Source organism: Lycorma delicatula, chromosome 10, assembly GCF_047948215.1.
Source record: "Lycorma delicatula isolate Av1 chromosome 10, ASM4794821v1, whole genome shotgun sequence".
NCBI lineage: Eukaryota > Metazoa > Arthropoda > Insecta > Hemiptera > Fulgoridae > Lycorma > Lycorma delicatula.
In genome coordinates this window covers 65,153,540-65,225,628 of record NC_134464.1, presented here as the reverse complement: position 1 = coordinate 65,225,628, position 72,089 = coordinate 65,153,540, and positions in this window count along the sequence as shown.

The window sequence follows — 72,089 nt, the reverse complement described above, 5'->3', positions numbered from 1 at the left end:
TTTGGTTCAGAAGGTATATTCAATAATTAAAATTTATTCAATATTCTTTATTCTTTCATTATGTATATATCTATAAAAAAAATTCTTATGTGGACACTACATGACTTCCTTGTACACCTATTAAATTACATATACACTTTTTTACAATCCCAGGTTAATAATTATTAAAAAATCAATATATTTAAATTTTAAACAAAATTAAAGAAAGGAAATGTCGGATTAGACCCTATGTCCTTCCCCTTGTACGATCCAAATATTTCATTAATTAAAAGTTTATTTGGCTGTAACTGTGGAACCAATGAAAATAAATACCACTTATGATATATCGTTGAAAAGCTCTCAATGAGGGCTGATTACTGCACTTAAGAAAAAATCCAAAATCCAATTGGTCCATGGATTTATGGACATTTTTGGTCCAGTCGATTGCAATCAAAAGTGGAGATGCACAACTAGATGTTACAATACTCCTAAATCCAGAATTTCAACATTCTACGGCTAATCCTTTTGAGTTATGCGTGATACATACGTACGGACGTACAGACATCATGCCGAAACTAGTCAAAATGGATATTTCTGTACAAGGAAGTAAAAAAGTTGAAAAAATTCTATCATGTCCCTTCATACCACGTTATCACATAGTAAAAAAATAACAGAACAGATTTTCGAAAATTATTCACAATTCAATTTAATTGCTACTTAAATTCTGGTAATTTCTTAATTTATAATCACAGTAGTAGATCCTCCCCTATGAATTTATAGAGTTGGGCTAAAATGATATACAAATCTGTTAACACTGGTAAAAATAAAGTTGGTACAGTGTTAAGCACAACTCAATTTTCTAATAAAAATTTTATAAACCATTTTACAACAGTGAATCTGTTCACTATAAAATGGTCTCATCCCTTTATTTTAAAATGGTAATTTCCCCTCCCCCCTCAACGGCTAAATATTACTGTACAGGTACACAATGTACGTTTATGCTAATCGGGCACTAATTCAGGTCCAGAGTTTTTCAGTTTTTCGCGTTCCAAGACCCCTGGAATGCTAAAAGACAAAGATTCTAGCATTAAAAATTTCAGAAGGATGCATATGGGATACCATGTTTACTGCTATATTTCTCCAGTATTTGATCGACGGATTAAAATTAAATTTTACAAGATTATTTCTGTATACGAGGAGGGGCACTGATGTAATTCAACTTTGATTACCTTTTGGGTTTCGAACCAAAATGTGATGGAAAGGGTAAATAAATTTTTTCATATAATTTAATGCCCCTAAGATAGGTTACAAACCTTATACGAAGTTTAATTATTCATTCAAACTGCCATTAACAGGTTAAAGTAAAAAATATTTTTTCTCTTTTTTGTTGTTTCTGAACTACAAGATTCCAGTATGTCATGTTGGTTGGTTCTGTACTTAACAAATTTCATTAGGAGGTGAAGTATAAATACGCGTAATGTTTCTGCATTTTTCTTAATTTATGTAAAGCTATTTTTCGATTTATACTTTCGTAGGTTTTCCTTGATATATTCAGATAGGATCATTACTTTTCATGAAGTTTTGTACCCTGATTTCTGAATATAGTTTCTTTCGATTAAATTTAATATTGGTAAAATTGGTCTAGACAATTTGGGTGATACGGTTACCACCAACCCCGTATCTCAAAATTTAATTGAAGCAGGAGGATACATTTTTTCGCATAATTCATTACTTGCAAACTTACATATTTTAAATACCACAAAATTTTTCTCTCAATAATACTATCTAAGGCGGAATCATCAGGAACCGGGCAAGTTATGCAACTCTTTAACAGTTTTTTTTTTTTGTGTTACAAAGTATCAAATTATTTTTTGAGGAAATTTTTTTTTGTAATTTGATTTTTTTATATTAGGTTTACTATTTTATTTATATATATTATTCATATTATACAATTTATGTAATTTACAGATAAAAATAAACATACTGAATCAAATTAGATTAAAACTTTTAAAAAAACCTTTTCTAGAAAATATTTTATAACTAATGCCCAACACGCGGAAATTTATTTCTGTAATACATTCGCTAAGGATTAATTTTATCTAAAGGTTTAAGAAAGAATTTTTTTAAAAATTCTAGTTCTAATTTAGTTCTTATTTAAATTATATAGACAAATTATGTCACCATCTTCTCAGATTTTTCTAAAAAAAAAAAATAATGATTTATATTACCTTTTGCAGTGAAAACGATGGTAGTAGTGGAAAGGCAGACAGAGATATTAATAATGTAAGGACTGCAACATCTTCTAGTATATCGAATTTTAATTCATCTTGATTTAATAAACCGTGATAGGAAAAATGATGTAATAAAATTTCCTTACATATAGTAAAAAAAAATGAATAACAGAAGGTAATGTTACTAGTTATTTTGACATGTATATAAGAGAAATCATAAAAGTGTGACAAGCTAAAGAACTGGAAAAGGGATGAAAAAAATAATAAACGAAGTTATGAAAAAAATGTAACGAGGGCAACACCCTTCTTAATATTCACCAACACGAAACGTCGTAAATATATGGGGGCGCGCGCGCGTACACACACAAACACACACGTACCTGAAGAATATCAACTATAAATACTTCGAAAACCATGACAACCTACCGTCTTGTGTTTAAATCACAGACAACTCCCTCTTTACCTACAACCTACATACAGTAGGATATAAATTTAAATACACCCTTAAATTTATTGACTTGCTGTAGAAGCAAAAATTACAAAACCATAATGCAAATTTTATGTTTAAAAATAAAATTCAGAAATATTTTTGATTTGTATTATAAACATTAAATAAATAAAAACAGACATAAAAATTTGACGATTTAGTACATCATTACCCGTTCCAATCCGATGTGAATTTCATTTATCTGTGAGAAAATTCCTTTTATTTATAGAAAAACTAAATATGTTAGCTCGTTCTTTTACCTGACTAAACTGACATAAAACAATTTCTTTTAGATTATATTACTCTAGAATGTGTTTTTAATAACAAACGATAAAACGAAAAGAAACTGTTACAAACAGGAAAAGTTTGCACGCAATATAAAAGATTACTTTAATGGTATAGTCTGCTTTCGATGAAGAAATGTACGAAGTTTGTAATTTTACACACGCATACTGCTATCGGATAATTTAGTTCTTGTATAGAACAGTAGAACAATTTATTGTATAATTGTTGTGACCAAAATTTATGAGTGATTTTGTTGTAACAAAATAATAAGTTTACATTCCACAATGAACGAAAATATGATTTTTTTTTGTCTTCAGTCATTTGACTGGTTTGATGCAGCTCTCCAAGATTCCCTATCTAGTGCTAGTCGTTTCATTTCAATATACCCTCTACACCCTACATCCCTAACAATTTGTTTTACATATTCCAAATGTGGCCTGCCTACACAATTTTTTCCTTCTACCTGTCCTTCCAATATTAAAGAGACTATTCCAGGATGCCTTAGTATGTGGCCTATAAGTCTGTCTCTTCTTTTAACTATATTTTTTCAAACGATTTTTCTTCATCTATTTGCCGCAATACCTCTTCATTTGTCACTTTATCCACCCATCTGATTTTTAACATTCTCCTATAGCACCACATTTCAAAAGCTTCTAATCTTTTCTTCTCAGATACTCCGATTGTCCAAGTTTCACTTCCATATAAAGCGACACTCCAAACATGCACTTTCAAAAATCTTTAATGACATTTAAATTAATTTTTGATGTAAACAAATTATATTTCTTACTGAAGGCTCGTTTAGCTTGTGCTATTCGGCATTTTATATCGCTCCTGCTTCGTCCATCTTTAGTAATTCTGCTTCCCAAATAACAAAATTCTTCTACCTCCATAATCTTTTCTCCTCCCATTTTCACATTCAGTGGTCCATCTTTGTTATTTCTACTACATTTCATTACTTTTGTTTTGTTCTTGTTTATTTTCATGCGATAGTTCTTGCGTAGAACTTCATCTACGCCGTTCATTGTTTTTTTCTAAATCCTTTTTACTCTCGGCTAGAATTACTATATCATCAGTAAATCTTTATCTTTTAACCTTGTACTGTTACTCCGAATCTAAATTGTTCTTTAACATCATTAACTGCTAGTTCCATGTAAAGATTAAAAAGTAACGGAGATAGGGAACATCCTTGTCGGACTCCCTTTCTTATTACGTTCTTCAATTGTTGCTGTTGCTGTTTGGTTCCTGTACATGTTAGCAATTGTTCTTCTATCTATGTATTTGAACCCTAATTTTTTTTTAAATGCTGAACATTTTATTCCAGTCTTACGTTATCGAATGCCTTTTCTATGTCTATAATTTGTAAAATTATAATTAAAATGTAATTTAAATAAATAAATTTTTATACTGATCGGAAATAATACGTTATATAGATCATACCAATGTAAGAAAATCTGATGTGGACACCACATGACTTCCTTGTACGCCTATTAAATTACACATACACATTTTTTGCTGCATTTCATTTAAACTTATTTCATTTGAAAGTGAAATACGATCTTCTAATTCTTTAAAGTGGTCAGTTACACAATTGCATTGTGGTGGACACCACATTGCATCAAATCTTTCTGTTGAGTCCATATCAGCATTTTATATTAGTTTATATCACGTCGCTGAAGTAGTTTTGTGGTGTGAGTGAGAACGTGTTGGATCCATAACCATGCATTCGAATGTGACTTCTCATATATATATATATTTTTAATTTAAATATATTGATTTATTTATAATTATTAACCTCTGTAAACATTTTTAAATTAAAATGAAAAGTATAAAAACTTTAATTTCCCTAATAACCTCGGATTTTTTATATATTTTTTTCATTCAAAGGTTAATAATGATTAATAAATCAATATATTAAAAAAAAAGAAAAGGAAATGAAGTCGGATTCGAACCGATGTGCCTTCCCCTTGTAAGATCCAAATATTTCATTAATTAAATTTATTGTATAATCATAACAACGGGCCATATTTGATAAAATTATTACAGTTTCATTATACTATTGAATATGTATAGAACGTCCCACGAAGGAAACCGACATACTTCACAGTTTCATTCCTGTCAGCAAAATAACGAAAGAAACTCACATGAACATAGGTCACATGAACGCTTCAATAGCGAGTTACGCCTAGCGAAATATTTTGCCCGGAATTCAGCCCCCCCGGTGAAATGAGGTCGAACTGAAATTTTTAGGTCGTCAATTGAGGGACGAAATTAACGGTTTCTTATGGTTTTTTACCAGAAAAGTTTAACAGAACAAATTCCAGAACTGTATCTCAAGAAATTTTCACGATATCCAAAGTAAAACTGAAAAATTTGTAGTCTGAAAAATGATTTTTTTTTTAGTTTTCAATACAATAAACTTTGTTCAATGACTAATAAATGCGTAAATTTCATTAACAAAACTTATAGAGAATTCCATTTAAAAGTAATGAATTAAATAAGTCCAATAAAAATCAAATAAGCGTTTGAAAAAATCATATTTTACTGAAGAAGAAACAGAACAAAAAAGAAATGAAATTACTTACACGTAAGTGAAATTTGTTTAATTTTTTATTTTTTGTAATTTAATTTTCATACCTTACACATACCGTTCAAAACAATCACCTTGATAGTTTATAAAATCTAGTGCCAAGTATAACATCAAGGAAGCTTTTCTAACATTATCACGGTCGTTATGTTCAAAAGCATGTACGATGTTCAAAAGCGTTTAAAATTCGAGTAAATAAATTTTCCTTGGAATTAACATTTTTGATGTACACAAGTTCTCTTAAATAATTCGAAAGTTATAATAGTCAAAGAGATTTAAATTGGGAGACCTAGAAAGCCAATTAATTGGCCTAACTCGGCCAATCCTTCTGCCCGGAAAACTTAAGTTTAAATGCTGTCTAACGACTTATGAATAAAGAGATGGTGCACCATGTTGGAAAAACATCTGCTGTCTTTTTTCAAGAAGTACATCTAGCAGAACTGGCAATTGATTTTGAAAAAAAAAATCTTTGTACACAATACCAAAAAAGCGATTTTTAAATATATATGGTCCGATTAACTGGCCCCCAATTATACCACACCATACATTTATCGAAAATCGAGTTTGAAAGTATGATTATTTAATTGCAATCTGATTTTCAGTTGACCACCTGTTGTGATTCTTAAAATTTTGCATTCCATTTCTTGCAAAAACAGATTCATAGGTGAATAAAATCTAATGAGTAATATTTTGATTTTCATGAACCTATCGACAAAAATTTAATCTTAATGCACAATCACTTGGTTGAAGATTTTGAACAGTTTGCAAACTATAAGGATAAAAAGTTCTTTTTTAGTGTTCTGTACTTAGAGATATAACTTTCGATTGAACATTCGATGAATACTGAAATGAGGACTGCCGCTGTCACTTGAATGATATTTCTTGTTCAAGTACAAGCTTTGTTACACGATGTTCAATGGAACAAGCAACTGTTGGAAAATATCCATTCGTTAGTTATTGAAAACAAAGGAAAATGTTTCGTGATTAGGTCTTCTTCTACTCGGAAATCTTCGTTCATATTCACGTTTTGCAGCCCGGCAATTTCCATAAATTAAACCTTAAACGAAAACGATATCTGCATAATCTTGATTTGTAAATCTGACTTTTTTATAAGAGCAGGAATACTTTATAGAAATAATAAAACCGCACCGTACTCTACATAAATCACAGATAAGAAACTAGTTATGGTAAGTTAATTGTTGAACAACTATAAAACTTTTGATTCGAATTTTGTTTCTGAAAAGAACAGTATTGCCAACTTTAAGTCTTCAATAAACCTAAAGAACTTCAATAAAAACAGTATTTTTGAAATCCTCTTTGTAGAATGTTTTAAAAACTATTTTGTAAATATTTAATTAAATAAATACTATAGTATTTGTTTATTTATAAACTGTCTTTTTAAAACAACAAATGAATGGATTTTAAAAATTTCCAGAATAAATAATTTTATTTTATTTTTTTTTTTTGTTACTTCAGTAAAATGATTTTTTAAAACGTTTATTTGATTTTCATTGGGTTTATTTACCTTCACTATATTTAGAATTACATTTTCTTAAAGTGTTAATAAATTGTATGCATTTATTAATAATTTAATATGAAAACTACTGACGATACAACTCTGGAACCTATTTTATAAAATGTTGAAGGTCAAACAACACGCGTAATATTAATTTCGACCCTTAAACATGGGTCTGGAAAGGTTTCATTTACAAGTTACAGTTTTAAACCATACTAAAATCTTAGAAATTAAATTACGAATTAAATTTGATCATTTTATATAGTTTTAAATTATAAAATTTGAATAATACAGGTCAAAGAGCTGTTCCTTCCAGTGATGAGAAATTTATTGTACAACAAAAAAGAAATTGCTGTTACAAAATACATTTTTTTTTTTAATTTGACAATAGGTTCGTTAAATAGCCATTAAAAAAAAACTTAAATATTTTTAGAAAATTTAATCGAGAAAATCTATGTAAGCCCCAATTGATGTGAAAAAAAACCAGATCGAAATGTGCCCGAAAAATACTACTTTTATAAACAGAAAAAAAATAACTTCAATATTGGGAAGTACATAGAAAATCAAAATTAATTATTTAATTATACAAGAACCCAATTAATTATTTAATTATACAAGAACCCACCGGGTTGATCTACTGGTAAAACTTGTCAACTAAGCTGATTTCGAAATCGAGTGTTCTTACGTTGTAAAAGACAGACAAATTTTTCCGGGATATTCACACAGATGAATCGCTAATGACTTGTTGAAACGACTAAAAAAATATAATATGTTATAAACTTAAATTTTGTAATATAAAGTATATATTTACGTTTATGAACCAACTATTGGCCAGTTGAGGGATACATCAGTAAAAAAAGTTTTTAAATAAAACAAAAAAACTGCTATTTTCTCATCGGTTATCAGCGTTAAGAAAATACTACTTTTTATTTTAAAAAAACAACAGTTACCCTATAATAAGGTAAGCGAGGATAAAAATAAAAGATAAATTGTTAGAAGGAAGAAATGTTTAACAAGGTTAACACAATGACGTAAATTCACAATAAGTGACCAAAATTTTCCTGTAGTTTCTTTTCTGTTTTTTAATGAAATGAAATTTACAGTTTAATAAAAAAAAGTAGATAACTAATAAAAGAAAATCATCTTCACTTGTTTATGAAGCAAATTACGCTTTAAACTCACTGATAAAGAAATAATTAATTTATTATAAGTTTATCCGTAGACAGTAATTTCCCAAGCAACAACTTAAACGATAATAATTTTCAGACATGTTTTCATGATTATTTTATGAAAAATATGTATAACAAAAAAAAAAATAAAAAAACATTATATTATATAATTATTACAAATCTAAAAGAATTTGAAAAAATACAGTTTGAATAATAATCCAAAACTGTTTTTTTTTCAAAATGAGTATAAATCCGTTAAAAAAAGAAACATCACTAAATTAACCTTCCCCACCAGCGGAGTTGGCTTAAAAGGTAAACCGATAGCATATTAAAAAAACCACAAAATTTATAACCAATTGTAAATAAAAATCATAGGATAAAAAAGAAAACATCTAAATAAAAACTGCATACATATATTCATATTACATGTAAAATAAATCATGAAACGTACAATACGAACAGAGCTGAAATATATAGGCGATTTATTTAATGATTAAAATACAACGCCCACACGTTGCTGTCTCATCAAATCACAAATACTATAAATGAGCATATACTAAATTTAAATCCGGTTTGACCTAGTTTAGCAAATAGTAATTTTAAATAATAAACCGCCTACTGAAACATGCAAAAAACGAGGGGAGAAATGAATAAAAAGAGGGAGGCAGTGTTTTTACATAGGAACAACTTAATTGCATTTCGTATGTTCTCCAATACACAAACTCAATGATATATTAACTACATAGAAACACGGAATGGAGTTCAACCGTGAAACCAATACGGAACATATTTTATTTTTTAACGGCGATGGAACAGCCTATATTGCCAAATGGTATCTTTACAACCCCAAAAAAATAGAATTAATTAAAAAAATTGTAATATTTTCAATTAAAATCATTTAATACAATTAGGAAGAAATATACTTGTAACGGTTAAACTTGTAAAAAAAATTTAATCGGATATTATTGGCGAAGTAAAAAAAAAAATTGAATTATTACGGGTTTAAAATTAAAATTGAACAGTTAAATATTATAAGATATAATTTGGAATTATAATTTTAAAAATGTTCCTATTTAATAAATTTACAATGTATAACTACTTACACACTCCTGTAAATTAAGTGCAAAATTCCACAAAAAATATAATTAAGCAAAAACAGAAAAAAGAAAGATAAACGAAAAATATTCAAAAATAAATATTAAAACCCGAGTAATGCAGAGAAATATGTAAAAGAAAGGGAAGTAATGAAAAAATATAAGAATATAACGAGGGAAGGGTAAATGATGTAGAAAAAAGGAAGATCAAATCAAAACCTTTACAACAGGAAAATTCCACACAAAAAAAAATCATTAAGAACTACTGAAAATGTATAAGAAAAACGCGAGGATAAACAAGAAACTTTAGTAAGATATGAAATATGCAAAAGCAAAGAGTATACAATAAATATTTATATATCACTCTAACGGTTTTTTACGTGTTGTACTGTTTTATTACACAAAACAAATAAAAAGTAATGATGTCGATTTAAAAATTTTACTCCTCCCAAAATGAATGTATAGGTTGATGTTTTGAGATCCCTTTGAGTCATTGTTTCAAAAAAAATTTCAAGACCAATGGCACTTTATCTTCTGGTAACTACTCTAGATTTCAGAAACTTTATACGGGTGGAAACATATCCACGTGCGAATTTATGCATATATATTATCTGATATAGGTGTAATTAAAAATTTAAACCGAATAAATTGATATTAAGAGTTCCTTACTGGTTGTTATATCTAAATAGATGAAAATTGGCAGCTAATATAAGTTTTAATTTTTTATATACAATAGCCGAAAGCTCTAGAAAATTCGAAAAACAGAAATAAAAAATTGTTTAAAACACTTTCATTAAATTAAACGCACTAAAAGATAAAAATATAATTTTAGGGTGGTATCTCAGAATGGATTTGACAAGCTTTGATTTGATGGTGATACGTAAGATCATGTGAAAGTCATAGATTCAAATTAAAAATTTGATGTTTTTGCCAATTTTATCATGTCAAAATAAAGATTTTTGCTCCTCACTCTTTAGGCCATTCATCACATATATGAAAAAATTGGCAAAAACGCCAATTTTTTATTATTTTTATTTGAAACGATGACTTTCACGTAATCTTACACATCACCAATCCAAACTTGCTGTCAAATCAATTCTGAGATACCGTCCTAAAACTTTAGCCGTTTAACAAACTTTAAATATAGAAAGCTATTCTAAAATCGATTTGATTGTACAACGTAGAACTATAGGACAACGAGCAAGAATAACATTGAGATTTACAAGGTTTCCAGCGTAAGTCGGCGAGAATATTGCAGTGGTTCACACGGAACGAAGAAATGACTATCTAGAATTACCTTATGTTCGCTAGAAATCAAACGGTTCGATTCAAATTATACATGGCGGTTAGATAATCACGTAAACTTTGTAGCACTTAATTTCCTAGACAACAGCAAGGATGTCCGGCGACTGAAACGGTGAAACGCCTACATTTGTTGGACTTAAGGGAATCTGAGCGACTCTTAAGCTGGTTCAATATCACATTTATGATGAGCATCTTTCTATGAATTGATGAGGAACCTAGCATCATCTTTCCGTTTATCTCCAGGAGCCTGTTATGTTACTATTTGTACGTCTTTATTGTTTAATGATGTTATAATTTTTTTTGTTTTTCATTAACCTTTATGAAAAATTGTACTTATGTGGTATTAATTAATTTTTTTTTTTTGTCTTCAGTCATTTGACTGGTTTGATGCAGCTCTCCAAGATTCCCTATCCAGTGCTAGTCGTTTCATTTCAGTATACCCTCTATATCCTACATCCCCAACAATTTGTTTTACATATTCCAAATGTGGCCTGCCTACACAATTTTTTCCTTCTACCTGTCCTTCCAATATTAAAGCGACTATTCCAGGATGCCTTAGTATGTGGCCTATAAGTCTGTCTCTTCTTTGAATAATATAATTAATTAAATAATAATATAATCGAATTATTTTGTTTAAACTTAATATACAAATGTTAAACTCAAAATTTCTTCAATTATAGTAAAATTACGCAAGATCACTATAAGTATTTATTTTATAAAACAATATCTTTTCTTCACCTGCACTGATTTTCTTCGATTCGTCAAAAGATTTCATTACGGAATTAAATTTTAAAAAAGACCAGCTTAAAATTACAAAGAAATATGTTTTAATTTAAAATAGTTAATATAAAAATATGCAAAACAATCGAAAATTAATATTATCATGATGATGATGATGAATAATAATGACGATGAAAATATTTAAAATAATTTATATGCAAAAAAATATTTCATTACAATTACAACTATGAAAACTATTTCTCTAAAACGAATTCTATTTATAATATAGAGCATTTCAGCACCATCCGATGTCCCAATTCCTGGTTATACATCGTTAACATCCATCTGTCATTCTGTATAGCAAGCACATATATATACACTGGTAGTATGAATGACATACAAGCACGCGGGTAACATAATTTTAATAACCAGACTCAACAGATATCTACGTATGTTACTGCTCTATATAAAGTACGAGTGCATTAATATATAAAATAAACTCTGTTACTGTCAAGTCTTTCCACTAACACATATTTTCGTTCCCCCTTTTAAAACTATTCATTTTTTATTTCATGCTTCTCAATTGTACCTAATTCGACTTTTTACTTTATTTTTTTGTTATTTACTGAAAAAAATGTGATTAATTAAATATAATTTTGACGTTAATGTGCACATGTGAAGAAACATATTTACTTCTTACAGAGTATATAAAAAAAATAACCATTAATAATACCACAAATATTTTGTTAGACGTTAAATTTAATACAAAAAGCTATACCCCAAAGTTCGCACGGCTACTTTATAAAACTATTTAAATGATTCCAATATGTGTGAGTGTGCGTGTGTACATATATATATGTGGGATGTATGTATATACATCCCACGAAATAACTAATTGATTCCAAATGGCATTTATTGCACATTATATATGCATATACAATCTTTAATAACAAAATCTGATGTGGACACCACATGACTTCCTTGTACGACTATTAAATTACATATATACATTTTTAAAAGTACATACAATTTCATATCACCAATAACTTATGATTCATATATATATAAATACTTTTTTAAAATTGTTATTGAATTATTATTTATTGTAATTTTTTTACAATAAAAGGTTAATCGATAAAAAATATGATTAATTAGAAAAAAAATAAAAATGAAATATGATTAATAGAAGTTATTGATTAATAAATCAATATATTAAAATAAAAAAAAGTTAAAAAAAAAAATGAAGTCGGATTCGAACCAATGTGCCTTCCCCTTGTAAGACCCAAATAGTTCATTAATTAAAATTTTATTTGGCTATAATTCTAGAACCAATGAAAATCCCAATTTTTGGGATTTTGGGCTTCTTTGAATATTTATTGTCAAGTCGATTGCAATCAAAAGGGTAAGTGATGTACAACTAAATGTTACAACAGTCCTAAATCCAAAATGTCAACATTTTACGGCTAATCGTTTTTGAGTTATGCGAGGTACATACGTACGTACAGACGTCCCGCCGAAATTAGTCAAAATGGATTCAGGGTGGTCAAAATGAATATTACCGTTGAAATCTGAAAACCGAAATTTTTCGCGATCACAATACTTCCTTGTTCTCGTACAAGGAAAAAAGAAGTATGTCTTTCAAACACTGCCCTTTTTTCAAAGGGCTATGTTTGAAAGAAGCCCTACAAACTCCATCCAAAGAAAGCGGGGTAGTAACACGTTATATCATTCACACTGTTTTAAATAAAGAATTGAATTTCCATCCTTGGAAGCCTCATTATGGCTAGCAACACTTTCCCGAGGACTGCGACCACAGTATGGAATTTTCAGAAGTGATGGGATGGAAAGAGGATAATCCTAATCTAATAACGTTTTATGGATCGATGAAGCAACACTTTCCATGTCGATAGCTTTGTTAAAAGGCCACTATTGCAGTAATGTTAATTCAGGTGCTTTTGTTGAAAAAATGGAGTTGCGTACAAAAGTAACTGTGTGGCAAGGAATAAAATCGACCGTTCTGGTGGGTCCTATCTTTTACGGAACACAATGAACAATGAAGGGTACTTGTATTTGCTTATGAACTTCGTGTTGCCTGCTATTATTCAATTGAATAACGCTGCTGAGCTCATATTTGTGGCGGACAATGCACGTTCACACTTAGCTCTTATTGATTTCGTGACGGGTTGGATATTCAGTTTCCAGAAAGTCGGATAGGGCGTCATAGACCACCAACACAGTGGCCTGCTAGAATCCCTGACTTGACATCTTGTGACTTTTTCTTCTGAGCCAAAAAAGAAGTTTACAAGACTCGTCCAAAAACTTTCAATAACCTTTAGTAAAGAATCCGAAATGTTTCGAACGCAGTACACCGTTATTTCTTAAGAGAAGCCGTGGACAATGTACCAAAACGTTTATACAAGTGAATTGACAATGCTGGTGCTTATTTACGATTCTAAGGAGGATAATTTGCGATAGTAATAAGTGTGCTTAAGCTTCGATGCCAAATACATGTTGAACTTATTTACATGCCACTTGGATACAACTGAAAATAGATAGTGACTTATCAGACACTCAGTATAGCAAGCCATGAGAAGCGTAGTTTGTAGTTTTACTGTATGTTTAAAAAAAATATATATATATATATATCATGGGAAAATGGAGGAAACATGAAAACTTTTATTCCAGTTTATATTAATTTATTTTTTTTTATAAATAGAATTTCACTGTACTATTATTTTCCTTATTAACAAATTATAATAAAACAAAGGCTTTGCATAATATATATATAAACACACATGAATATGTATAACTGTAATTATATAAACAAAATATATTTATTTTTAGAAAGGAAACAAATTGTGTAATACGACCTTCATTATATTCCAGTGTACTTGGATTATTATCAAAAATTAAAAATAAACTACAGAACAGTTATAAAAAATAAACATTACATTTCAATTACTGTTACAATTAAATTCAATTTGAACTTTTCAAATAAATCAGTTCAAATATTCGAATCTGATAAAACAAACAAGTCGAAAAATCAACATTATTTAATTATAATTTATATAATTAAACGTAAACACAGGTCTACTGACAAATGAGTAAAAAAAATTCTTATCAAGATCTGATTGCTTCATGTTTTTATGTTCATCTCGTTACAGAATTAAATGGTTTTTTAACACAAATCTATTTTTATAATCTGTTCCCTCCAAAATTTCAATGAATCGATGTGGTAAACGATTCTTGAAGGAGAAAAAGTCCAATACAAATTCACTCTTACATGGGCAATTTTTTCTTACAAGTAGAGAATTTTTAAAAAGACTCTGTATGATGTAAATATCGAATGTCCTCAATGTTGTTTGCAACATTAATTGCCAGAACATTTTGTTGAGTGTCGAGTCTCGAACGATACGTTGGAACAAACCTTGAGATCTTTTCTGCTACAGCAGGTATATGTAATGTTATCTGTAATGCACATGGTTATTTGTAAAGGTTCGTAAAACTTCAGATTGAAAATCTTTAATATACTTATGTTGGATTATGCTGCTCCACATAATTGGACGCCACATAAAAGTATAGTTATAAATTGTTAACAAACAATTTTAAGTTTGTTCAGAGTGAGTGACATAAAGCCGAACCCATAACACGTAACCGCTGCAGATTCGGTAATTATGTTGGAATCGGATTTTATGGATGATACGGATATATTAAATAAGAGCAACATAAAACGTAATTTAAATGTTGTGTTTATTTACCTTATTGTTACAAAAGATGTTGAAAACGACCACCCTGGGCATCGAAGCACTTTTGTGCTCGACTGATCATGTTGAGAGCTGTCTGACGCAAAACGTTGTTGTCAATTACGTTGATTTCTCTTTGAATGTTCACCTTCAGTTCATCAATATTGTGGGGATTAGATGTATAAACTCTCTCCTTTAAGCAGCTCCAAAGGAAATATTCCCAAGTAGACAACTCCGGGGAACGTGGAGGCAACCGTCCTGTGCTGACAGTACGTTCGTTTGTGAAAGCTGCATGAACGCAATTTAGTGAAATGTTTCATGTGCGACACTTTGCTCCGTCTTGATGAAAGAGCTGTATTCTTTTCCTGTATCAGTTAATTGCGCGGAGAATTCTCCGAAAATTGTGAGGTAAACTTGTGTATTGACAGTTTGGTCAAATATATTGGTTCCGCTATACGATTACCGGAAACAGCACACCAAACGCTAATTTTGTCATCGTGAAGTAGATGCTCGAATATCTGGTGTTCTGCGAATTAACAGGATAAATGAAACCGCTCCTAGTCCGACTTCAAATATATAGACTACAATGTTTTCGAGAAGCCGGTTGCAATAATAAAGTCGTTTCGGTTTGTGTCTCCTTCAGTTGTTGCACAATTGTAATGCTGTACAGTTTCAATTTTAATTCATGAAGAATTTTTCTACATGAAGACTTTTGGACGAAAACTTAATTAAAAATATTTATCATTTTATTAGTTCAATGATTCCAAATAAAGCGCGCGCGCGCACACACTGTATTTAGTTCGCGCGGATGTAGCGACGATCGGAACTAAATTAATGTAATTTCACAACTTATACAGAACAAATTTTCCTTGGTAAGGTGGGCAGCTGGTGTAGCTGCGAGGTTTAACGCACCAGGTACCGAGTCGACCGGGCGATTGATTTCGAGACCCAGTCAACCCGAATTAATCTTTTACACTTTAAATATTATTAATTTATTCAATTCTACTGCTCACATATGATGTCAAAACATAGAAAAAAAGAACAAAAAGTTTTGGGGTGATGGTGGAATTTTTCAGAACATTTTTTTGTAAATTGTTATTTTTTAATTGTTTAATCGTTCTTAGGCACAAATGTGCCTAAGAAAAAAATATGACCTTAATTAGGTGAAATCTCGAGTTATTGAGTGTGAAACCGCACACTCCTTTTCCGGTGAAAACCGCATATACCCAAATTGGACCGATTACAATATTTTCTCTTCTAGAGCTATAGCTCTGTTGCTACAGCGCTATCTAGACGGGAAAATAAAAGTTTGAGATGATTCAGTCTGGAATTTTATCTTAAAATATTTATCATTTAAAAAAGGAAATTGAAAATTTTTTTTAATACTGATAAGATAGACCGTTATTTGATTTTAAAAAGAAGTCCGAAAACTTCTGAAATACAGGTAGCAAGCTAATTGTAAGTTTTTTCTTATAAATTATTTCCTAATTTTATTAGACTTTTTTTTTTTAAAAAGTAAGGTTGTAAATTTTTATTTCATTCAGATAATTTTTATAAATCTGATTTTTTTTATTAGCAAATTTCTATTCATTGAGTTTTTTTTACATACTATTGTATCTATTTTTTATTACATTGTTTAATGTTGTGATATCTTTTTAATTCCTCTTAAATAAAATTTATATATTTTTTTTTATATTTTTGTTTATTTATGAAGTGTGATAACCACTATTAACTATTAAAATGATATGTTCAGTATGTATGACAAACGTTTTTAATTTTCTAGTAATCCGGAATCGGCCTTATAAAAGTCAATCGGGTAATCGATATTCCACTAAAAAATACCGCGGTATATTAACATTTAAATTATTTTAAGAATTTCGAATGACAAATTTATTATAAAACTGGTTTACGTTATTTGGACTAATTATCAAATATAAAAATAAATTTTCCATTAATTTATTGTTATTATTAGAATAACAAGTCCAGTATCTATGACCAACTTTTTTAATTTTTCAGTTACATACGTATGTACGTGTGTATGTATTGTATATTTTTTAGCCGATCGGGTAATATGATTAATGTCATGAAATGGTTTACCTGGTTTCAGAACAATAATAATTTCTGATATTTTACATTATACCGGTAAAAATTATCAATTCTAAGTGGCGCTAAAAAAAAAGTAACTATGTTCCAACAAGGAAATTTTTAATGATTATGGAAATTTCGTTAATCAATCTCAAATTAATGAGAAAAAAATATTCAGATTGGCGAAAAATTAATAAATATATATATACATTTATTTATTACTGTGACGGAGTTTTTCTGGTGTTTCCTGAATATCTTGTACTGCGATGTCATTAGCAAAAGCAGCTATCACAGTTTTCTGAGAAATTATTCTCATTTCGTTGATTTATATATATTGTACAGGGTTATAGATTTATCAGTTCCTGGAGGAATGCTTGCATTTACAAAAAAAAAAAAAAAAAAGCTGACAACAGTTATTTCTGATATATGTATAAATAATTTTTTTTTTTTTTTAATTTTTTGTATACGTATTCCGAGATCGGGTTTAATTTATCGATCTAGGGTTCATCAATGGATCGACTTTTTTTATGTAAATTTATTCTTGTAGCCTTATTCAGCTTTGTCTTTACATTACGTTACTATAGAAATATAGATTTAGAAATATTACAAATCATTATTAATTCAGTCGTTATCGGTTGATAAAAACAGTAATAATATAAGTCTAGATTTAAAGAACAATCACTTATAATATTCTATTCTGATAGGACGTGATAGAAAAACAAAACAGCTTACACCTACGATTTAATGCACATCATTTTAACAATCCCGCCAACGCAAGAAAAAAATAAAAATGAAGATATAAGAAAGACATGATGAACACGACTTGTTTCTCTATTTTTAAATCTTATTCAATAATAAAGCTCTTATATTTCTTTATTATATGTATAAAAAAAAATTTTAAATCATACAAAAACAGGATGACTATCTGGACTGTATTTGGATTAATAACAATAAGGAAAATAATCGACCACAATAGAAAAAAATAATAAAAAGAATATATCACGTTTTAAAAGTAATTTAAAAAAAAGATTACTTCTTAGATTGAAAATAGTATAAGTAAAACAATATATTTAAAAACCAGATATTAAATTTAAAAAATGAATAGTTATTTTAATACTGCATAATTAGGTCAATATTATTATCATTTAAAATACATTAAATGTTAATATACTGTGGTAATTTTAAAGTGGACGTCGACTATCTGGATTGACGTTTAAAAGGTCGAATGCAGATAAATGGAAAACTAAAGAACTTTGTCATACATAATATGGACATATTTATTTATTTATTACTAGAAATAAATTTACACACCCCGTTACATTCAAGCAGAATAAAAATACACAACATAAAGTAAATCCTAACTAGGTAAATATTATTGCCTGTGCGCAGGTCAGATTGAAAAAGTTAACCTAAAATTAATCATCACAAATTATAAAAAATACATATATATTTTAGCCAAATTATTGACTAAATTTTCTGTAACATTTGTAAAATCACAAATTACAAAAAATACATATAAAATTACTCAAACAAAATGTATACTACAGCAAAATTATTGACTAAATTATGTGTAGCATTTGTAATCTTATAACCATTATATATTCATAATCTTTTGATAATATAACACTCCTTAACCCTAGAAATGATAAAAGTCTATATTAGGACGGTATAGTCCGATCCACAAGGGTGAATAGTGTCGAACTGGTAAAATTCGATAAAACAATCTGGATAGCGATCATATCCTATCGATGTATATAAGCAATTGATAAAGTATCAATCAATAATTCTCTTATTTACTTGTTTAGGTTGCCTACTCTATCCGTATTCTTTCATAACCATGTAGTGCATAAATAATTAATAAAAAGGCGAAAATATTACAAATATTGATTTAATTCTTTAATAAAATTAAATTAATTTTATTATTAATTTTCATTAAATAAAATTTAATAAATTAAAATAAATGAATGAAAATGAAATACGTTTGTGCAATAAATCTTAATGACAGTCAATAATGAAAACAAGATTTAAAGATACTATTTTTAACGAGGAACGTCTGTAAAATCGCATTCTTTTATCCCTCTAATAGTCGATACAGGTAGAAAAACTTTCGCGTTCTTATCTTGAGAGACGGCCTTGGAATTAAGACGTTACCTTCCTCAGCTGTTAGCTGAAGTTCTTTTCATACGGCCTCTATGATCTGGTCGTCGTAAAAATTTGGTACCGTGGATCGTAGTCATCGCTGATACAAACATAGACACTGGAAGTTGCAATGTGTATAGTCTGAGATGGCTTCTGTAAACTTCCTTATACCATTTTCGACCAATTAACGTGTTTCCAGCAATATTTTTGGACGTTACTATTAGAATTAGTTTAACACAGGCCAAAATTTACGTAAGATTTGTGCTATAAAATTTGCAAATAAAAATCAATTAAAAAATCCCCAGTAAAAACAAAAATCGATAAAAATATTGATGCGAATCTTAGAATATTAGTTTTTTAAGTATTTATTAATTTTTCTGATGGTACAGATGTAGGACTCCACTTGCATTACCCAGGAGAACGGCTTCCGCAGACGTTCTCGGAAGATAAAATAAATGAAAACTGAATGAAATTATATAAAAACAAACAAGTGTAAAATCAAAATAGAAAAACAAGAAATGGCATTCGGACAATTTTATTAAAGTTACGAAAATGATATGTATATTGGTGATAACTTAGAATATTATGGTAAATTTCAAGTTTTAAAAATAGTATATCACATGGACGTTGTACAATTGTTTGGACATATAGTTTACTTCCTTTACTCCCCATTCCCTCTACTCTTTTCTCTCCGAAACACATTACTCCGCGATACAAATTGATTCCAAAAACGATTGCAGTGTAAAAAAAAAAAAACACCAAAAAACTGATTTACAACAATCAGGAAAATTTAGAAACTATGTTTTATTTAGGCGAAATCGCAACATTATGACGTTTATATTCTTTCAGTTTGACGTTGTAAGGAAATACAAATTGTACTGTATAACACTTTTTTAACACAGTAAGTGATGGATGATCTGGCACAAGACATAAATCCACGAAAATTTCCGTAGGTATTCCTACCAATAAAAATAATACGACGAGATAATAAGAAAGGCGTGAAAAAGATTTGTCCGCGTCTCTTCTCATGAAATCGGATTTTTTTTTTTTTTGTTTTCAGTCATTTGACTGGTTTGATGCAGCTCTCCAAGATTCCCTATCTAGTGCTAGTCGTTTCATTTCAGTATACCCTCTACATCCTACATCCCTAACAATTTGTTTTACATACTCCAAGCGTGGCCTGCCTACACAATTTTTCCCTTCTACCTGTCCTTCCAATATTAAAGCGACTATTCCAGGATGCCTTAGTATGTGGCCTATAAGTCTGTCTCTTCTTTTAACTATATTTTTCCAAATGCTTCTTTCTTCATCTATTTGCCGCAATACCTCTTCATTTGTCACTTTATCCACCCATCTGATTTTTAACATTCTCCTATAGCACCACATTTCAAAAGCTTCTAATCTTTTCTTCTCAGATACTCCGATTGTCCAAGTTTCACTTCCATATAAAGCGACACTCCAAACATACACTTTCAAAAATCTTTTCCTGAGATTTAAATTAATTTTTGATGTAAACAAATTATATTTCTTACTGAAGGCTCGTTTAGCTTGTGCCATTCGGCATTTTATATCGCTCCTGCTTCGTCCATCTTTAGTAATTTTACTTCCCAAATAACAAAATTCTTCTACCTCCATAATCTTTTCTCCTCCTATTTTCACATTCAGTGGTCCATCTTTGTTATTTCTACTACATTTCATTACTTTTGTTTTGTTCTTGTTTATTTTCATGCAATAGTTCTTGCGTAGGACTTCATCTATGCCGTTCATTGTTTCTTCTAAATCCTTTTTACTCTCGGCTAGAATTACTATATCATCAGCAAATCGTAGCATCTTTATCTTTTCACCTTGTACTGTTACTCCGAATCTAAATTGTTCTTTAACATCATTAACTGCTAGTTCCATGTAAAGATTAAATAGTAACGGAGATAGGTAACATCCTTGTCGGACTCCCTTTCTTATTAGGGGCTTCTTTCTTATGTTCTTCAATTGTTATTGTTGCTGTTTGGTTCCTGTACATGTTAGCAATTGTTGAAATCGGATATACCGCAAATTTAAGCGATCGATATTCAACCGGACAAGCGACCCTTATCGCAGATAATAAGAGTCGAAGAGCAATTAAGAGAAAATATGTTAATTAACTTAAATATTTAATGTCCGATGTACTTGAATAAAATAATAAAATATTCCATATAATGAAAATTAATTAAAAATAAAACCACGAAATCTCTCTCCCTCATTCCCTCTCACCAATTTCTCTCACGCGCTCTCTCTCTGTTTTTCTCACACAGAAAAAAAAGAGAGAATAATTTTCACAATTATATTTATAGACGTAATCCTCGACTATATTTTTAAACATAGTCTTTTTTTCTTTTTAAAGAAAAAGGTTTTGAAAACATCTCAAAGGAATAAAAATTCAAAAATAATCATTTATTATTATTAATAATAGATAAAAAGAGTTGTAGTATTTTTCTGTTGAGTGGTAATTTATGTAAAAATAATTAAAACCAAACTACAATGTGTTGTTCCCCAGATTAACATCCCCTAAATAGTACAAAAATGAATATGATGTGCCTATAAATATATTAAAAAAATAATTTCCCGCAGCAATTAAAAAAAAGAAGATAATTTCACAAAAAATATGTATACATTAAAATTACGCATTAAAAGTAAATGAACCATTATCAAAAAAATTCCGTTTGATTCGGAAAGTTCTAAGTTCGATCCCAGTTACAATGTTAATTACATTCCTGTCTAGATAGCTGTAGAGGGAAAAGTATTTTAATCTATCTAATTTGGGTATATGCGGTTTTCACCGGATTTTGACGTTTTGAATCTTAAGGAACCCAAAATACCGGATGAAAATTTTCCGAATAATAATTTTATAAATATCACACACGTACGTATCAACAGAACTAACTGACCCGTCTTTGACCAAGCTTGGTCAGATTACTTGTATATATAAGACATTGATGCCATTAAGTATTCAACTTAAAAAAGGTCAAGAGGGTGAGGCTGTAGAGCAAGGTCACCCTCAAAATCTCGAGATTTCGCCTAATTACGGTCATATTTTTCTTAGGTACATTTGTTAATTACAAAATAACAATATTTGCAAAAAAAGATTTTTTTTAAAATAGCACCCCAATCCCAAAAAATGCTCTAAACTAATTTTATGTTGTGACGTCGCAGGTGAGCGGTAGAATTAACAAAATGAATAATAATTACAATATAAAAAGGTAACTCGTCTAGCTGAGTCTCGAACTCGATCGCCCGGTCGACTCGGTACCTACAGCGTTAAGTCTCCCGGCCGTTCAACCGAAATTAGTTCTATGCAAGTTGTGAAATTTCATTAGTTTAGTAAGTGCCGACCGTGGCCGTTAGTTAGTTTAGCCGCGTGACGGGAAAGTCCTATAACTGTGTTGTCAATTTTTTTTCATAACATATTAAATTACATAATACTGTAAATCCTACGATCCATTTTTTTTCAAAATTAAGATTTAAACGTTATGAAGAATAACTTTGCTCGTAACTATAATGTAAAAAGTAGTTTGCTGCTTTCAGTGGACCATTTTTCTTTCTTCTTAATTCCACTTATTTTGGAAGAGGTCTTTCCATATTTTCTTTAAATTATTTTGGAAGGTTTTCTTTTACAGGGAAACTAACAAATAGTTAATACCTGTTATTATTATAAAAAGTTTTATTTTTATACGGCTAATTATATGTTACAAATACCCTATATCAATCATTAAGAAAACTTTCCTTTTACTTTCATTGCTTTTTTAATTTTATTTTTATTTAACATAACTTTCATTTTATATCCCCAGAAGTTAAGTAGCCCAATTCTTTCTTTTCAAAGAATTATACAAGAAAACTTTCAAAATAATCCCTTTCCAGAGGGGTAATAGGATTATTCTTTAAAAAAGAAAAAAGTATTTACGGGCGAAAGTAAAGTTAAAAGGAAGGGTGTGGAATGCTGAGGGTGGTGAGTGAGAACTAGGAGACAAGTCAGCTTATATCGATTGTGTCAACCGACACCAATGCGTCATTCGCAGTCATGAGTAATGCAGATACAAGTGGTATAACGTACCCCCTCCCACCAAAAATCACACCAAACACGTGATAAAATGCGATCCGTTAACAGAACAACGTTAAAATCGAAAAGAGATTGCTGCACGCCTGATGTAGATCACAAATTAAGTGGACTATGTAGTACAGTTAAACACAGCTATAAATATTTATAAATTAATAAACAAGGGTGAACAAATACAAGCTAACGTAAAAAATATATTTTGATTTGTCACCAGTAATTAGTTAAAGGAATGAACAAATAAAGATAAGATACTTTAAAAAAAAAAGATTTAATTAATTCTCGTAGAACAAGCAAAACGGTTTTATTGAAAAAGAAAAAAGTACCAAATGCGTTACTTAGGTAATAATACAAACTTACGAAGACAATAACAATTATCTAATACTGGTTTAAAAATCGGAAAGAATAATAGAAGATGCTTATGTGGAGGAATGTAGCGCTATATGATAGCGAGCGAAACATGATCAAAAAGAAAAGCACGTAATTCGAAGGCAAACATATCAGTATATTAGATAGATAAATGAGATTAAAATATGTAGTAAATAGATAGAAATAAAAGGGATCTAATACATTAAACCAAGCAGATCAATAAAAAAAAATCTCATTCATATTTTAAACATGAAATAATAGGAAAAAAGAAAATCAAAATACGATACAAACCTGATAAAAAGCACTTACAAAAGACTAATAAAATACACAGGCGGGGAACTAAGATCGAATTGTTTTATCTGTAAAATGCCGGATAATGCCTATACAAGAGGCGTTACGTCGAATCTAGGCTCAGTTGACTGGGACCACAGCCTGCGCTGAAAGGGTGTGCCATGTCTTTGTCAACTGACTTTGGCGGGACGGAGAAACGGGGTTTATTTATACTAACTAGATAGCATGATTCAATCACTAATAACGTGACAAATTTGTATTTAAAACGCAACCAAAACAGATTAGCACAATACATGACAATATAGTACACTGGACACAACAGTTGGAGAGGGGAAAACTTTCACGTCACGTATTGTACATTTGTATATTCGGTTAACTTCGCTGGCAAATGCAACTTCCACTAGTCCTCCTTTACCTCATTATCGACCAAGAGGTCGCTGTCACGTTAAGCATATGGGTTGTCGTATCGTAACAGGATAGAAGAGGATGAAACCAGAAACATTTCGGTAAGACGCCTAGAATCTGAGAGATTTTGGCTAAGTTATAGTAATCAAAAAGCTGGGTTCCCAGTCCTCCCGGTACAGAAGAGGCTATGAGATTGTGTACCTCAATTTTTAGAATTTATTTATTTCAGAATTTTCCACATAACCACTAAATTTTGGCAGGCGAAACAGATAATGTACACCAAATGCGTGAATTCTTTGCATTCACGTATCGATCAAAAGTAGAAGGGTAGAATCATTCCTCGTCGGATCAAAACTAGTCATCGAGTTCTTCCCCATCTGGCGTTACAGATGACAGGAACCACCGACAGAAAATCTTCACGTTTTCCTGTGTCTGCAGGTAAGAAATCGTAAACACGAATTCTGTTAGAATGTATCTTTAAACACTTCCACAATGCCTTTATCGCATTACCGTCGGAGAGACCAGACTGACTAAATAAGAAGTCGCATATGCTTCTTGGGTTTAACAGAATATGCAGGTTACACATCGATCAACTTTTCTGGAATCAGCACTTTCGCTCGACCACTTTTGGCTGGATCTACCATATTCCCTGTCTCTTGGAACTTGCCGTACTACCGTTTGATGGAGGACTTGTTTGGTGCATGCACACCATAATTTTCTGGGAGGGCATTTTGGGTCTGGGCATAACTGGCACATCTAATAAATTGGAGACAATGAATATTCTCTGGTGCATTGTATAACCCATTTTTACTCGATTAAGCATGCATCAGCAACGGAAGGAAACATTCTTCCGTAAAGTTGCGTCATTTTTTGAACACTGCATAGTATTAACGCAGTTGTTATTGATAACAAAATAAAAAGTAAAGCATTTTAAATATTTAAACAAGAATGTATTTTATACTTACTTATTTTATAGACATAGTTGATTACATGTAAACTAAATTTCATTAAAACTATCTCAATCCATTAAAATTGTTTTTGTTAAGATAATAATTCCTATTACCTTTTCTGCTAAGATCACTATAGTTTTTGTTTAGTACTGCATACCTTTCTTTCTTAGCTTCTTCATTCATTTATTATATGTTGACGCCTTTCGGAAGCACTCAATCCCCTCCCCCCCTCCGCAGGAGAGAAGATCCCGCCTCGTAGCGTGTCAGGTCGCTACACCACCCCCACCATTCCTTGCCAGTAATGGCTTTAACGGAGGACATCTTCTTGCCCACAAACTGATCACAATCCACAGTGTTCAGCCCAACAACGGTGAGATGCCGATGCCCCGAGGGACATCTACACCGGTAATTCGCCACGAGAGATAGTAATGAGTTCTGCCTTCCGAAAAAGACAGCTGACACCTAACACTACCACGTTGTCTTCAGGAACTAAACAAAAGCCTACTCGCGGAGAAGAAGACCCCGCGCCTACCACAATCAGCCTAATCTATGCTACGCCCCTAGTGCATAGATGCATCAAGAATGCCACGAAAGCATGTCTATCAGCAGATTCAGTCACCGCAAACGGATCGGAGGAATTTAAGCGATTGGAACACAGCCAACACAATAAACCTAGTCCCAGAGGTCCTCAAGTTTGGTCCGTCGGGAGCTGAGTATAACCTCTAATCTCCCACTACAGCTACAGTTAAGAGGGCCGCTCGGAAAACCCCTAGGTCGATCGCAACCAGCATCACCCATCACCCATTAAGTGTACACTCCAATTCGACAAATCGCCATGCTAAAGTTTCGGAAGCACTGCAATGTCAAAACTGATATTTTTAAATTATTATGATCTTTATAAAGCATATTCCCTATATATAGTATATCTTATTAAACAAAAAGGCCAGATAAGGCATAGATAGGGACGGCGTTGACTAAACGCTGTACAAAGATTAATAGACATTCAAAAATACCAGAACAATATGTTTTGACAATGGAGCGGTTCCAAAACGCGTAAACAATTGATAAAAATCTGACGTGGATACCACATGATTTTCTCGTATGCCTACTAAATTACATATACACATTCTTTTAAAATGAAAGTACATAAAATTTTATTTCATTAATAATTTCTGATATTTTTTCATTTCGTATTATTTTTATTGTAATTACTGAATTATTTATTGTAAAAATTTGTTTATCAAAGGTTAATAATTATAAATAAATCAATATATTTAAATTAAAAAAAGTTTAAAAAAGTAGATGAAGTCGGATTCGAACCGATGTGCCTCGTAACATCCAAATATTTCATTAATTAAAAGTTTACTTGGCTATAACTTTGGTAACAATGAAAATAAGTACCGCTTATAATATACCGTTGAAAAGCTCTCAATGCGGGCTTATTGCTGCAGGTTAAGAAAAAGTCCATAATCAAACTTGTTTGGATTGTGGGCTCTTTTGAACTCTTCTGGTCCAGACGACTGCAATCAAAAGGGGATGTGAACAACTAGTTATTATAACAGTCCTAAATCCAAAATTTTAATAACCTATGGCTAATTGTTTTTTGAGTTATGCGTGACGTACGTACGTCACGCCGAACCTAGTCAAAATGGATTCAGTGATGGTCAAAATGGATATATTTCCAATGAAATCTGAAAACCGAACTTTTTCGCGATCAAAATACTTACTGTACTTCGTAAAAGGAAGTAAATAAAATTAAGCTAAGAAATATGGGCAGCACTAAACATAGAAATCTCAATCCGTTAACATTTAAATTTTTTATTTACAAAAAAATGGGCAAACGGAGGGGAATTTAACAAAAATAAGATATTTGTCAAAATGAAGTTTTTTTGCTTATTTTAATCTCCTGGATCAGTTTGGTCGACAGCACTCGTCGGACACCTGTGTGTATGTATATACGTATATGTGTGATATTAGTGTGTATGTGTGTGACATTGAACATCATTGAAGAAACGAGAAAAAATTTTACAAATAAATGGATAACCAATTTGTATGATTAAACGAATTTAAAAGACTTCAAAAATTCGTACACTTTCTTTAAAAATACAAAAATTAAATCGTTTTGTAAAACAATAGAAAAGCAAATTCAAAAATATGAGAGGCTATACAAGCAAATCTAATTAGAACCAACCACTATAATCTAATTAGGCGAAACAATGGTATAAGAGAAAAATAATAAAATAACTAATATTAACCAACAACTTTCACCAATGAAAATGAAATGGCGTGTTTTGTATATAAACACTATTAATAGAGAGGTTAAAACAAAGGGTATAACAATAGTCAATAATACTGAATGGGTTAACAACTAATGTAATCAACTGACCCACCATCGTTAACTTGGGGTTTTGCGTAGGGGGTAAAAGTGAACAATACACCCCCCTGATATTTTCAAACTGAAAAGGTAATATAGAAAATAACTCTACGCAATTCCTCCATACTAAAAATATCCTCAATTGCATCAAAACAACACTGGTATGAAAACACATACGATTAAATTCGCTCACTGACATACGCACGCGCGCGGTTACACATACTAACAAATGCAATTGAAATTCTATCTCCTCCCTCAACGTTTCCAGCCAAACTTTCTGACAGCAAATCGCATTAAGAGTCTAACAGATTAAAACAACCATGAATGGGACACAACCTATAGTAACATAAAATCTAATCTGTTTAACCTTCCCACTTTATTAGTAATCTACCTACCTCCTGAAGCATACTTTATATTCTAAAATAACTGTTATTTCTGTTAATTGTTATTGTTATAAGATTCACGGATCACTAATGATTAATATTTTATTATTTCTACGACAATCATAAAATAATTAAATCAATATATTCTACAATATAATTATTATATAATTAAAAATCAATTACGATAAAATTTAATTAAAAATATAATAAAATAATAAAGTTACAAGAAGTATAAGTTTTATGTTTCTGTTATCACAAAAAGTAAGAAATATTGGTTAATACTATTCTGTCACCTATTTTATAAAACTATTCATAAACCCGACTTCACTCGGTCGTGACACACCAATCTCTAGAAGGAAAAATGGTGTATCATTCCGACAATACCGTATTAATTTTCAACTGAAATCCATTAATATCCTGTTTTCAATACGAGTCATATCAAAACTGAACACGTCATTTAAACGTGTTATGAATGGAAAAAAAATTACATAAAACTTCTGTGCATTGACGCTACTAAATAAGATAAAAATGTATCATATTTCTATGGTTGAATTAACAATTTTTTACTTGCTAAAATACACTACTATTAAAAAAATCCTATCCCTACAGAGTATGAAATTAAAAAAAAAGTCTGTATAATTTTATTTTAAATTATAACTAACTGTTAAATTCTTTTGCTAAATTAATAAAAGTAAGACTTTAATAATACAAAGTAGTAATATAACTTATTAAGTGGTAGTGGGGAACAAATATTATGAAACAGAAAAAGGTTATCTATTTTTTTTTTAAATTTATTTCTAAACTAGGCAGTTATGCCCCTTAAAAAAAATTTTATATCGTAAGAAATACAAGATCCATGATGAGGGGGGAAACATTCTCAAAATAAGCAATGCTATATCTCTTTAATATACACGAGTTTGACGAAACTTTGCGAGAGACATTCAGAATAAAAGTCGCGGTGTGCTGTCATCCGGTGTTGTTTTTTGCATGACAAAAAAACGCTTGTTCTAACAGTTCTCGAAGAATTCCAGAACTTTTGAATCAATTCCAATGGTATATTTTTGCCAAAGAACACGTGTATCCACGATCTAGAATTCAAATTTGTATAAAAATAACCGACTTTACTAGGACTTTGAACGCTGGAACTCTCGACTTCCAAATCAGCTGATTTGGGAAGACGCGTTCACCACTAGACCAACCCGGTGGGTTTTTCAGTAATCTAATTGGGTTTTTCTATTACTACGCTTAATATTTCACGAGCGATTCGTTATATCAACTACAATTCATTGAAATTTATAGATTTTTTGTATACGTCGCTATTCAAAGGCTGATCAATCTTCGTAATATTAAGGTACTAGTAATGGTAATATGTCACGCAGTAGTATACCTCGATCGTCTACTCATATAGCAACTGTACAGGGAATTTAAGAATCTTATCAGTAATAAATTTTTCGGTAAAGCAATCCTGAAAATAAAATAAAATAATATTGTAAGACTTTAGAAAATTTAGCTAGAAATTACGTCTACACATTACAAATTACTCGTACTAATTAATGTACGCGTATACATAACACACATGGAAAGTAGTGTCGTAGGGGAACGGTTAAGTTTCAGTTGTTCTCGATTGAAAGCGACAATCCGGAAAAACGAAAGGTATTATGATAAATATTAGAAAAAGTTTTATGTCTACATTAATTTTTAATAAAATAATAACTAAATGTGAAAATAAATGTTAAATAATGGTAAAAGGAAAAGAAATCTACCAGATATATTTTCAAAACTATACGTAACATAAATTTAGTTCGGGATAAAAACAAATAACATTCGCATTTACTAAAAGGTAATATCATAACAGACAGCGAAAATTTAATTTTATGTAAACTACTACGTAAAGAGTAGATGCTAGAAAAATCAATATGGCGAAAGAAAAATTTAAATTTATTACTCTTACAACCTTCAGAACAATGATTAGCGTTTGTTTTTTTTTTCAAGTAATAAGGGTTTTTTTTTATAAAAAGGAAAATATCTATCTAATATAAAAAGAAAAACTGTAGCAAGTAAAATTAATATTTCATGAAAAATTTTAAATTATGTTACTTGTCTTGAAATAAGAAAAAGAAAAGAAAAGGAATAAACAATGTAATAAATAACTAACAAAAAAAAACCATAAAAATATCTTACGAAAAACTATATATTCGTATAAGGAGTAATAACAAAGGTTTAACGGAAACTGATAGAAACATGTATTGAAGCTTTATTTTTCATTTACAAATAAATAACAAAAACATTTTTCTTTTTCTGCTATCAGAATAAAATCCCCTCGGAAAAATTAGATGACAGCATTTTTAAGAGAAAATAAATTTCTTATAACATTTAAAAGCTAAAATAAATATTTATAACAGATTTCAAACCTCATAAAAAGAAATGTTTAAATCAATTATAGATAAAATTCAATTATAATATAATTCACTTACGTGTCATGAATAATTCAAACTGAATATACCTGAAAAAGAAAAAAAGATTATAAATTTTAGAAAAAAATTTTTACATAAAAATCAACATTATAATCTAAATTTAGATTTTAAAGCAAAATTTTGAATAATAAATAAGCATACAATAATCGAAGTCTTCCAACAAAGATGTCTTTAAACTGTAGATGCTTATAGAGTTGCGCGACTTTTTTCGATCGACCGATATTTAACAATAATATAAAATATAACCTAAATTATATTACACGTTTAATAAGATACTTATCTATTTTATCAAGGAAAAATCTTTTTAAAAAAAATGAAATAAAAAATAAATGTTTTATACGAAATATTAATAAAATTAGTGTTTTTTAACATCAACAAAAAAAAATCAGAACGTATTTTTTATAAAGCCACACTCATTCCTGTATTTAAAATACAGAATGGCTTTAACAAATTTTATAAAACAGTCGTTTTACTGAAAGCAAAAAAAATTAAATAAAGGGATACTCTTTTTAAGTATTCAAAAAAATTATTTTATCTTTTTCAGCTATACCTCCTATTGCAGGCTATTGTCACAGAGGAAAAGTTCATAGATAGACCCAAAATTTCTATTTCGGGTTTTTGGGAATGTCAATTAACAATCCCCACAGTTCAAGAAACGAAAAAAAAAAGTTTTAAATTTTCGGAAGATGTATGTTGGCTTATATAGAAGATGTATGTTGCCTTATATAATCTCCGAACGGGCTAAACAAAAATTTTCCAAAAAATACTCGAAAAATTTCTGTATATGGACCATTATTTACATTAAATTTGAAGAAAAATTAAACAGGGAATTTTAATAAATTAAGATGAAAGAATATTTTAAGTTATTTAAAAAATTAAAAATTTTAAGTCAATCGAAATTAGAGCTTGGGAGATATTCAACATTACAAGCAGTTTTCGCCTCAATCTCGAAATCCAGTCGACTAAAAACGTTGAAAATTTTTCACAAAATAAATGTTATACATATATATATATATATATATATATATATAACATAAATGGGAACTGCAGGAATCCTGTGATATGGATATCGTTAAAACTAATCAGCTAATATCCAACAAGTTTGCCGAGAAAAGAAATTTTTATTTTCTCAACGAGTTAAGCTTAGATGGCAAGCATTCCGGGAAACTAAACAGCGTTTTCAAGAAAGAAAACTCACCTTTGTCGTAAAATGAAAGTTTTCTATCAATTCATTTTGGATGAAGAAGCTGTGGGTAGCACAAAGAAATAAGGATCGACGTATATTAGGAGATACCTAACGGGTTAGAAAAACCTGTAAATAGATCCGAGAACAGACGAAAGTACATGATATCATCATGAAAATTGAATTATTAAAACTGCGATTGAGCAGGCCATATACCAAAACCTGATGGCAGATGGAGTATATTACCAATTGAATGGTTTCCACTAAATGTTACATCGCCCACGAAAAAGATCAAAGGCTCATTGGATTGATGATATCAAAATTGTTGGACTGAATTGACTAATAATTCTAAACATGAAAAGGCTTTCCATCCTGCAGTGGGTCGGCAACGTCTGAAATGATGACTATATATATATATATATATATATATATATATATATATATATATATTTGTGTGTGTGTGTGTGTGTGTGCGCGCACCAGTTTTGACTTAATTTTCGACCCCCTTCGGACAAGAAGTATTACAGTAGCCACATTTTCTAATAATGTCCTCGGACAAACATGGGCAACATACGCGAAAAAATTTCGACCAGCCCGCGAAAAAATTTTCGATATAGTTTTTCTTATAAACAATTGAATAACGGAAAATACGGAAATTAAAAAAAACTTCCTAAGAAATATTAAGTAATTTTCAGCTCAACTTATATTTGTGAACAAACGTTTTCTTTAATGAATCTAAAAAAGTACAACAAATTCCATAATAAAATTTCTTTACTTAAATGAATCGTTTTTGCATTTAACATTTTTTAATTTTAATATTTCGTTCGGCCCGTTAAAAATGTTTTCTTTCCAATTCGGCCCGAAGAAAAAACTTTTGGCCAAGCCTGTCCTAGGTGTTCGGCAAACTTTATCAGCTGACTGATTCAAGTCATAATAGTGAATAAAAAAGAAAGAATCCCTTATTACGCTTCATTTCCCTCCGATTGCTATTACTCCCCTTCAACATCTTTACGGGGGTGGCTGGGAAGGTGTCGATCAAACTTAAGGGACTAATTCAGGACATTAAAATAAACACAAAACATTATGTACATAAATGCTACATTTTTATTAAGATCTTTAAATATTAAGATAAATTAGTTTGAAGGTTTTACCTTCAAAAATTTCAAAATGGAGGGCATTTAACATTTTTAATTATTAACAGTTCAATAGATATTAATATTATCGAATGTTTTATTAGATAAAACGTTAAGCGTTTTATTGTGAAAAATTACACTTCACTTATTCAAATCGATTATTAAACAGCTGCGATATGGCTAATTGTTACAGCAGAAAAAAGGCAAAAAAATCGTTAGGTTGCTTAATTCCAGGTTCACTCCTATAAATAAGCTTATAAGGTGGTACCCAATTTTCAAACACTTTTCTTTTACTATCAATAAAAAATGTTTATAGTACGGACGAGATTTAATTAAAACGTTTCCTTATAAGAAAAACATACAACGGGTTATTAATGTTTACATGAGTTAACATTACTGCATTCGGTATTAGCTAGTGAAATATCATCAAAAACTCTTGGAACAATGTAGAAATCTAATTTTAATATTGTCATAGAGTTTGTTTAAGATCTATTTCCAAAATTTGTATTTCATAATTTAATTCAACGATTTTAAGTAAATATAATAAAATCATTAATATTAAAAACTACAATGGTGTATTTGAAAAAAAAAATTGAAAAACCCTTCGCCGGCTTATTTTATATTAATTTTTTTTTTAATGTTAATCTTTTTCAGCAATATAAAATATTTATTTAAAGGGTTAACTTTTACATTTATCTTGTACATCACTTAGATATTTAATTTATTTGGCCCCTTAGTTTACTACTAACTATTGTTTAAAATTTAAAAAATAATAAATAAAGTAATTCAAAAAATAAAAATGGTGTCTGTCTGCTTGGCTTAATAACTTCACTAGTGCTGTCTAAGCTTTATATAACACAAAAAATATATAAATTATAGATTCCGTTTACCAACAAATGTAATTAATTATTATGTCCTAGAACTTTCGGAAATTATTTTTCCATCATCAGGAACATCTGATAAACTTGATATCACTTCACTTCACATATTAATTTGATATAGATTAAAATTAAAATAATATAGAAATAGAATATTAAAAAAATATTGTAAAAATTATATAACAAATGAGACGCTTTTATCGACACGACGTAAAAATGTATGACATATTATAACTTGACGATCGATTTCTTATATTTATGGAAATTATATTTTATTTTAATTTTAATCTATATCAAATTAATACGTAAAGTGAATAGTTATATACAAATTTACCAATGTTCCTGAACATGGAAAAATAACTCCCGAAAGCGCTAAGGCATAATTAATTACATTGGTTGGTATGTGAAATCTATAATTTATAATTTTTATATTATATATACCAATGCACCATGCTAAATAATATTATTTTGTATATCATGTTGATGAAAATCGAATCTGCTTCCCAGAATAATAATTGTACTCGTGCGGTAACAAATATTATTAAATTCTGGAAAAATCAATTTTTTTCTACACAGATTCTTAATTTCATATAAAGATTGGTTTTCAAAATACTACAAGAGAAAAGTTCCTGTAAGTTCTAAAAATGTAATGAGAATTATTAAGAAATCTAAACGAAATTATTATTGAAAAAGAATTCACCTCTCCATCTTGAGGGGGGAATCCTTCCATATTACATTTTTTTAAGAAAATGTAATACTCACCCGCTCTAACTTAGCATTAAAATATAACCTAACAAATTGATAACGAAAAAATAGTACAATGTAATTAATTCAAGAATAAATGAATTAATGAATATTTATACGAGCACAAAATAAATAAACATTGACTTTTTTGTCTGTTACAAAATTAATACCAAGAAATCAAATTAACAACTATGTAATGTGTTACCAAAACAAGTAAGAACCGTTTTGGAAACCGTTAAAATTAAGCAATTAAATCTAAATTACAAAATCTAATTACTCGCTAATTAAATACATTAGCTTATACGAAATCTGTCATAGTTAAATTTGTCAGCTGATTATACATACTAAGAAATCAGATTAATTACTACATAAACAAAACGTTACTGACAAAGTAAAACGTTACGTAATTATTGCAATGATTAGAACAAATAAAAAATACGTAAATAAATGAAACTTCTGAAAGTAATAAAAAATTAGAAGTTAATTGTTCAAACACCAGCTCTTTTCAAAATATTTTAATATTCTGTGAAAAAAAAATTAAGTCAAGTTAACTTAAAATTAGCATATTATTTTAAAAACAGTTTAATAGGCCAGGAAGGAAGGCTAGCAAATTCTCAGTTTGAAAGAAAATGCGAAAGGTATCAGGATTGTGGCGGATGACAGTGAGACTAAGCGAATGTCAGAGAAAAAGAAAAGATTAATGAATGTTCAATAAAGACGGTGGCCACTACGGTCCAGAGACTCCCTATGATTGTTTACGACGTCCCGCAAAAATTGGGAAATAAAGGGTTCGTGGATGCGGTTCGGACTCGGAATATAAAATATTCAGAGGATTTTTAAAAAAATTGTTTCGAGTTGTTATTCGTGCAGGAAACAGGAACAACAGTAATCTGCATCACATAGTTGAATGTGAAAAGCGTAAAGTGCTGTTTTTCTAGGGAAGGGCAGATTATTTGTGGATTATGAATCATGCAAGATCAAGGATTATATTAGAGGGAGAGTTGATGGTTCTTATGCTCCGGATTAGGGCATGTGGCCAAAGCATGTAGGGGGCAAGGAGCTATGTTCTACTGCAGCAAGGAGGGACATTATGCTAAGGACTGTTCAATTAGAAAATAAGATGGCCCTCTTAATTGTGTTAGTGTTCTCGGGGTTGGGAAGCCTTTTTGTCTTTTTCCTGTTTAGCCTCCGGTAACTACCGTTTAGATAATACTTCAGAGGATGAATGAGGATGACATGTATGAGTGCGAATGAAGTGTAGTCTTGTACATTCTCAGTTCGACCATACATAAGATGTGTGGTTAATTGAAACCCAACCACCAAAGGGGTTGAAAACGGGCTTCCAACCAATGAAACTTCCCAACGGGGTTGGGAAGCCTGCGTCTCCATAATTGTCGGTCAGATGAATGTCACGCGTATAGGCGTGCGCGGGAAATGTTGCGTTACAACATTGATACCTAGATCTAGGTGATTGTACTGGCAGTTCGAAGTTCTTTTATGTATGTTTATGTTCTGTTCATAATTATGCTCATATTTATGTTTCGTCAGGTTTATATGTTTTTGTTTTTCTTAATCTGTGTTAGCGAATTGCTCATGTTGTTTCACTTGTCTCTGTTGCTGTCCCTGCTTCTTGTTTCGCAATTTTCCTAGTTTTGATATTTTTACAGGTGTTCTAGTGTCTGAATATTTTTATAGTTTTGTCATTCCGTTATAGTTTTATTACTTTTGCTACTTGTATTCTTGTTAGGGTTAACTTAGTTTTTTTATTGCGTTTATGTTTTGTTGTTTATTATTTCGTGTTTAGTTACGTTATCACTGGCTTTGATTGTTCTTATTTTCTGATTAGTATCTTCTAAATGTAGATTTTATGTCTTTTGATTTATTACTTTTTGTTTTAATTAAGTTTTTTATTGTGGTTTCATGTACATAATTCTTGTTGACGTTATACATCGAGCTCATTCTTTTCACGGGTAGGTCGTGCAGCTCAATCGGTGTAGTCTCGTTTGAGACTGATAAGTGGTTATCAGTTTAGGGTTAGTGTCCATGTTAGGCGAATTGTGGTATTCGCATCGGTGGCATCTTTTCAGCGCCCAGACTGAAATATGTGTTGAGGCTACTGAAGATGACCTCCGGTAAAGCCCCCAAGGGCTAGGTACGGAAGGGGGGCGTGGCGGCCCGGATCGTCACATGGTGGGCGACTTCCCCCTGAAGGTCAAGTTCTATTCTCGTTTTCAATTTTGTATTTCTGTTACTTATGTACTATAATGTTAATAAAAGTTAATATAATGCAATTTTTTTCAGTTTACTGGAGCGTGAGTGTAGTGCATTGCTTAGATTTGTGTGTTCGACTTGAGTTTTACGGTTATTTTGACACCATGTCTGATACCTATTCAGCTGATAATAGTGCACTATTATTGATATACCCTCCGAATAAAAGTTCGCGAAAAACCTTTAAGTTGTGTGGAAAAATACATCCTTAAATGGCAAATTACAGAATAATCCAAGGGCGTTGACTTCGGATGTCGTTAATAAAACTATTAACATAAGTGGAAGTTGGGCTGCTTTAGTGTACAAAGTGATTCGCGAATATTAATCTACTAAAGAATTACGATCTCCTAAGAAAACAAAATCCAATTGTCCTGAATTAAAGAAAAAGTTGAAGATTTCGATAAAAGCGCGATTCGTATAAAAATACACAAACGAAATGAATTGCGTACAACAGACAAATTGCTATGAATTATAAAAGACTACAACGTTTTACCAGATTTCCGAATAATCTTTTTTATAAATCTTTAAAAAGTATGGATTTTAAACACGAAAAATGGGGCCGGCAAAGGGCTACAATTGACAGGGATGATATCACTTTATGGCGAAGAAATTACCTCACTGAAATTAATAAAATGAGGTACGAAGGCCGTAGAATATATTATACGGATGAAACTTGGCTCAAAGAAGACCACATGAAAAGTTTCGTTTGAAAAGATAAAGCTGTGATTTCGTCCAAAGAAATCTTTCTGTGTGGCTTATCAACGGGTAATAAGGCTCCATCGGGTAAAGCGTCTCATAATTACGCGTATCGACAGTAATAGCAGGTATAAACTGAAACGGGCTTGAAATCAATACATCGGTAAACGGCGCAGCAGGAATGGAAAAACTGTATAAAACATGGAACGAACACTACTGTTGAACTAAATTTTAGGGAATTAATATAATACAAAACAAAATCGATCCTCTCATTGTATCTCTTAATACTGACAGCACTACGGATTTCTCGCAATCAGATAACGAAAAATTGAATTTAATGTATTGTTTGTTTATCATAGCAATATCATCTCAGAAATCAGTGAAATTTTACTGTTTGTGAACAACTGACAACTTTTTAACTCTTAAAAACTGAAATAAAATGTCTTTATTTAAATTTAAAATATACATTTATATATAATTTTTGTAAAATATAAATCCGTGGTTAGTGAATATTAACTTCGCGAAGTATCTTTTGTATGGATTTTACAGGAGATGTTTGTGAATCGGCCGTACGTGCAGTTTGATTACTTCAACTCTATAAACCAACAGAATTAAGCATTGCTCAATTTTTTATTTTTTTTATTTCTATTCTCTATATGTTTATTTTTAAATGAAGTTACCAATATAAAAAAAAATAAAGTAAACAACAACAAAAAATTAAAGTAAAGCAAACATTGTAACCAATTGAATACTGAATTATTATCGCTTACACAGTAATCTGGCGCCGCCGAGTCGCGGCCAGTAGACCAGCCCTGTGGTGTTACCGAAAATGTGTAACAATTATGTCATCCATCCTATTCCGATAAAATATCAAACATTCTATAATATGATTAAAGTTACACAGTATGGCTTATCCATCGAACTCAAGAGATGGAACTATAACTTCTGTCTTGTAGAAGAACTGTGAATCGTTTTTAAATTAAACATTTTACAAAATTTGTAAAATTTATGTAATATATTTTTAATTATTCAATTAAAATTATGCCATTTTTATCTGTTTATACATAAAAAATATCACCACTGTTCGTAATCAAATATAAAAACTTAAATTTAAAAGAATAACTTGCATAAATAAATCAGTTCGTTATTACAAATGTTTTAAAGTCAAAGTAGTATAATTTTTTGACTCTGCATCTGTAAGCAGTACCTTGTATTGCTCGTGCATAAGCTGTTAATTAAAACCCTTTTTTTACTGAGGAAGACAGTTTTGAGAATTTAAGTAACCAAGCAGGTCGTTGAAATGTCTACCTTCTGTACAGACAAACATTTGTAAATTATCTGCGTCACTCATATCCTGACCCCCGCAGGGGAAGACACCCTCCGTTCCTAGCCATTATGGACTTTACCGGAGGTCATCTTCGAAATATCGGCTTTTGACATATTCCAACCCGCCTCGACCAGGATAACACCGACGCGAATTCCACGAGTGACATTCCTATCGATGTATTACTATTTAATGAACTCAAAACAAAGCACATCTTACAGAGTCTTAACTAAGACTGAAAGTACCTAAATAAACGAAGTAACTGAACTACTACCCGTAGAAGATAAAATGAGTTCAACATACAACACAAAACATAAAAAAATTACACGGAACAATAACATTTGAAAACATAAATAATAAAACAAACCATCTACAAAAACAAATCCAAGCAGGGCTCCAGATCCCTTCGGAAATCCTTTCCTTTGCCAAGTACACTATAAAACTCTCTACTATTGCCCATTCGGCCTGGCTCCTCCAGTTTACATAGAAATCCAACGCCGATACAGATGGTCTCCGTGTGCATTAATTCGTACTTAGAGCACCCATAAAGAACATGGTAGGTGTCATCCAATTGTCACACGGAGGACACATCCCAGAATCTTCCAGGCCAAATTTGTGCAGTCTATCCCTAAAAATACCATGGCCGGAACGAAATTGCGTCACGTATTTATCAGGCTGTACCTAAGAGACGTCTCACAAACCAACATTTGGAAAGAGATCATGCGTGTAACACCCACCCTTTGTTTTATCCTATCTGTCTCGTCACAAGGCATCGCCAAGTTATTCAATTTCTCGAACTTTATCCGAAGTAGACTCACCGGACTTAACAACATGCCGCTGCTGCTTCTCGGATGCAGTCAAGTCTGTTGGTTTCACACCTACAATCATCGAGACTGCTTCTTCTGAAATAATTACTGTGCTATCGAAACACGAACTCGCTGACTCACTGCCAAACGGCCTTTGAGGAGCATCATCGTAATTTTTTCCGGGCTAACCGTCCGTCATCTTGTGTTAATGACCCACACCTCAAGCCTCGGAGTTCAACCTCCCACCGCAACTTACCTTCGACTAGCAGGAGCCCTCTCCTCTCTTTTTCCTGTTTAGCCTCTGGTAACTACCGTTTAGATAATACTTCAGAGGATGAATGAGGATGATATGTATGAGTGTAAATGAAGTATAGTCTTGTACAGTCTCAGTTCGACTATTCCTGAGATAAGTGGTTAATTGAAACCCAACCACCAAAGAACACCGGTATCCATGATCTAGTATTCAAATCCGTGTAAAAATAACTGGCTTTACTAGGACTCGAACGCTGGAACTCTCGGCTTCCAAATCAGCTGATTTGGGAAGACGCGTTCACCACTAGACCAACCCGGTGGGTTGACCAGCAGGAGCCCATCGCCAGCATACGCCACGATGCAACAACCGCTGGGCAACCTCAGCTACAGGAGATAATCAAACTCCACCACTTACAATAAAAAAGCCAACACGCTACCCTGGGGACATCCCTTGGATGGCGTCTTTCCAACCTCATGGCTGTCCTGGCGGAGCAGCACGTGGCATTCACGTCACTCCGACACACGACATTCAATTGATTTTGGCTTATAATAAATATTATGTAATTAAATGAAATGACTTTTGGTTTAATGCTAGAAATAAGGCGAACGAAGGAATCGTTCATGTGCTGCGCGCAGCCGCCCGGCGCACTACCACTGATCCGCTCTGCTACAGTAGCATCTAAAATAAAAATTTGAGCACGAACAACAAACAAACCCACGCACCATCCTTTTTTATGACGAATGATACATTTCTGGATCGATTTGTAAAGGGTTATTACTAGTATAATCGATAAAGTACAAAATAACCATTACAATTTTAATAATATTTATTTAGTTTTCAGATACCGTGGCTTCTGTATTAAAAAACAAAAAATACATTCTCAATTACGTTTAATATATCGCATTTTTCCTCAATTATTAAGTTTCATCCGTTCTGTTTATAATCTATATTGATTGTTTTTTTTCAAAGATAGAAATTGAATATTATCTAAACTGCAATAATATTTATAATATTGTATTAGAACTAAATATGAATGTATAAAGAGGGGGGGAAAACCCCTCTGAGATGATCAAATTTATCGTAAAATAATATTAATAAAATGGTATAACTAAGTTTAAGCAGGGTAAAATCGAAGAAAAAGAGACTAGAATTAATATCTAAATTACTTCATAATTTATTATGTCGCCCACAAAATATAAAATGCTCTCATCAAAATCCCTAGAACTCTTCTTTGGAAAAAAAATTACAAAGAAAAAGTGAATAGAATAGAAACAAAAGAAAAAAGTTTCTTACAATACTGTCAGGGGTACAACCATTAATCACTATCTATATACGTAGCCCTGTATCCATTCATTAACTTATTCTTTCATTTTCTTCTTGTTTTTTTTTCCTTACAGAACTTGAATAAATGAATAAAATAAGGTGAAATATATAATCTATCCTTTCCTTGCACCGGGTGGGTAATGCTTCTAAAATATCGTTTATATACTACAAAGACAACTTTATTATTCAGAAACTTTAAGACAAAAAAAAATTGTTCTTGTCAAAGATAAATACGGCCACCTAACGTAACAGTTCGCATAAAACTAAACTCAACCCAAAATGACAACTGAATATGTTTTTCATAATTTTAATAATCATATAAAATATTTAAATCTGATATAATTGATTAAGAATATAAGCTATTTAAAATTTCCTAACTACTCTCGTATAACAGACAATTTTATACGACGATCATTAATATTAGAACACTAATTTATAAATACTATTTTAAGATAAATTTGATTAATCTCCCGATGCTCTTTTTTATGTACATGTATATATTTAATACAATATTATAAATAATATTTCAGTTTAAATTATATCAAATTTGACTTATAATGACTTATTTTTAACAATAAAGATAAATAATCGTTTTTAAAGGGTTAAAAGATAAATAAAAAAAAAGATAAAAATTTGGATTGGGTATGTGTTTGCATTAGAGGTTTATTCAATTTCAGATTTTGTTTCCTGAGTATTAAGTAAATCAAGAGGACTTTTGAGTAAATTGTATTATAGGATAGCAAAGTTATTGTAGATGCGATCAACACTTGTTTTGTTGATATGAGGTTAATACTTTTGTTAAAATATAAAAACACAATCAAGTAGTGATCTTTATGCATAGTCTAATTGAAATTATATGTAGGAACAGTTTTTGTGTGAAAACTTTCATGTTATAGGAAAGCGTAGGGATCGCGCATCCGCAAATCGGTTAATTTGATAGTTAAGGGGTTGTGTAAGTTATGGATGTTGGTGGTTGGAAGAAATCATACGAGTGCGATGGTAAATTGTGTAAATACACTGACGGAAATGTCTGCCGAGGCATTTCCATTGGTGACATCCTGACACAAGACAAACTGATGACAATGTTATGTTATCAAGTTTACAGGGTCTAAAAGACGATCTCCGGTAAAGCGCATCAGGGCTACTAACGGAGGATATGTCATGGCGAACGGAAGCATCATAAGGCATGTCTTCCCCCTACAAGCTCCTACTCAAGAAAGCTGTTCTACATTCCAGAATATCATACGAACCAAATCAAAATTATTTAAAATATGTGTATAATATATTTAATTACTTCTATTAACCTCGAGATATAAAATTGAAAATAAATAATTCAACAAATGTATAAAAGAACACGGGTATAACATTGTATCTACACCGTAAGATTTAAACAAGTAATCGTTTTCTGAAATCAAAATATTTTTATCTTAAGATGATGTCTTTCAACAAACACTTTACTAAATATAATTAAAGTTATGACAATGTAGTAGTCAAATTAAAGGCCACCATTGTTTGATACAATACTATTAATTGAAACCAACGATTACATCAGCAACATTACGTTATCTATCACTTCTCCGCTTAAAAGTAATTTTACGTAATTCTGATGTTAGATACGGTACATTTTGAAGAAATTAATGCAGAAAAGAGATTTAATATGTTTGAAAAATAGATGACATCTAATTAACTATTTTTCTTGTCATGATTAAATGGTTGTAAATTAAGAAGTACTTTAGAATGCTTCATTAATGTACACATTCCAACATCGCTACGAATAAATATTTTAATTTATTATATAATGTGTACAAAAATATAAAAATATTAAAAAAAAGCTAACAATTGTTATCGCTAGAGTATTAATAGCCATCCATTGAAGAAAACTGATAATTTTCTATGTTAATAGCATACACGCGTGTTAAATTATTTCTTAAGAAGCGACATTTTAAATAAAATTTTAAAAGTTACAAAATGATATTAAACACCAACGTTAAACAAGTTAGTACTTTAAAAGGGGGGGAAATGAAACGTTTGTAATGTTGACAATAATATTCACTGTTATTTTAATTAGTTTACCATACCTCACGCGCCTATATTTAGAGTATAAAGAAAACATATGGTATATGCATTATGTTAATACTCGTACAAAAAAAAAAAAGAAGAAAAAGTAACTAACTGCACTTATGAGGAACTTTTATTTTTTATATTATTTGTTATTGGGATAGATTAATAAAAACTTCTGTTGTAAAAAATACAAAACATCCACTTTTATTCTAAATTTTATTTTATTTAGTTTTGACTAAATAATGTTTAATTTTAGAATAAAATCGTATTAGAAGTCTACAAATTTAAAATTCTATAATATTCAACATTTTCATTTTAATCAATAAAAATAAATTGGAATTTAAAAAAATAAAATTTAAAATTATTATAACCAATCTGTTTCTATTATTAGACAGTTATTAGCAATTCGGAAACCGTCACGGGTGGAAAACCTTCTACATCAATGATGAAAAAGAAAATAATCTAACTAAATTTAAAAAATATATTAAAAAAATCTTTAAAAAATATATAATTTCTATCTTTGTATATAAAATTCTAAAAAATAACTCCTATTATATCTGATAACAAAAATCAATGCAGCACTGTTTGAGATCGGTCAATATCAGTCGAAACCCACCGGGTTGGTCTAGTGGTGAACGCGTCTTCCCAAATCAGCTGATTTGGAAGTCGAGAGTTCCAGCGTTCAAGTCCTAGTAAAGCCAGCTATTTTTACACGGACTTGAATATTAGATCGTGAATACCGGTGTTCTTTGGTGGTTGGTTTTCAACACATGTTGAAACCAACACATGATGGTGGTTTAACCACACATCTCAGGTATGGCGAACTGAGAATGTACAAGACTACACTTCATTCACACTCATACATATCATCCTCATTCATCCTCTGAAGTATTATTTAAACGGTAGTTACCGGAGGCTAAACAGGAAAAAAAAAGAAAAAATACCAGTCGAAAATGGAAATTTAGCTTAAAATGTTGATGTAACTGTATATCCAACTTAAGACTGCTCTCCACGTTCTAATAAAGCATTCGTTCTCAAAGTGGGCGATAATACCTCCTTGTGAGCGCTGGTGGAATTCAGGGGAGAAGAGGCCCACAGAAAATTGAGGGCGTTCAAGCGATCTAGGAAAGCGATGACTCATTAAAAAAAAAACGGCAAAAATTATGTTTTCCTGATATTTCAAACAGAAATGTAAGTTTCAACTCCGAAATAGGATATGCCACGTTTAAAAAGAATAAATCACAATTGCTGTTTTTAAGAACTCATCTTAAAAACAGCAATTGCAATTATTATTATTTTTAACAAATGGTAAGTTTAAAAATTTTAGGGGACGCTAGAAACCTACCAGGTTGGTCTAGTGGTGAACGCGTCTTGCCAAATCAGCTGATATGGAAATCGAGAGTTCCAGTGTCAAGGTCTAGTAAAAGCAGTTTACTACCTTTATACGGATTTGAATACTATATCATGGATCCCGGGCTCTTTGGTGGTTGGGTTTCGATTAACCACACATTATAGGTATGGTCGAACTGAGACTGTAAAAGACTACACTGCATTTACACTCACACATATCATCCTCTGAAGTAATACCTGAACGGCAATTCCCGGAGACTTCACAGGAAAAAGAAAGGGGGGGGGTACTAGAAAAATGTTGATTGTCAATGTGGGCGGTGAGCGAAAATGTTTGAGAATAAATCCAATAAAGGTACCAAACATAGGGTTTGATTGAATAAATATTTATCGAAGTTAAACTAGATAGTATGAAAGTTTTTCGAGTTTGCTTTTATCGACCGCGTTACAACTATTATTTCGCCTTATTCAACAATTATATTTCTTTCTACATTATTCTATTTCGGAATTTCCCCCCTCCAAAACAAAATTTATATATTTTTAAACTATATATACTTGTAGTATTGGGCAATATAATACGTAATTCATTAAAGACGCATGTATTACAATGATCAGAAAACATTATTTTGGATAAACTAGATCAAAATTAAAATTTCATATACTTTTAAATTTAACAATTATAAATCATAATTAGAATTACTTTCATAAACACAAAACAGTATTTATATTACTAACAATAACCATACTACAGGATGAAATTCACTAAAAATATGTTATATCAAATTGAACGAATCTTCATCCTTATGTCGGTGAAACTGTAGAAATTCGCAAAGAACACGACATTGTATTAGCTATCGTTATAGATTGCATCATTGTTCTATATAAATTTGTGTATTTAACAGTAATTACGCGAGCGGAGCGAACCAAGCGTAGGTTATGTTTGGTTAGATTATGTTGATATACGTAATATTAGTCATATATAGTTTTAAAAAAATTCGTTACTTTATTGCAATGTTTTTTTTTTTTTATTCTTCGACCACTGGATTTTGGTTTGAAATCGTCCAATTTTTTTAACGTTTAAATTTTATTTTTATCCCTAAGTTTAGGATTATACATTCCGATGCGTAGACTTTCGGGTTGAATTACGTGTTAAAATTTTTTTTTTTATTTTTACATTTATCGAAATATATTTTTTGTTGTAGAACTCATTAATTAACACATACAATTTTCCGATGATTTCAAGGATGGCCTATAACCCATTTTACTAAATACTCTCGCTTAAATATTTTAATTTTTCGACATAGAATTTCTCCACAGTGAATTTTTTATTATAATAAATTAGGCTATTTTTTCCATGGAGTTCCGGTTACTTCTGTTAAATTATGCTTTTCCGATTACATTACTTGATTTCTAAATGACAAATCATCTCGGCAAATTAGATTTATAATTTTTTTTTAATAATGAAGCATAAAGCATTAATTTTTATCAATTTTTTATGAACTTAAAACTTTTTAGTGAGAATTAACCTTAGTGGTTCTAATGAAAAACGACATGGACCAAGTTTCGCGTTAGTACCGATGCTTTTATACAGGTTTATAAAATTGTTTTCCTTTACTATATCATAAAAATAAATAATCAAACAAAAACACATATAAAATGATATTTTTAACCACTGACGTAAGATTACTGAATTTCCACTCGTTAGCATTTTAACGCGACTAAAACAAATATAACAAAGAAAATAAATTGCTTACAGCAGTAACTTCATAGCCATAACAAAATAATAAATAAATGTGTATCACGTACAATCTACTGACACAATCATTATTTGTAATGTACTGTGTCAACGCTTACCACACAACGCTTCAAGAAAACTTAAACAATAATAAAACAGTCATACAGTGGAATTAATTTATTTTTTGTTATCAAGATCATTTTAAGACTAATTAATCAAGATTGAGAAATTCAAATAAAGTGTGAACTAATGAACAATAAGATTGATAAATAAACCAATAAAGATTTAACAAATAGTAGGACAACACGACCTACATATAACAATTTAATGTATGCGTACAAACGTTTTGTTAAAAATCTATACTAAACCTATAAACAAAATTGTTTTATTTTCAAAACCTTCGTAATTAAATTATTTATTTTTAAAAACAAATGTAAAGTAGTCCTATATTATGTATTTGCATTATTACATTTTTTGTATTTTTAATTTAATCTAAAAACATTCTTAGGCAATTTGTCATCAAAATAGGCTGTATTTGAAAATCCTTACCTACCGATTGATCTTTTGTCCATGCGTTAGGGGGATGAGGGAAGCTTAACCCAGATTTTTAACATACCCGTCCCATAGATTTTTGAAAAACTCACTTCGTTTTGGACTGCGTTTTTCTCTGAATCTATGCATTTTAGAGAACAGTTTTCAAACAAAAAATGTAGAGGACATTCTCCTCTACAATTAATGCCTTTGAAGTTATCCGTATAATTTGAAATTGAAATACTAGGTGGCGCTGAAGTTGTAGAGAGCTCATGAGGATACATGTCTAACTTCTTTTTTCGTTTGTTTGACAAATTGTTTTTTTCTTTTTTCAATAAAAATGTATATCTTAGAATGGATTGAGATATTTTCAGGAAATTTAGTAGTATACTCATCTCAACATTACCATCTACAAAATAAATAATTTCAAAATATTACCTTTAAAAATTAGAAAAATATCATCATAAACATTTCGATGATATCTATTTTCCCGTCTAGATAACAATATAACACAGAGCATTAGCTCTAAAAGGGAAATTATTGTAATAGGTCCAATTAAGGCATGAGGTTCACCAGATGTCATGACGTTTTCACATTTAAGAAACCCAAAAAACACGGGATAGAAATTTAACGGATGTTAATGTTTTAGTATGTAGATGTGTGTTCGGTGTTCCCTCTAAATCACCTTATATCTTCAGAACTACTGAACCGATTTTGACAACACTTTGTCAGATTGGTTCTATGTATGGGGCACTGATGCGATTAAATTGTTTACTTAAACGTTACGAGGGTGAGACTGTACAGCAAGGTTACACTCAGTGTCTCGAGATTTGACCTAATTAAGGTCGTCATGTTTTTCCTAGATACATTCGTTAACAATTAAAAAATAACAATATTTGCAAAAAAAAATGTTTTGCACAATCGCACCCGCACCCCAAAATTCTGTTGTAGTCGCCTGATATGTTGTGACGAAGTGGGCGGTAGAATTTAAAAAATAATATTTAATGTGTAACAAACTAACTAACTCGATCTGTCAAAGTCCGAACTCTATCGTTCGGTGAACTCGGTAGTGGTGCGTTAAGTTTTGCCGACAGTACAAGTTAAAATTGTTCATGTGAAATTAGATTAATTAGTTAGCGCCGAACGTCGCCGCTAGTACCGCCACACCCGCGCAAATTAAATACGATATACGCGCCCGCTTCAGTTAGAATTATCAAATTAAACAAGCGAATAAAATATTATATTTAAACAAAATGATAAGTATTTTAAATTACGTTGTGTGTGTTAAGTCGTGATTCAGAATCGACCCACACTTGTAGGACTATCCCGTCACGTGGCTAAAGCCGGGTTCCGGCAAAGTCCTACAATTGTGTTGTCAACTTTTTATTCAGCAATTGTACAGAAAATATTTAGTTTCATCGAATTATGTTTTATTAGAGGAAATGTTACCCATTTTTTATGAACAAAATGATTCTTCCATCAGTTCAAATCGGTTTACAAAAATTACGTGTGAAAACAAGAACCAAACTGAAAAGCTGTATTAGTCCAGCTCTGCATCCCTACCGACAAGGAGATATCCTTTTTAGCAAATACACTATAATTTTGGTGAAAAAAAATTCATTTGGTCAAGGAGTCGGGACTGAACCCAAAATATTGTGGTTTTTGTCTCAATTATAATTTTAATCCTGAAATTTTTTTAAGATAAAGTAAATTTTATAATGAAATGTAAAATCGGACCGAATTTTTTTTCTGAATATTTTATATTTTTCACAACTATCCTTTAAATATTACATAATCATCATTAATATTTAAAAATATTATGGCATATCTGAAATAAAAATCACTCAAGAGTAAAACCTCGAAAGTTAACCAACCCAACCTTTTACTAGCTTTTTTTCATATAGTATATATATATATATATATATATATATATATATATATATATATACACACACACACTGACCGTCCAGAAGGTAAGCCAAGAAAAATGATCTTCGTTCTTTATCTAATAGCACTTTCCGCTTTTCTTGTATCCAACAGCTACAAATCCGGATGAATTGCGTCATTTTTTAAAACCGTCGAAAATATATGATAAAAGGATATTGTAAATAAAAAAAGACATAAATTCAAACTATGAAAACGTCTATTTGTTATTTTTAGTTAAAGGGAGTACGGGGAAAGAATCTTACTATCACCAGCAGACGACATATTTTTCTTTTTTTCAATAGGATTCGATAACAAAAGTAGCCCCAATCTAAGCAATAACCTTTATTTCTAGAAATAAAAAATCTGTAATCATTACCCATATTAAACGCGTTTATTTCTTCATAGATTAGTAAAATATAATACAAATTTTAGCTTCACAAATAAATAAAAATATCGTGAAAATTCAAACCAGCTCATAATAGAATAGAAAAGAATAACAATGCAACGTTTTACAGTACCTCATAATTATTTAGTAAATAATCGGAAACTACTGAAGTAATCATACATTTTAATGATTGTACGAAAAAAACCATTTACATGTTGTCTCACAAGAATCTGAAAGAATCTCAATGTCAATTTTTAAAAATACAAAAAAGTTCATATAGACATAAATCTGGAAAATCGTTACGTTTTCTAGTAGTAACTTTCGAAAATGTTCGCCTTGATTTTTGTTCAGAGAATGGAATATAACCATACTAAAATTCTTGGAGCTTAAATTACGGTTTTTTTATCTAAAAAATTAAATTAAACATGTCCAGAACTGTATCTTTATAATCAAGTAATTTTTTTCATTCTAAAATATTAAAAAATAAATTGTGTAGCAAAAGACTTTTTTTTGTTTAATAAACCAAATCTTCGTTACATTACCAGTAAACAAATAAAATTTGTAGTTATGAAAAAAAATTATGTAAATAATGTTAATCAACATGAAGAAGAGTTAAAGAAATTTGATCTTTATTAAAAACAAACAGACCAAAACACGTGGAAAAAAATTTTATATAATAAATTGTCATTTGAATGTTACGTAATAATATATGGAAACAAAACGAATTTTTCAAAACAAATAAGAAGTTAAATTATAATACCGTTATTTTTAAAAAATGAAAATCCATTATTTAATAATAGTCTTGAAACAACAAATTGAAAAAAAATTATATTTTGTAAATTAGTAGTGCAAAAGCTGATCAACAACTGAAATCCGTTTATATAATTTTAATAGTTTTATGTTCTTTCAAAACTCACAGGCTCATCATAATTTAAGAGAAAACAAAACTATTAAAATTGCATATTTCAAATATTTTGGCGTTTTAAAAAAAAATACGTAGACCTCAACCAAAGTGAAAATTTTTTGCCGATCGTAATCGTTTCAAATAAATCGTCCCCACCATACTAAAGTAACGAATGTGAAAACTCAACATTTCAGAGGAGCTAAACAATAATTTCAATGTTAAATTTTAAACAGGAATGCACATTCGTAAAAGTTAAAAGGTTTAAGCTTAGCCTTCCTGAAATGACGAATTGGATAATTTACAAAGACGTAGGACGTTGAGATTAAACAACTGAAGAAACTGCAAAATGTTATTTTTCACATTCGTTACTTTAGCATGGTGGCGACGATATATATTAATGATCTTAATATCATGGATAACATTATCTGGAAGAATCAGGACATGGCATGAATTATATAGTATTTTAAATATATATATACACATAAAATTATTCATTTTCATACGTGTAATCATTTGATCTACGATGTGTGCATTTGTACTTATACGTATCAATTATTCTGTTAAAAACTTTTGGAAATCAAGCACACTGAAATTAGCGATGTGCGTAATAAAGAGCACCACTTTGAAATTTTATACTGTTGTAATCCCATATATTATATATATATATATATATATATATATATATATATATATATATATATATATGAGAAATAAGTAAATTTACTCACATACACATTGAGTCTGAATTACAGTTCGAAAATATTTTTCAATATTAGAACAATGACGACAAAATGTTTACAGTAAAAGATAGGTATACTACAGTATTAAAGGTATACTAAAGATAGGTATTCGTGTAGTAACACGAATAATTTACACGTACTCAGATATAAATGTATTTAAGGTAAAACGAAACTCACCCATGCACAGAAGCCAAGCAAAACGATTCTATTCTCTTTCACTCGGCTAAACTCGGCTTTAAGAGTTTGCCCAAATTGGCGTTTCACCACAAAGACTTTCATTTTCTGTTTAGCCTCCGTAACCACCTTAAGGTATTACTTCAGAGGATTAATGAAAATATGTGTGAATGTAAATGAAGTGTACTCTTGTTCAGTCTCAGGTCGACCATTACTGAGAAGTGTGGTTTATTGAAAACAAACCACCAAATAATACCGGTATCAACAATCTAGTAGTATATAAATCCCAATAAAACTCCCGTTACCAAGATTTTAACCTTACAACTCTCGACTTTGAAATCAGCTGATTTGCGATGACGAATTAACCACTAGACCAGCCCCTGATGGGCTTCACCTCGGAGCTCGACTAACTTATTCATTCACTACCCAGTAGACTTGTCTACCGCGCTCGGTTAAACTCGGCTTTCACGAGTTTACACGAATAAACGTTTTAATTCAGAGACCACCTATCAGATTTTTTTTCAGTGCTAATCAAAAAGTACGCAGCGCGCCTAAAGGAGTATTACTGCAAAACATTAGTTTCTAAAAGGTAACCAAAAATAAGTTAATTTGGTTAAACTACATTCGATTTCCAAGCAAAAATAATTAAATTATTGTTTTAAATGAGAGAATTATGATTTCGAAACCAGTTCCATTTTTGATTTTCAAAGAACAAACTTTGTTTTCAGACTTGTTTCCTTGGTTGAATTTTTTATCGAGATTAAAATAGTTATGTTCATGTACCGTAATTTTGGGTAAATTTTAGCGTATGTAATATTGGTGTAAGTTTTTTTAACCTCTGCGTCAACCGTTAGATATTGCTTTAGAGGAAGAGTTGAAAGACTTTTTGTAGCGTGTGTGAAAAGCCATCCCTGACCGGGATTCGAACTTGGAACCTCCTTTCATCCGGAGGTTCCGGGATCGAAACACGGTCAGGCATGGCATTTTAACAGACGCTTCAAATCATTCATCTCATCCTCTGAAGCAATACCTAACGGTGGACCCAGAGGTTAAAAAAAAAAATTGACCTGGGTGTATAGAAATTTAAAAGTACTTTTTTAACTTCAACAAAAAATGGGGTATTTCGGTAATTTTTTATAATGTTATTTATAATCATGTACTTTTTATATTTGACGTGATCCATTAATTTGCTTTTTTTTAAATATAAAATCTGATGTTTGTTATTACCATGTGCTACTATGTTAAATTGCTGTCCGAGAAAGTATTTTTTTTTATTGGTTAAAAAAAGGCACTGTTGTTTAATTTCCCGGTATTTAACTGAAGTTTGAATTTAAACCTCAACAACTATAAAAATGAAAATTACTTATATTCATATATTACACATTTATTGACAAATGAATAAATAACTGTTTAGATTGATTTTTTAAATCGGCATAAAATCGGACTGATTTTATTACTTATGACTGATTTCGTTTGTAAACGTTACACGAAATCTATTAAAACCTATTCCAAACAATTTTAGAAAAGTAAATAAATACAATTTATTGAAAATGTTAAAATTAATAAAATTTCTATCGTAGTGGTGGGGGCATATTTTTTCACAATCATAATGAAAAATTAAGAAAATTTATTATTTTCAACGAGCGGAATAAATTTTTTTTATTAACTATTTAAGTGGTACTAATTTCAAATGGTATTTTACTTTGATTACTGAAGAAAAAACGTGAAACAAAATTATTGTCTTAATAAATATAAACTATTTTCTTCAGATAAATTATCCCATCGAGACACACAGCTAATGCATTTTTTCCGAATAATTAATACAATCAATCCCACACTTATCATATTCATTTATTTTAGTCGAGTAAATCCATTTATTTATCCTTTTATAAAACCCACCGGCGGGTTTGTCTAGTGGTGAGCTCGTCATCGCAAATCAGCTGAAGTCGAGAGTTCCAACGTTCAGATCCTAGAAAAGGCGGTTACTTTTATACGGATTTGTATACTAGATCGCAGATACCGGTGTTCTTTGATGGTTGAGTTGTAATTAACCACACATTTCAGAAATAGTCGACCTGAGACTGTACAAGACTACACCTCATTTACACTCATATATATCATCCTCATTCATCCTTTGAGGTAATACAGACGGTGATTCCCGGAGGCTAAATAGAAAAGAAAAGGTTACGGAGGATAAACAAAAAAAAGAAAAATGTCCTTTGATAAAAAACAAAACAGATGCAAAGCACAGCATTTGAAAATTCTGTACTTTCTCAAATATTTGTTGAAACATTCTTTTCTGAAATTCCTTAATTAGGATAATTTAAAAATATAAAAAAACCAGTTGGTAATCATTTCTCCTGATATTATCATAACAGGCGATGTGGGAGATAAATTATTCGAATAAAGTACAGTTTTGTACTTTAGTACAAGTTTACTTTAGTACAGTTTTGTACAGTATTTGTTTAAATACTGAATGTTGAATAAACTCACTCTCTCTCTCTCTCTCTCTCTCTCTCTCTCTCTCTCTCTCTCTCTCTCTCTCTCTCTCTCTCTCTCTCTCTCTCTCTCTCTCTCTCTCACTCTCTCTCTCTCTCTCTCTCTCTCTCTCTCTCTCTCTCTCTCTCTCTCTCTCTCTCTCTCTCTCTCTCTCTCTCTCTCTCTCTCTCTCTCTCTCTCTCTCTCTGTTTGTGTGTGTGTGTGTGTGTGTGTGTGTGTGTGTGTGTGTGTGTGTGTGTGTGTGTAACAGTTATAAAAATATAACATATAAATTAAAAAATAAGTATTTACTCTATAAGCTAAAATAATAAACAACTTTACAACTCTTATGGAAGAAATTTACGAAAAATATGGAGAAAATAGAGAGATACGTAATATTATGCCTTCAAGCCATTTTTTTTTTTTTTTTACAGTACAGCTCTTATATAACTGTTTAAATAAAATAAAAAGTTGCAATTCCTCTTCTAGTTTACTTTCCCTCTGGATAGTTTGTAATAGCTTATATATGAACGGAAAAATCAATCTACATACGTAAATATGTATACATTTTTTTTACCCGAATTCAGATAAGAGTAAAATCTACATATTTATTACAGATTAATTTTTAATAAATATTTAAACGAATTGATTAATAAAATAAACTACTTGTGTAATATCTGTTTATAAGTATTCATTATTATTGAATATCATTTTTTAAATTATTAAGATAAAAATAACATTATATAAAGCGAATAGTAATGAAAAATGTTTAATTTTATAACTAAAAATCGTTATATTTTCGATTTAAAAAGAAATGCAATTTCAACAAGTTATTCTAAATCTAAAAAATTAGTCATAAAAAATAAAAACTGACAACAGTAGTAAGACTTTCTCCTCACGCGGCTAAAGCCGCGTTCTGGAAACGTCCTAAAAACTGTGATTTGTTTCTGATACACTATTAATCGCGCGCTCGCACACATACACAACATAACAGGGCATTTCAAATTGAACATTCTGTATAAAGAAAACTAGATAGAATTAAAAGTAACAAAATTTAACAAAAATGAGAATAAAGGGAAATTAAATATGAAGATGAAGATCAACATATCCCAGAAAAACAGTCAAATTGAAATGGCTTAGTTACTGCAACTGATTTTCAAAAACATTGGTTGAAAGAGTTTACAACTGAATTCAAGTCTACTATTTGAATCGAGTTCCTGAAATTTTCACAACATGAAATCTCAGTCTGCAATTTAAATAAAAATTCTCAACTTTAGATGGGATGACAGTCGTATAGTTTCAATATCAGGTCATGATAATTCATACAACACCAGGTATCACGTGGCTGGAAATCCTACACCCAATGATTGAGCATCACTTCACAATAAGAAAATCGATGTATGGTGAATTGTTTTAAGTAATCGAATAGATAAATATTTTTTGATTGAACTTATTAGAGGTGTACCGTACAAATTTCGAAGAATTTTACGCTCGGTTAAAGATTAAAGAGAACGTCTTCTTCCAACAAAACGGAAGAAAGTGTCACATATCAAACTATTTACGATCGCTCGTTCAGATGGCATTTACATAAGAACGAAATATTAGCAAAGGGCGGTGGCCTCCGCGTTCCCCTAGATTTTCCTAGTTGCGATTTTTTCCCTCGGGGCTATTTGAAGGAGAGAATCATGAATCTAATATCTACACTATAAATGAACTGAATGAACATTCAACAAGAAATCTACGGCATTGATAACATCATTTTGCGTCATGGCTGTCAATATGATCACTGTAGAAAAAACTACATTGCTTCGTAGCGCACTTCGAACATATTTTATAAAAAAAAGTGGTAAATATATAAAACTTACCTATTATAAAAAATTTTATTTAATTTACCTTTTTATTTTATTCAAAAAATTTTACATGGCGTAATTGTATTTAATCATAGGACGGTTCAGTTAAAAAAAAAAAAAAAATGTATAATAACTTTCAAAATTCTAAAATAACTTCACGTCGAACAAAACAACTTTATTAGCTAAATTAAAAATTTTTATTAATAAAATAACTGAAAAAAGTATTCTATACAAAGACCAATAAACTTCAATTAATAAATTCTGGGATAATATAACCCTTCCCTTTTTTTAACATAGCCTAAACAAAATGATGAAAAAGGGTAAAAAGGATATATACATTAATATTTCAAAAACAAAACCCTTTGAATGAATATTTCATAAACGGTATACATCTGTTTGCGACTGATACTGATACACATAAATATCAAAAAGCCCCGGTTAAAAATAGATATTACTAAAGTAATAAAAATAAAGGAGAAGTATGCGTTGTATTAAAAAAAAAAAATAAAAAAAATATTTTTTACCTTATAATTTAATGAAAAAAATATGTGCTCTCACACCTGCCCGTACCCCATCCACATAAAAAATGAAAAAACTAAGAGTAACTTTTAACATTGAAATTACCTGTTTATCAATAAATAAAGCTGAATTTTTAATTAAAAGATAAAGTTTTAATTTTACCCACACATCGCTGTTTTTTAAATTAATTTTTTTTTTTTTTTTTTTAGATAAAGAAATATTAAAATTTTATTAACAATAATAAAAATATGCTACGCTGGATTAAAAAATTAGATACAGTTTTTTTGATAAAGATTTACTCTAATTAATTACAATATAAAAAAAAAAACGATACGGTGGAATAAATCGATTATTGAGATATAATCCAAGACCAGCTGATTTAGAAGTTTTTTGCTTCTTATTTTATTTTATACATCTTATAAAAATCAAGTATAAGATGTTTATAAACAGTTTCATGTTCAAGAAGAATTTAATGGTTTAAAAATGATAAATATTAAATGCAAGATAAATGAAATTTATTCTTTTAATTTTGAAAAGAACAGATGTAGTATTAACAATAATAAATGAACAAGAAATAAAAATAGAGGGGAAAAACGATCTTGATAAGAAAACGGTAGGGATTTTAATGGCGATAATTAATAACGGAAATATGACAGTTACATTGATCAAGTTCTTTTGTCTAAAATTTTAATATGAAAAAGGTAATGACTGTCAAAATAAATTTCAATAATTAACATAATATAAACATTATTTTTTACTATTTACAAACCATAAAAATACAATGAACTCTATGCAAAAAAAAAAAAATATATTAAATGTATATTTTAATGATTCAAATAATAAGGTGTGATTTTAAAGATTCGAAAATATTTCTGAAATTAAAAAAAATGTTAAAATAGAGTAATTTAAGTTTACAATGCCCACAGTATGCCGCGTCCCTCGCCACTCCAATCATCAATAATGCACTATTCGTTTAGTTGCTTGCTGCAAGCGTATTACTTTCTTTTAATATTGAACTAGTCAAGTGACCTTTTAATATAAACTAGTTTGTTTATATGCCTTAATAGTGTTAAGCCATATAAACAAACCGACTGGGTTGGTCTAGTGGTGAACGCGTCTTCCTAAATCAACTGATTTGAAAATCGAGAGTTCCAGCGTTCAAGTCCCAGTAAAGACAGTTATTTTATACGGATTTAAATACTAGATCGTGGATAACAGTGTTATTTGGTGGTTGGGTTTCAATTAACCACATCTCAAAAATGTTGGTTGATCTGAGACTATACAAGACTACACTTCACTTACACTCATATATACCATCCTCATTCATCCTCTGAAGTAATACCTGAAGGTGATTCCCGGAGGCTAAACAAGGAAAAAAGTGATATACACAATACACAGTACAGCGAGTATATAACCCACCGGGTTGGTCTAGCGGTGAACGCGACTTCCCAGATCAGCTGATTTGGAAGCTGAGAGTTCCAGTGTTCAAGTCCCAGTAAAGTTAGTTATTTTTATACGGATTTGAATACTAGATCGTGGATACCGGTGTTCTTTGGTGGTTGGGTTTCAATTAACCACATATCTCAGGAATGGTCGATCTGAGACTACAGAAAATTACACCACTTCACTTACACTCATACACTGAAGTAAAACCTAGCTGTGATTCCCGGAGGCTAAACAAGAAACAAAGTAAAAAGTATAGCGACTATAAAATATTGTAATTGTACATTCATTATTTGAACGTAAGCAAGACGTAAATTGTGCGCTTTGTGAATGGCGCGGCAGACGCGATAAACTTGGAAATCATTTTGTAAATAAACACCCAAATTAATAACCAAGAACTAAAGATGAAGATGAATATTTCAGTATTTTTAAAAACGAAAATTCGTGACGGCGAAGAAATAAGTAGCAGTGTATCTTTAAACAAACAAATAAAACTTGAATTACAATCGCTTTGTACAGAACCGGACTTATCTTGCGGGCAAAACAATGTCGAACGAAGTTGGCGATAACCAATTTTTGGGAAAATTTGTGACTGAAAAAATTGTGTTTGGGGGAAATTTCCGAGGTCTCAACATTTTCTGCTCCTCTGCATCCCATTATTGGAAAACAGGGCTCTACCACAATTTCAAAAACTTGCGATTTACTTGGAGTTGAAAACGCTGCTTTTCAAAAAGATCTGGCCCCCTGCCATTCATCAAAGAAATTTAAACTTTTCATGTCTTAAAAAAGGATTCAGTGTTTGGACCGGCCTGAAAATTCAGCAGACCTGAACCCGATTGAAACTTTAAGGGCGATTGTGTAGTAAAGACTTTATTTTTTTATTTTTCCTGTTTAGCCTACGGTAACTACCGTTTAGATAATACTTCAGAGGATGAATGAGGATGATATGTATGAGTGAAAATAAAGTGTAGTCTTGTACATTCTCAGTTCGACCATACCTGAGATGTGTGGTTAATTGAAACCCAACCACCAAAGATTACCGGTATCCACGATCTAGTATTCAAATCCGTGTAAAAATAACTGGCTTTACTAGGACTTGAACGCTGGAACTCTCGACTTCCAAATCAGCTGATTTGGGAAGACGCGTTCACCATTAGACCAACCCGGTGGCTTTGTGTAGTAAAGACAGAGAAAAATGAACTCTACTACCAAAGAGAAGATTATTTGGGCTGTGATAAAGACGTGGTTTCACGATCAAAAAATTAAAGTAATATATAAAAAGTTTATAAATTCAGTGCCTAAAAGAATTAAAATGGTGTTTTAAGAGCGAGGAGTACATATTAAATACTAAAAAATACTAAAATAAACACTGCATATTTTTTATATGTAATAAATTTGATTATATTTGAAAATATACTCGTGTTTATATTAATTTTCACAACCTGTAGTTACAGTAAATTATCTACAAGAGAATTTTTCAAGACTTTTTTCAATCAAGGAATAATTAACGAGACAACAAACGACGGATAGTAAATACAATATTTTTAGGGAAAAACTGATAAAAGTTTACGTAAATTGTTATTCCTGGAGAACAACTGGAATTTAATATTCCATGAACACCTGATTAGAGACGATGATAAATCTGGATGTATATAGTCGCATGAACTTGAAATCATAGTCATGTATAACCTTATCCTCCTAACATCTCGTTACATTACTAATTACCCCTATAAGGAATTGGGGAATCGTATTTCATTCAAGGTTTAAATATTCCCAAATCATTAGTTTTAAAAGGGTTAGGTAATTAGTGTTATTGAAATTTATAACGAACAAATTTCGACTAATATAATTTGTTACGGGTAGAAATACTTGTAAATTCTAATAGAAGACAATATAATCAGGACCAACCGGGTGAATTTGGGTACAACTAACTAAATAATTCGTACGTTAGAAGCCCATTTACCAAGTAAAACTTGATTTGAAACGTTTTTTCGCTTAACAATGATTAAAAACAGCATTAATATATAAATAAAATCACCGACCACTTATTAACCATTGGCCGACATCTATCCATACACAAATCTGTAACGATTTGGGTACCCCAATGATACATGTATGATAGTGTGCTGAATAGATAGATATATATATAGACGAACCATGCCTCACACATAAGTACAGTCAATCCGGCGCTCAGGTAGTGAAACAATAGCCAGTTGGCCAGTACGACGACCTTCAGCTGCTTCCATGCTGAGTCCCATATGGTTAGCGAACGACTTAATACCCACCCACTTAATAAGTAGTATAAATGTAAATCCCTCGCGAGGGAAAACATTTCTCTTCCATTAAAGACACATGTTGGAAACTGATATTTTTTATTATTTTAAAAATTTTACACGCTTACTGATTTACTAATCCTGTTTTTTTTCTTTATACACTAAAAATAAATTTGCAGTGCAGTTTTATTTTATTTTAAATTTATGAGGTCATAATGGGGAGTAAGCTAAGCACACAGTAATACTGGAATACATTAATCATTGTAACTAAATACGCCAATTCATTGATGAAATAAACATATAAATAGATATCTATACTAAAAATAATTATGCATATGAATGGAGAAAAAAAAAATAAAGTAAGTTGGTACAAAATGATTTTGTAGGCGTTAATTAAAATATTTCTAACATTTTTTTTTCTCCCCACTCTCCCAGAACTGGATTTGCAATCAAGCATCACGCGGTACTGGGAGGTGCATCGCTTCTAACCACTCAAGACCATACGGCGCGCCTGGCTGTACCGTCGACATCTCATCTTCTATGTCTTGTGCATGCCTATATCTTCTACACCTCGCCTCAAGTGAGGGGGAACCCCATAAAGGGGTCCGGTACCACCGGTACACGGGCTTAAATACCCCCCTCCTAGACAGCCCGCCTAACCCACAGGCTCCACTCCCACGACCCCCAGGGCTCCCCAATCACATTATTATTTATACATTTAACAGAGAATAGAATTATAATTTAACTTTTTAAATGGTTGAAATCATAACCGCATTAATATATATATATATATATATATATATATATATATATAATGTTCATAAATTATGGTAACCCTTAAAGAACTTAAAACCCCGTTAAACAGAAAAAAAGTTTACCAAATTCTCCTAATTTGGAATGATCTTTTTTTTGCCAATCATAATCCCTCGCAACTAACATCAAGGAGGTTAACTTAAAACTTTAAATGGAAGAGTAGAATTGTGACACATCATTTGAAAGGGTAATGGGAAACAAACATTGGTACTTAAATATTATAACGGCACCACTATGGTTTGAAGGTATAATAGTTCTGTAAAATTTATGATGGCTGTTGGATTCTGTTATGAATAACGTGGAAAAGCAAAACTAAAAATAGAATCATTTATTGAAATTTCAGGTGGCCAAAATTGGGCAATACTCGTTAATATTTCTTGAAATACATCGTTGGATGTATGTATTCGGCGCCACATAAGCTCAGCAAAATACGACTCTATATGGTGACTGACAGTGCCTCTATGTTTTTTATTTCTTTATTTCAAAAACTCATAATCTTTCCACAATTTGTGTGTGTACTCCTGTTTCACGATCAATGAAATTGATCAGAATACAGAGTTGTATCATATTCCACATGCTATACGATTTCATTCGAGACACTATTGAAGAATCTGTCGGAAACCTAGACTATAAAACATTCTCCCGTCTCCGGACAAATTCCCCCGAAAACCAACTGTTGGGAAAACACTCATCCAACCTGATTTTTCGTCGACTAAATAGTTTCATCTATTTCAACTGTTCTACCTGGATCTCCTATTTTTCCAGGCTGATTTATTAATTGTGAAACGCGTAATTCACAAAGGTATTTGTTCCAGTCTGCACACGTATGACTGCTCATGTAAACACCATTCGAAAGAACCCACTTCATACGCCCACGCGGACTGCCTTCAGAAAATTTATTTTGCTGCCTTTTATCTAACTACATGTGCGCATGCCTATTTTACTGCAGCAACTTTTCTTATTACATCGCCAAACGACTCCTTCAATAAAATACAGTCACATCATGTTCTTTGGCACATTTTCATCCCTTCGGAAGAATACCCTTTTCCTGCAAAATCTAACAGCTTCCTCTTCACAACGTGGGATACCAAATTCTAAGTGCACAAATTTTACTTTGAAGTTCATCGTTAACTTTAACAAATATTTTTAATTTATCGTCTCACTCATAAGTAGAACGTAGTTATTTAACTCGCCACCAGTCGCGCTGGTTATAACCACCCAAAAACGGTGGCGCCGTTACAATACACAAGTGCCCAAAACTTTTTATTAAAAAAAAAAAAAGAATGCTAACAACCGTAACCGAAATAAGGGCCTACAACTATTTCCGAAAGTTGCGAGTAGTACACTCCAAGTATTGGTGTTGTACCTAAAAACAGATCGTTTTGAAGTACGAAAATTTTTTAAATTTGAAGTGTTTCACTCTTGAGTAATTTTCTAAGAAGTGCATTAAAACACATCTGAAATTAACGGTAATACACATATAATGGCCGCCAATTTTAGTTAGATGACCTTTTCTTTACATTAAAATGTTTGTTTTTCAATGCCCTTTCAAATTATTTCTCACAACACTACTAGTGTAATTTAAATTTTTTGAGTTGCCCCTCCACCTATGGTAAATGAGGAGTGGTATTCTCACAAACCAAAAATATCGTTTCTAGGTAGGGGCATTTTCAAATTTAATTTTTCTATCTTTAGCAGTTGAAAAGTTGTCATACTTTTGCGAAAACTCTTCTCTTCTCTAGATAGGTACAAGTGAAACTTTTCTCTTTTTTAAGAAAAAGAATTTGAAATTTAGTGATTTACCAATATTACCAAAAGAAAATAGAACAATTAGATGGAATTACAACAATTACCCGGAATGACAATTAAATATCCACGTTTATTTTACACTAGATTTAGATTCGAGCTTTTTTGAAAACAAAGTTTAAATATGATCTATTACAAATAATTCAAATTCTGGTAAAAACAGAACAAATGCTGTTAGTAGTGCAATTAAAAATAGTATAATTTTATTTCAACCGTGTTTAAGAATAATGAGAGAAGAATACAAACACAAGAGATCGACAGGAAAAGATTAATTATTTAGATGTAACATCTTATCAATAAAGTAAATAATTTCTTAAGTAAACAAATTTTTATATAGTAAAAAGTATAAGTCTGTGTTTTAGCTTTATATTAATACTCTTTAGAAACAGAAATAAAAATAAACGTTTACCTAAGTATTTTAAAAATCACTTTATGAACGTGTAATAAAACACACATTAAATTAATTACTTAACTTTTAAAGTTCTAACAAGGTAAAACATACATTAAATTAATTTCTTAACTTTTAAAGTTCCAACAAGGTAAAACACATTTTAAAAAAATGAATCTCTTTGTAAAAAACTTTTTCATTCACTTTAGCGAAAACGCTTAGATAATTAAACCATAATTCACTATTTTATTATTTATAAAAAAAAAACATGTTACCAGAGGTATACATAAATAAATAAAAAGTAGAAAACATACTTAAACAAATTCTGTACAAGATAAACATCAATATTAAATACACATGCAGTACAAGTTAGTATATTACATAATAAAACTTAGTAGGACTGTGGTATACTTCATAACAAAAACAAAACTCATTAGCGCCAAGACTGTGTTAGTTTCAGATTTGTGCAGTAATTTTAGGACCAACTGCTATAAGAAAATAAGACTTCGAGATTCAAGAAAATAAATAACTCGAGTAAGTACGCAAGACCTAATCTCTTTTAACTTTCTATCAACAATCTATTAATTCATGTACAACAGATTAATTAAAATGTATCCGTACAATGATTTTAACCAAGTTTTCATATAAAACGTTTTTCTTCTTTTTCAAAATATTACGTGCACAGAATATCTATTTAATGACCTTGACTGAAGAAAAAATATAAATACGTAATAAAGTTACGTTACTTTTTATCCTAAGTGTACATGATATACTGTATGGACGAACTCCCACGCGATTTCTCCCCCAAAATCACTGTTCGTAAAAACTGAGTACGCGTTAACAGACAATTTTTTTTTTAAATTTTAAATATAGTTTTTATTAATAAGAAAAAAACTTTTAACCTAAACTCTTCTTAATCGTGCCGAACCTCAATTGGATCACAACTGGGTGAATATCAGAATGGATTTAGGAAAAATAGATTTTGCGCAGAGCAAATCTTTAATCTGAAAAATATTATGGAATATTGTAAATATCAAAATAGAACAAATGTTATAACTTTTATTGATTTTCCAAAAGCAAACTATTCGGTAAGTAGAATATCACTTTTTTCAAAACATTAACAGAGTTAGGTTTATATAACAAAACCGCAAACTTAATCAAAGCAAAATTAACACGTACTCAAACACAAAATTTCTGGGAGAATTATCACACCCTTTTTCCGTCGAAACCGGCGTAAGACAAGGCGATGGACTTTCGCTACTATTTTTTTAACTGTACTCTTGAAAAGGTAGTTAGAGAACGGAAAAAATAATGAAATAAGACTGGGAACTAAGGAACTTAAGATTAACTGTTAGCTTTCGCTGATGATATGTCATTATTAGCTAAAAACTGGAAAGAAGTTGAACAAGTTAAAGAATGGGAAAAAGAACCTGCTAAAATGGTATTAAAAATTGCGTTTGAGAAAACGAATATTTTGACTACTGATAAAAACCGCCAGAATTTCCGTAGTATAACTAGTAAAAAAAAAGAGAGAAAGTGGATCATTTCAAATATCTCTAAGAAGGCTATAAGAACGGATCCGACGGAATTCTTTAGATAAAAATCGTTAAGTTAGAGCTAAAAAAATTGAATTAGCTATCCAGCTAATGCAGCGAAGAGCAAGTATAAAAAAAAGAGGAAAAGAAAGACGGACCTAGCTAGTGGGGGGATCCGGGAGCGGCATAGCCGGATTTGGTTTTCTACCCTGGTATCTTGAGGCAGACAAGAGCCCTAAACCGAGTTCTGGGTACTGTAGCAGGGCCAAAAAAATGCATAGCCGGACCCGGTTACACCAACAAAGTGATTTGAGGCAGGCGAATGAGGTGAATATGAGATCTGCCCCCAGAACTCGGTTTTGCCTCTTGACTGCCACAAGCTACCAGGGAGGGAAACCAAATCCGGCTCTGCCGTTCCAGGATCCCCCACTAGCTGGGTCTTTCTCTTCCTCTTTTTTTATACTTGCTGTTCGCTGCATACAAAAAAATACTTTCCAGCTAACGAAAAACAGATATAACAAAACGTTCTTTATCTCGGAACTCAAAATTTCGACACAATAAAATTGTGATAAAGCCGAAGCACTCTACGCGGCAGAAACCCTTAGACTGTGTAACAAAGATTTACTAGAAAATCTAGGAAGAAAAAGAAGGGATAATTTTAAGAAAGAGGGTATTCTTAAATTTAGAAATAATAAGGTAAAATTAATTCCAAATAACAAACTGCTAAAATTGAAAAACTGTAAGACAAAAGAGGAAATGCATTTTCTGAAGAAATAAATAATAAATAGTATATTTAACTTCATTCAATGAGAGTAAATTTATTTTTTCTTTTACTTTTAGATCTCACATCAACCCAATTAAAAAAAATCTTACAACCCAATTAATAAATTACCTGATTTAAAGAATAATAAAAATAAGTTTTTAGCTATAAATTCAAAATAATATGAAAACAAAAAATGTTTAATCGCTTGACAATATTCATGATCTAACGACCGTAGGTTGAGCTGCAGATCAAAAACAAATTAGGATTCCTGAAAAATAATGCTACATATTAAAATATAAACTTGTAGAATAATTTCATCTCCACTACCTTAATAATTATAAAGTTTGTCAAAATTTCCATTAATAATTAAACTCTAACTGGCTCTAATTTTAAATACCAGGCTTGCTAGCAATAATTCCTTTACAGTCGCCTGTACAGTCATCTCTTTCTACTAAAATATTCTTTCACTTCCACTTTAACGATTTTTGCAAAGCATTTCCTTAATTCCATTACGACTCTTCATCTCTGTAACAAGGAACCAGCAACATGTGAATATCTAATTTGAATAATTAACTCCTTCATGGCGTTCATGAAATAATTTAACGAAACCGCATTCTCCTTATTATAAATGTAATGTATGAAGTCCATCATAATTCATACAGAACACGACATAAATGTTAATTATAATTAGCAAAACTTGGTTTTTCTAGTGTCATATGGGGTTGTATTCAAGATCATACCCAATTTCATATTATCTGGCAGAATTACGATCAAATAAACTCCGATCGATAAATCAAAATTATCTACGACTAAAAAATACACTTAATTAAATTTTTAGGGTTCCTATTTTTGCTGTAAAGGATAAAATACCTAGTAAATTTACTTGAAATGGTTTTTTAAACAGTGTGCAAATATATTGAAAAAAAATCGCATAAAGAAATGGGATGAGATTTTTGTAATATTAAAACTCTTTTATTGGAAAATTTCTTCATTAGTGTAACATTTTATATTCCTACATAAAATGTAGGAATATATATTATGTCTTCTACTTAATCTAAGGCCGTGACAAAGCATCAATCACCTTGATATGAGTTAGTCTTATGATACAATCGTAGGAAATTGTTCGACAAATTTATAAAAATTTATTTTATTGATTTACATTTATCCAAAATCCGGAACGATAACAATTAAAAAAAAAACTGACAACACAGGTCACTTTCCTGTCACGGGGCTAAAGCCACGTTCCAGAAAATTCCTACAACTGTGGGTTGTTTCTGACACACGGCTTACACAGACATACACATCCAACTTAATTTAAAATATTTATTATCATTTTATTTAAATATAATATTTTTTCGTTTATTTAATTCAATGATTCCAACTAAAGCGCGCGTGCATACCGTAATTAATTCGCGCGAATGTTCGGGTGCAAGTGGCGACAATAAGCACCAAACTAATGTAATTTCACAACTTGCATGGAAAAAATTTCACTTGTATGGTCGGCAACTGGTGTAGCCTCGACACTTAACGCATCAGGTATAGAGTCGACCCGGTGAGTTCGAGACCCGCCCACACGGAGTTTCTTTTTTACACTTTAAATATTATTCGTTTATTTAATTCTACCGTTCACCTGAGACGTTACAACATGGCAGTAGTTTAGACCATTTTTTGAAGTATGGGTGCGATTTTGCAAATATTGTTATTTTTTAGTTGTTAACAAATGAAACTAAAAAAATATTACCTTAATTAGACGAAATTTCGAAATACTGTGGGTGACCTTGCTCTACAGCCTCACCTACTTGACTTTTTTAAGTTGAAAATTTAATGGCATCAAAACCCCATATATAGAAGTAATATGACCAAGTTTGGTAAAACTCGGTCCAGTAGTTCTAGAGATATAAGGCGATTTAGAGGCCAACACTGAAAACAAGCGCGCGCGTGTACATTAACATCCGGAAAATTTCCATCCGATTTTTTGGGTTCCTTAAGAGTCACATTAACATCCGGAAAATTTCCATCCGATTTTTTGGGTTCCTTAAGAGTCACAAGTCAAAATCCGGTGATAACCGCATATGCCTCAATTGGAACGATAACAACACTTTCTCTTCTAGAGCTATTGCGTTATCGAGACGGGAAAGTAAAACGTCATCATGAGAAAGAATTGGAAAAATACGGGAAGACCTGTATTTTTTACAATTTACAAAGATCTATGGAACAATGAAAGGTTTTTAAAATCATTTGGCATAAATGAAAAAAAAGATAGCAATTAAGAGATGAGTGTATAAACAAACAAGTTGATAAAAAAAGTATAATTATTTTTAAAAAGGCAAATTAGTTTACGAATTGTGATTTTCCACGTACAGATCAAGCGAATTAATTAAATGTAGTAAAATCAATAAAAATGGATAACTAATTGATTAAAGGTTGGGTAAAACATTGTTAAACAACAAGCATTGCTTGAAAATGAAGGATTTAATATAACATATAAATCTTGTTTAACAAGCTTAAAATAATATTTACTAGAAAATCCAATTAATTCTTTCCTGGAAAATTACGTAAAATGTTTACGGGTTAATATATAAGCCGATCGACTGAACGTGGAAATTTTTACAAAAATTAATCGTTCTCAGAATTTATAAATTATCATGTTGTTCGGTTTTTGCATAAATATTGATCACTTTGACATTTAATTAAAACCTTGATTTAAAATTACATAATAAATTTAACACTTTCTTCTCGGTTATATACTTTTAAAAAGCCAGGGTATGCATATTACATCGATAGATACAACAGTTCAAAATGTTACCGAAGGTTACGTTTTATTAAGTTAATACCTTACGGTCATAACCCACCGGGTTATTTTTACACTAAGTCAGTTATTTTTACACGGATTTGAATAATAGATCGTGGATACCGGTGTTCTTTGGTGGTCGAGTTTTAATTAACCGCACATCTCAAGAATGATCGAACTGAGACTATACAATACAAGACGACTACACTTCATTTACATTCATACATATCATCCTCATTCATCCTCTGAAATATTGTGAACGGTAATTACCGGAGGCTAAACAGGTCAAGCCTTACAGTCAAGCCGGCACGAGCGGTAGCGTCTCGGACTTTTATTCGGAGGACCCGGGTTCGAATCCCAGTCAGACATGGTACTTTCACACACGCTACAAATCTCATCCACGGTAGTCCCGGAGGTTAAAAAAAATCTTACGGTCAGCCCATCCAATGGTTAACTGAATACTAGATCGTGGATACCGGTGTTCTTTAGCGATTAGGTTTCAATCAACCACACATCTCACAAATGGTCGGACTGAGACTGTACAAGACTACACTTCATTTACACTTACACATTATCATCTTCATTCATCCTCTGAAGTACTGCCTTACGGTGGTTCCGGAGGCTTAAAAGAAAAAGAAAGAAAAAAAAGAAGCATTCGTTATGTATATTACTACACTACTATTGCTGTCACTTCTAAACTATTTATGCTTCAGTTCAGTAATTTCGTTCTTTGCAGTTATGTTTTTCTAAAATGCCTTATTAGATCGAGGGAATGCGTTTCTATTGTGAAAGATCGTTCATTCTGGATCCTTTCAAGAAACGTTTCAAAGGTTTGCGGAAAAATTTCCGTACGCCCAGTATCTTAGCAAATAGTACCATATACGATTCTGTTAAAAAATACCGTAAAACGTGTTCACCCTTTCAAACGAAAAACGAAGTGGGCGACCTTCCGTTAGGACTCCAAAGGCAATACCGGTATTCAAAGAAAAATTCCTGCCGGTTACGAAGAAAATAGTGTAAAATACAAAATTTTCCATAAGATCCAAGATTTAAATTTGAAACCGAATCGTGCAACTTAAGAGAATCACCAAACGGACACGACTTACTTATTGCTTCCGGATTCTCAAAAAAATTGTCAATTGACAGATAAACCTGTTCAATTACTTCATGTCATATGAACCACGGTTTCATTTATTCTGTTAAAACTTTAATGTACTGATTTGCACAATACCAGGTATCGGATGATTGAAAATCCCTACCCGATGTTTTATTGCCCAATTCACTATAAGAAAATGTTAGTACAATGTGCTGCTCCTACTAATTATATGCTTTCTTACTTCCTGGTCTAGATAGCGCTATACTCTAGAAGGGAAAGCATTGCAACCGGTACAATTAGGGCATATGCGATTTTCACCGGATTTTGACGTTTTGACACCTAAGGAACCCAAAAAAAAAAGGATGGAAATTTTCCGGATGTTAATGTTCATATGTACGTGTGTTCGGTGTGCCCTCTAAATCACTTATATATCCCTAACTACAGGACCGATTTAGACCAAACTTTGTCATATTACTTCTATATATGGGGCATTACATTTTCAACTTAAAAGGTCAACGGGGTGAGGTTGTAGAGCAAGGTCACCTTAAGTATCTCGAGATTTCGCCTAATTAAGGTCATGAATTTATTATTTTGTCGGGACTATAAATGCAAATAAGGTACCGTAAAATTTTTGACGAATTGTACCGCTCAGTTAACAGATTGTGAAAGAGTACAGCTTTTTCCAGCAAGACGGAACAACTTATTCATCAAATGTATCACCAATAGCACGCCTTTGTGCAACTTTTACAGAAGAACGGACAGCCAGCAGAGGGTGGTGGCCTCCATGTTTCCCAGATTTGTTTAGTTACGATTTTATCAAAAAGCGCAATTTAAATGATAATAGTTTATGAATAAAATTTCCACGCTATCAATAAAGTGAAGGCGAAACATTTTAACAAGAAATACCAACAATGATTTGCATCAAGTGACTCTCACTATGATTTCTTGTGCGCAAAACAGGCGCTACCATTTTACTTCCATCATCATTTGTAAAAATATGGTAAATTTAATAATATTAGATGTAGAATTTAAAAACTGTAGAAAACAAAACAATGAAAATACATTATTTTCATTGTTTTATTTTATTCATAAAATCACACATGTCGAAGCATAAGCACGGCCCGAGGAAATGTCCTTTACTCTAACAAGCCCACCCGTCTACCAGCTGTAAGTCCGGCATGATGACCTCTGTAGGATCTTGATTTCCTTGCCTGCCTCTAACTTCCCGTGTGAAATCACCAGATCCGACAAAGTCGTGTCCACGACCCACCTCGGGAGCCTGGGCTTGGTCCTGCATTGCCTGCCTCAAACGGAAGACACCCGAAGGTCACATCCGCCGGAACTCGGTCCTTCAAGTCCGCTGCCTCTAACAAACGCGACCCTAATAATAAAGTATTAATTAAAGTAGTTTTAAGTTCACCCTGTATTTACAGAAAAACAGAATAAATCATTTAATACAAGTATAATTTTAAGAGATGTAAAAGAAGGTACACCATACAAAGTGGAAGAATTTTCCTTTAATATTTCGAAGATTACACGATCGAAAATTCTGTTTTATAATTTATTTTAATTTTCATTTAATTAGTAAAATTTTATTGTAGTTTAATTAAATTCAATATAAAATCAGCGAGGATTAATACCTCGAAAGAACTACTATATTACTAATAATAATAAAATTTTTATCTTTTAATATTCTCTTTTAAAAACAAATCGTTACAATTATGTAAAAATCAAAGGACTGCATTAAAAAATGAAAGTTATTAATCAATCATTGATCCAATTTTTTTTATTTTATATTCATTCATTCATTTTTTGAAGGTGCATATAAAGATAAATGATAGTATTAAAAAAAAAATCGAGAGCGAAAGAATTTGGTACGTAGAAAAAAAAACATAAAAATGAACTACTAACAGGTCGATCATAGAACACTAATTAAAACATTAAAATAAGATTTGATTTTAGATTTAATTCAGAACGGCTTTTCAGGGATAATTGAAAACCCAGTATAGGTTATAATTAAATTTATGCTATAGAATTGACGATAAGAGATAATAATATTCAATATGTTCGGCGTATATCCGCCGAACGTTTACTTGCTCACCCGCAGACCCACACACATACCCGTGCACACGCATAATGATATAAAAGCTACTACACAAATATGAATAACATGTAATCTATAACTTAACTACTGTTTTTACAGCATAATAATTGGGATAAATAAGAATTACTGAATGCCATGTAATTATTGCCGGCAAATATAAAATAAATACGGCTAAAAAACATAAGTAATGAATCGTATAACACAAAGAACGATAATGACTTTACACATCAGAAGTCGTAGAATTTTTTCTGTTTATAGTAAAATTAGCCTCTTTTTTGTTATAAAAGGGCAAGTATCAACAGCTATGATCATTAACCCGGGCGAAATTGATAGCGTATGAAAAGATGTCGTGCCTGGCCGGGATTCGAAATACCGAGACGTTACCTACTCACCCAAGGCAGGCATAAAAAAGAATTAATAGTTTTTCAGTAAATTTATTTTAATTTTTTTGTAAAATTAGTAAAAATTTGGGAAAAAGAATTTCACCAGATTGTTTGCTATTATCAAATGAAGATGGAAGGATTAGAAATAAATTCCTAAAAACTTTTTTTTTTAGTATAAATGCCTTTATAGTATCGAAATAAAAATAAACTGGAAAACAATGAAATGCAGGCCTTCGAAATGTCTTATTGAAGGATGCTTAAAATAAAGTAAGTAGGTTAAATTCGAAAATGAAAGACGAATACAAAAAAAGAAGAATTTTCAGCAAGATCTAGAGATGAACTAACGTATTAAAATATCCAGTTAAGGAGATAGCAGATGGAAAGTATAAACTGTTAAGGACGATAAAGATTGGCACATACAAGAGAAGTAACTTAGGATAGTGGCGTAAGTTCGTCGGCGGCCCCGAACTGCGCACCAAAATATCTGGATATATTTCTATGTTGAATACTGCTTACCTTTCTTAGCTTCATTCTTTTATCACTTCTTGACGCGTTTCAGAACCAATCCATTGTCAAAACTTATTGTACTAGTACTTTTAAATTTATGTTAATCTTAATGCAGCGTTTAATCAATGATCCCTTCTTCGTTTTTTGTTTGTAATTCTTGGGACATACCCCAATGAAAATGGAAGAATCAATGAAATTAATTAACAAAAGGAAGAAGACCGAACATTCTAGAAATCTTAAAAATAAAACGATCGTAACTGAA